The sequence below is a fragment of the Anolis carolinensis genome, chromosome 5, assembly GCF_035594765.1.
Source record: "Anolis carolinensis isolate JA03-04 chromosome 5, rAnoCar3.1.pri, whole genome shotgun sequence".
NCBI lineage: Eukaryota > Metazoa > Chordata > Lepidosauria > Squamata > Dactyloidae > Anolis > Anolis carolinensis.
Window position 1 is genome coordinate 76,075,033 of NC_085845.1, and position 72,089 is coordinate 76,147,121.

The 72,089-nt window shown below is 40.2% G+C and overlaps 1 protein-coding gene across 1 annotated transcript; it reads left to right on the forward strand.

Annotated features, from left to right (window-relative positions):
- Positions 1-3,370: 3,370 nt before the first annotated feature.
- Positions 3,371-43,854, forward strand: usp46 (ubiquitin specific peptidase 46). The gene is made up of 9 exons (XM_003225311.4): positions 3,371-3,825; positions 24,915-24,995; positions 26,987-27,200; positions 27,628-27,857; positions 29,920-29,996; positions 33,778-33,861; positions 34,421-34,618; positions 36,070-36,148; positions 36,983-43,854. The coding sequence occupies exons 1-9, from the start codon at positions 3,790-3,792 to the stop codon at positions 37,082-37,084; spliced, it is 1,101 nt and encodes a 366-aa protein (XP_003225359.1). The 5' UTR covers positions 3,371-3,789; the 3' UTR covers positions 37,085-43,854.
- The last annotated feature ends 28,235 nt before the right edge of the window (positions 43,855-72,089 follow it).

Sequence of the window (72,089 nt, forward strand, 5' to 3'; positions counted from 1 at the left end):
ATAAGATAAAAAGAAGGGATAGATAGGTAGGTAAATAGGAGTAGGGTATTGAGGGGATGGGGGTGGGGATGGGAAGGAATGTCATAAAAAACGACGTGGGGGGGAAGAGCAAGGGAAAAAAGGGAAAAAGGAGGGGAGATGTTTTGTACTTCCATTCTTCTTTATACAGTAATGTTGTAAAAAAAAGAGTTCTATATTATCCTTTAATCTTTTCCCTCACTCTGTTTTTTTCTGCGATGGTGTTTTGGTCTTACCTTTTCATCAGACTAGATTAACATCTTTATTTTATTTTCTTTCAACCATCCCTTGAAAGGAGTCCAATCTGTCATTTTCATATGTGTACCTTGTAATTTGGAAATCAAGAAAGTCATTTTGTCCGCATTCATAATATCTAACATTTTCTCTGTCCATTCTTCTTTGGATGGTCTTACCTTTTGTCTCCACACTCTAGCGAACACAATTCTTGCCGACGTTATTAAATAAGTAAATAGTTTGTCTGTTTATTTCCCATTCAATATTAGTCATCCCTAGTAGGAAGAGTTCCAGTTTCAGTGGAATCTTTACTTTCAAATTTTTTTGACATAATTTGTGGATTTCTTTCCAGAAAGATTTTGCTTGCTTGCAGAATCGCCACATAAGGTGAAAGGTTCCTTCACATTTCCCACACTTCCAGCACTTATAATTTAGGTCTTTTGAGTATTTGGTGAACTTCTGGGGGGCCGTGTACCATTGGTGCAGCATTTTTAGCCAATTCTCTTTCAGATTGTAAAAAGTAAAGGTTTTCCCCTGACGTTAAGTCCAGTCATGTCTGACTCTGAGGGTTGGTGCTCATCTTCATTTCTAAGCCGAAGAGCCGGCATTGTCCGTAGAATAAGTATATTTTAATTTTTTGTTCCAGGAGGATTCGGGCTCCCAAATTTACGTTTATATTTTGAAGCCAGCAGTTTGGAATGGATTAAGGATTGGATAACTTTAGAAAAAAGGAAGATTCCAATATTGGAGGGCCATGACCTAAGAGCAGGATGGCACGCATACCTATGGTACGATAGAAAAAAGGTGGAGAAAAATTTTGGTAGTCACTTTGTACACTATGCCCTATTAAAGATTTGGGAAAACTCCAAAACTCTTTTAGGGGTATCTTCCTTGGAAGCATGCCAGAGAAGGGAGCTAGGCTGGAACACATGGCCCACGTATCATGACATTCTGAAGAATGAAGACAAGGAATTTAAGATAAAATCTTAAGAAGAATTTAAAAGTCAGTTTGGGAATATACAGTAGAGTCTCACTTATCCAACATAAACGGGCTGGCAGAACGTTGGATAAGCGAATATGTTGGATAATAAGGAGGGATTAAGGAAAAGCCTATTAAACATCAAATTACATTATGATTTTACAAATTAAGCACCAAAACATCATGTTATACAACAAATTTGACAGCAAAAGTAGTTCAAGACACAGTAATGCTATGTAGTAATTACTGTATTTACAAATTTAGCACCAAAATATCACAATGTATTGAAAACACTAAGTACAGAAACACTGACTACAAAAAGGCAGACTGTGTTGGATAATCCAGAATGTTGGATAAGTGAGACTCTACTGTATCATGGTTCCAACATTGACAAATAAAAGAATACTTCAAAAAAAGACAGCAGAGTGGGTTTCACAGATAAAGTGACAACCTTAGAAAAAATACTTTCAAATGGGAAAAAATAATTACTAAGATTTATAGATTACTTCTTGAGTGGAGTACAGAAAAAGAAGAAATTAAGGAATGCATGATTAAATGGGTAAGAAATATAGGCAGGACAATAATGCTGGATGAATGGGAGATAATATGGAACAAAAAAAGTTTAATTTTCATTAGTTATTCAATGTTTGGAGGATCATTGTGCACCTTTGAAGATGGTGGCTTGGATGTCAGTGGGATGATAAATCAGCTTCAGCCTTTGGTCTGCACTTTAAAGAATCTTCCCCGTCAAACATTTTCAGCATTTTGAACACCTCATTTAAATTTCTGATTGAAAGCAGAGTTGACTTCCCCACTCCATCTGCCACCCACCACTGTTGTTTGGAGTCTTGGCTTTGGGGAAAGACTTCAAATCCCCACTCAGCCATGGAAAACCACTGGAAGATGCTGGCAAGTTGCACTCTCTCAAACTCAGAAAAAGGCAAACCCCTCCTGAACAAATCTTGCCAAGACAACCCTGTGATCAGTTCACCATAACAATTTGAAGACACACGGCATCCATTTCTCCTCTTGCAAGTCCTGGTTTAGGTTTACATCCCATGCGTCACTCATAGGATCATAACCTTGAAAGGGATCACAAGGACTATCTGGTGCAGAAATACACAACCAAGCCCTCCTGAAAGATGCCTGTCCTGTTTAAAGGCCTCAAAAGATGGAAAGTCTACCATCCTCCAAGGCAATCGAACAGTTTTTTTGGGCATAAGGAGAGAGTTCTAATGTTTAGGTACAACATGTCATTTGACTTTCATGTTCTAGTCTCAAGAGCAGCAGAAACTAAGCCTGCTCTATTACAGTAAAGTCTCACTTATCCAACATAAACGGGCCAGCAGAATGTTGGATAAGTGAAAATGTTGGATAATAAGGAGGGATTAAGGAAAAGTCTATTAAACGTCAAATTGCGTTATGATTTTACAAATTAAGCACCAAAACATCATGTTTTACAACAAATAGACAGAAAAAGCAGTTCAATACTCGATAACTTTATGTAGTAATTCCTGTATTTACGAACGCAGTAACATTATGTAGTAATTCCTGTATTTATGAATTTAGCACCAAAACATTGCAATGTATTGAAAACATTGGCTACAAAAACATTGACTACTGAAAGGCAGACTGCGTTGGATAATACAGAACGTTGGATAAGCAAAGGTTAGATAAGTGAGACTACTGTATTTGAATTTGAATCCATTGCTCTGTACCAGTGGTTCTCAACCTGTAGGATGCTTTGGCCTTCAACTCCCAGAAATCCTAACACCTGGTAAGCTGGTTGGGATTTCTGGGAGCTCTAGGCCAAAAACATTTATATATTGTAATTTTTATTGTATTTAATAGTTTTAATTGATTTTATGTATTGTTTGATATTGTTTTTGTGTGGGCATCGAATTGTTGCCATTGTTGTAAGCTGCCCTGAGTCCCTTCGGGTGAGAAGGACGGGATACAAATGTTGGAAATAAATAAATAAACATCTGTGGACCCCAGGTTGAGAACCACTGCTCTGAAACTCTGACTCTCCTTGGGTTCCCCAGTGGGTGGGACCACCTCGTTGGCCTTCCTCGCCTCGCCATTGGCTGCCTCCCGCCAATTGGGCCGAGCGGTTGGTTGCCGGCCACGCCACTCACGGGGATTGACCTTCCCTTTTTCAATGCCGCTGTCAAAGTTGATCACCGGGGCGATGGAGAGAAGGGAAGAGGAGGAGGAGAAGGAAGAAGCGGGAGATTATTAGTCCAGTTTTGGCCAGCACACAGCGGATCCCTGTAGATCTATCTCGGCGATCGGTTCAGCAAATAAGGAGAGGGCTAGGGAGGCGGCGCAGTCGAGAGGCGATTAGAGACACACAGAGAGAGGAGCAGCCGGCAAAGGCAGAGGACGGGGAGCTTGGCTCTCTCTGATTTGGACCCTCCGATCCCAAGCTAGAGCCTCCCTCCTGTCTCTGTGTCTCTTCCCTCCTCCTCCTCTTCCTCCTCCCTCCCCCAACCATGACCGTCTCGGGTTTCACCTCGTAAAGATGGCGGTGGGGGATCGCTGCAACCTTTAGACTCATGACTGTCAGAAACATCGCCTCCATTTGTAATATGGTGAGTAGTCCTGGAGGGCAAGGGCTGGGCTGGGCTTCTTTTGGGGAGAGCGGGGATGGGGTGCCAAAAGCAGGAGGTGGGGCTCCTTCCTGCCAGGTTTGCAGGGCCGCCCCTTTCCAGAGTCACAAGCTAGAGAGAGAGAGAGAGAGAGAGAGAGAGGCTTTCCTGAGAGGAAAGGGCCGCCAAGGAGCCCTCCTTGCAGAAGATTGGGCCCCGCCTTGGCCTGGAAAAGTCCCCAATCCGTAGAATCTGCACCTCAACCCTCCCAGAGTTATGTCTCTAAGGGGGCATCTGCACTGTTGAATTCCTGCAGTTTGGCACCACTTTGACCTGCCCTAGCTCAGTGCTATGGAATCTTGGGAGCTGTAGTTTGGCAAGCTCTTTAACCTTCTTCCAAAACTACCCGAGGAATCTGTATCACAACCAAGTCGCAACACTAAGAACAGACCACGGAACAACAGACTGGTTCACGATTGGATTACGGCAGAGCTGTATACTCTCACCCAGGCACCCTACCTATTCAACTTGTATGCAGAACACATCATGCGACGTGTGGGCTTGATGAATCCCAGGCTGGAGTTAAAATTTCTGGAAGAAACATTAACAACCTTAGATATGCAGATGATACCACTCTGATGGCTGAAAGTGAGGAGGAGCTGAGGAGCCTTATAACCAAGGTGAAAGAATAATAATAATAATAAAAACTTTATTTATATACCGCCCTATCTCCTTAAGGGCCCCTGGTGGCACAGTGTGTTAAAGCGCTGAGCTGCTGAACTTGCGGACCAAAAGGTCCCAGATTCAAATCCCGGGAGTGGAATGAGCGCCCGCTGTTAGCCCCAGCTTCTTCCAACCTAGCAGTTTGAAAACATGCAAATGTGAGTAGATCAATAGATACCGCTTAGGCAGGAAGGTAATGGCGCTCCATGCAGTCATGCTGGCCACATTACCTTGGAGATGTCTATGGACAATGTTGGCTCTTCGGCCTAGAAATGGAGATGAGCACCAACCCCCAGAGTCAGTCACGACTGGACATAACGTCAGGGGAAACCTTTACCTTTTTTACTATCTCCTCGAGGGACTCAGAGCGGTTTCCAGGAAACATACAACAAGTTAAAATCCACACAGCTATTAAAACATAATACAAACTAGACATATAGTCATATAACAAGGATTGACAACCAATGACAGAACTCCATCAAAACCCAGGCATAGTGACCAGGGTTCAACATTAAGTGGTCGGCTATACAGTGCTAGGTGTGTCAGATGCTACAATACATAGTGGATAGGGAGGTGGGTAAGTTGCTAAGTAAGAACATAGCTGGCAGGCCAAAGGGAGCTCTACTCAAAGATCTGCTGAAACCACCAGGTTTTCAGATCCTTATGAAATGAGGATAAAATAGGGGCTTGTCTGATCTCTCTGGGAAGGGCATTCCAGAGCCAGGGAGACACCACTGAGAAGGCCCTCTCCCTTGTCCCCACCAACCGTGTTTGTGACGGCGGTAGGAGCAAAAGGAGGGCCTCCCCGGAGGATCTTAGAGCAAAAGTGCAAAAGCTGGGTTGCAGTTAAACATCCAGAAAACCAAGATGATGGCAACCAGACTGATTGATAACTTGCAAATAGAGGGAGAAAACGTGGAGGCAGTGATGGACTTTGCATTTCTAGGAGCAAAGATCACTGCAGATGCAGACTGCAGCCAGGAAATCAGAAGACATTTACTTCTTGGGAGGAGAGCAATAACCAATCTCGATAGAATAGTGAAGAGTAGAGACATCACATTGGCAACAAAGGTCCGCATAGTTGAAGCAATGGTATTCCCCGTAGTAACCTATGGATGTGAGAGCTGAACCAAAAGAAAGGCTGAGAACTGTGGCGTTAGAGGAAAATTCTGAGAGGTCTCGGACCGCAAAAAGATCCAACCAGTCTATCCTCCAGAAAATAATGCCTGACTGCTGACTGGAGTGAAGGATATTAGAAGCAAAGATGAAGTACTTTGGCCACATAATGAGAAGACAGGCAAGCTTGGAGAAGACAGTGATGCTGGGGAAAATGGAAAGAAAAAGGAAGAGGGGCCGACCAAGGGCAAGATGGATGGTGACTGGCTTGACCTTGAAGGAGCTGGGGTGGCAACAGCCGACGGAGCTCTGGCATGGGCTGGTCCATGAGCTCACAAAGAGTCCGAAGCGAATGAACGAATAAATAACAACAAAACTATGCCTACCAGTATTCCAAAGCCTTCAGCTGTGGTGGTTAATGTAGTGTCAAAGTGCGTTAGTTCTACAGTATAGATGTATGCTCTCTGTGTCTGTATTGGAAAAATTGCAGAAAGGTAGCATTACTCAAGCAGAGATGATACCTGAAGTGTGTGTGAGTGGCAGGGGCATATAATCCAGATTATCAAAATGGATAATCCACATCATCTGCTTTGAACTGGATAATGTGAGCCTACACTGCCATATCATCCAGATTATCAAAGCAGCAATCCACATTATCTGCTTTGAACTGGATTATATAAATCTGCACTGCCATATCATCCAGATTTTCAAAGCAGACAATCCACATTATCTGCTTTGAACTGGATTATATGAATCTGCACACACATACACTCCAGTTCAAAGCAGATCACCTGGATTTTATATGGCAGTGTAGAAGGGGCCCATGTTTCCTACCCAGTTGAACCAGACCCAATTTAACCAGGCACAACTTCCAGAGAAGTTAAACTGCTGCAATCAAAGCAGCCCAAGAAACTCCTTCAAGGCGAACAGGTTTTTCTTCAGCACAAGCTTTCTAGGAAGTGCAGCTCCTTCTTCATCAGATGTAACCAGATGTAAAAGGTGAACATCTGGTTTCAAGGTTTCTCCCTTGAAGATGTTCTGTGCCTTCAAGTCATTTCCCAACCTAAGGTGATCCCGTCACTGTGGCCCCTTCCACCCAGCTGAATAAAATCCCACATCTGCTTTGAACGGAAATATGTGCCCGTGTGGACTCAGATAACCCAATTCAAAGCAAATACTGTTGGATTTTCTGCCTTGATATTCTAGGTTATATGGCTGGGTAAAAGGGCCCATCAACCATTGTGAGTCCCTTTGGGGAGAGAGGGCAGGTTATAAATTAATTCCCATATTGTATTCTCCCAGCCTGGCAAAAAAGTGTTTATTATGGGATTTATATCCTTCCTTGCCCCAATTCTGGGGCCTCTTCCAAACAGCCATATAACCCAGAATATCAGGGCAGAAAATCACACAATATCTGCTTTGAACTGGGTTATCTGAGTCCAAACTGCCATATACTCAAAGCTGATAATGTGAGATTTTATTCATCTGTGAGAAGGGGCCTGGGACTCAAGGCAGCTAATAAAATTACACTATGTAATAAAATTGGAACAAATTCTGTTCCTGGTTTGAAATTGTAATTTCCTGTTTAATTGTGTGGAACGTACTTTGTAAGTAATTGTTATGCACCAGAAACTTTGTTTTTTTGGCTGCCACAAATTGTGTTGAATTGGTTGAGACTCTATGAGATATTCATTGAAAAACGAGAGCAAACTGTGCTGCAGGGTGTCCCGCAAAAACAAAGTTTTTGCAATTTAATAAACCTTTTCCATGTTTTTTTCTGATAGAACCAATTAGAAAAAGACATTTGTAACCCGGGAACAAAAAGTGTGTTACATAGTGTTATTTAAGCTTGGACAATGTTAAAACATGCAAAAATTAGTAACATGATTTCTTATTATTTAAAAATAAATAATGCATAGAATTAAAAAGATTGAAAACATTGGCTGAAATTATAGTTCTTTCAAATTTGCTGAGTAAGATTACATATGGCCCACTTAGTGGTCTCCAGGAAATGAAGGAAGGGGTTTGCTCAGTTTTATTCTTTCTGTTATGTTTGCCAAGAATTTTAGTTCAACTAAAGTTGTGGTTGACACAGTTTACCCTTCTTATCCAAAGGTGTCAAGATTCCCAGCCCAATGAATGTGTCTTCTCTCCTCACTCTTGCTTAAAGTTATGATTCAGAATTGAGATTGGGATGGCAAAAAGGTTGACTCACTTAAGGATGGAGGAACTGAACTCCTGCTTGAAGGACATGAGTCCAGTTGTACTGTAGGAAAACTTGTAGCTCTTCAGAGACATATGGTGGGCTGTGTCACTTCTGTGTCCAAGTGGTTTGAATCTTACTCAGCAAGGTGGAACATGGTGCCGTGGTTCGAATGTTGAACCAATGCTTCGCGAGACTAGGGTTCAAGCCACTGCTCAGCCCTTGGAAACCCCCCAGAGTGACCTTGGGTAGCTCACACACTCTTAGCCTGAGGAAATGGCAAACCACCTCTGAATAAATCCTGTCAAAAAAAGCCTTCTGAGAGGGTTGTCATAAATCAGAATTGACTTGAAGTTGAGGACTGAAGCCTAAAACATATGGAAGGCTTTTGAGCACAATGGGACAACCCCACCAATTTGATATGGCAGTCCATCAATAGCTACAAAGGGAGAGTGTAATTTTTTGTGTGTGTCAGGAGGTATTTGAGAAACTTCAAGTCGCTTCTGGAGTGAGAGAATCAGCTGTCTGCAAAGACATTACTCAGGAAATGTCCTGATGTTTTACCATTTTGTGAGAGGTTTCTCTCATGTCCCCACATGAGAAGCTGGAGCTGACAAATGGGAGCTCACCCAGCTCCCCAAATTAGAACCACTGACTTTTCGGTCAGCAAACCTGCCGGCTCAAGGGTTTTAACCCATTGTGCCACTGGAGGCTCCTGGACAGTGTAATAAAACTTGATGGTACCTCCTCTCTGTAGATTTTTAAGCAGAGGTTGGATGGCCATCTGTTGGGAGTGCTTTGATTGGTTCTTCCTGCATGTCAGGAGGTTGGGTTGGATGACCCTTGTGTTCTCTTCCAACTTCAGGATTCTATGGTTAAAGCTGCCTCCTGACATTGAGAAGCTCAAGGCAAAATGTGCATTGAGGCCTCTTCCTTAAGCTCCGTGTGGGTAGTGGTTAGACCAGGCATGGGCAAACTTTGGCCCTCCAGGTATTTTGGACTTCAATTTCTACAATTCCTAACAGCTGGTAGGCTGTTAGGAATTATGGAAGTTGTAGTCCAGAACACCTGGAAGGCTGAAGTTTGCCCATGCTTGGGTTAGACTAAGAAAATCAAAGATGTTATTACTATTACTACTACTACTACTACTATGTTTATTTATACCCCACTTTTTTTCTCCACAAGGAGACTCAAAGCAGTTTACATTAAAAGCACTTCAATAAAATTTATAATCTCACTGATGAAAATCTCGTGAGATGACTTTGAGCCAGGCTTACCTTATTCATGAGGTTGTGAGGACAGTATAAAGTCGGAGAGGAGTACCATTTGTGAGACATACTTAAAAGTCACAACATAGTTGGACAGGATTGCTACTGTTAGCACTACCTATGGCTCTAAGCATTTGGCTCCTCTTGTTGTGACAAAAAGAAACCACAAGCAAGAGAGTTTGTGTTGTGATCCCCCCTTGCTTTGTAGACTTTAAACTAGAGGAATTTTGGAATCTAATATTAGTAATATAGTTTGTGGAATCTATAATAGTAGAATTCACGGAATGAGTTGACAATAATGTGGTAATTCTAATATTGACATAACCCTCTTCATGTGGATCAGGTCCCACATGAAGCCCAGAACAGTTGCCCCTGTGGCGCACTGACATATGGCACAATGGTTTGTAAGTGGAGTCTGGGCACTGGAGAAAAAACATCAGAACTAGTTGCTGTTATTCATCTCATACCATTAGAGTCAATGGGACTGCAGCGGTATAAGGATTTTCACAATTCCACATTGAACTAAATTCACTTTTTTTGAAATAATCATCCTGTATGTTTCAATTATGGTTTTCAATTTCAAAAGACTAATCTCTAGAAGGATGGGTTTTGAAAGGACTTTTATTTCTTATCTATTTTAGATTTTTATGTTGTTGCTATAATATTTTCACAGCAGAAAGTGCACGGCTGCTTCAGCCATAAATTGGCCTGTGTTTCTATTCCTTAATATTTGAAACCAATCCAAATGTGGCAGAATCCAGGCCTGAACTGAGGTGGCAACTTACTTGTCTAGCACCAATTCATATATCCCTCCAATAGAGGTTCCAAAAAATGGAACTTTGCTATTGTTTTTGTTCTTGCTGCAGCAGAACAATGGTCTTCTGTGGTTCATATGTACATACAAATAAAGGGAAATCTGTCACTGTGACAGCTGTGTGCTTTTTCATGTCCAGTATTGTCATTCCCTTGTCAGTTTTGGACTATCACGTCCCCAGAGTTGGTACGTCGGCACAGTGCTTTGATTGGATATTATCTGCATTCATGGAAGATCTGAGCTGACCAGCTTCTTTAATCAAAGGAGCCACACACCCAGACCCTTTCCACACAGCTGAATAAAATCCCACATTTTCTGCTTTGAACTGGAATATATGGCAGTATGGACTCTGATAATCCAGTACAAAGCCGGTATCGTGGGATTTTCTGCCTTGATGTTCTGGGTTATATGGCTGTGTGGAAGGGCCCCCAGTAATTCAATGTTGAGGTCTCCTTGTGGAAAGAAAAATTGGAATAATAATAATAATAATAATAATAATAATAATGATTTCCTAGTAATAATTTCATTGTTTGCTATTGCAAGGTCAGATGGAATAAACACATGGGACAAATACTGCATAAAGGTATTCCTGCCACTATTATGGCTCAACAAATGACATTCCTTTCTTCTTTTGGAGCAGCAGGCAGCAATATATAGAAACAATGGTTAAAACAGGCTTTTCAAGGCATCTGTACTTTCAAAGGACAGATGCATTCCACAGGCAGCTCCTTAAAATGTATATTTAACCATGGTGGGTTGCTTTAAAAAAATTGTAGTGGACATTTATTGCTCTTACTGTCCTACTAGTAGGAAAATGTTTACATTCTGCCTTTTATGAGAGAATGTCGTTTTGACAAACTTTGCATTGGGAATTTCATTGGTCATCTTGCTTCTGAGACATTAATGAGGCTTGTTCTGCTGCGCTTGGTGTTTATAGCTCTTTTTTGGATAGGGGCCATATCTTCAGCTGGGTGACAGCTGTAATAAATCAGCCACATTGGATCTATTCACTAATGTATACAAATCTAAACAGAGAAGGGTCTGAATTGAAAAACATGCTTTGTCTTTAGCCATCCAGCTCTGCATTAAACTGCTCTGCCATTTCTTGTGTATTAGAATAGGCAGCTGATGTGAATAACTGGAATGCTCTGGTCAGATGTTTCATGTTGTTTAGCCTGGAGCTTCAAGACCAATGCTGCCCTGCTATGAAACGAGGGTGCATTTGTGCGGTAGAATGAATGCAGTGTGACACCACTTTGACTGCCATGGCTCAATGTTATCGATTCATGGGAGTTGTCCTTTTACAAGATCTTTAGCCTTTTTTTTGCCCAAGATTGCTGATGTCTCACCAAATTGAAAATTACAGGATTCCATCACAGGTAGCCACAGTAGTTAAAGTGGCATCAAACTACATTAATTCTATAGTATAGATCAGGGGTCCCCCAACTTTTAAAACGGGCGGCCAGTTCACGATCCTTCGGACCGTTGGAGGGCCGGACTATAGTTGGCCACCGAGCAATAATAATAATTAATAATAATAATAACAACAATAATAAAAAAGAGGGTTGGAAGAGACACTTTGGGCCATTGAGTCCAACCCCCTTCTGCCTTTGTGCACCAAAAGCACAAGCAAAGCACCCTTGACAGATATCCACCCAGCCTCAATATTATTATTATTATTATTATTATTATTATTATTATTAATAATAATAATAATAATAATAATAATAAGGGTTGTAAGAGAAGAAGAGGCCCCTTGGGTCATTTAGCCCAACTCCCTTCTGCCCTTGTGCCTTGGGGGCCGGATAAATAGCTTCGATGGGCCGCATCCGGCCCCCGGGCCTTAGTTTGGGGACCCCTGGTATAGATGCTTCCCAGATAAATATTTCAAGCAAGAAATCTTTGTGTCAAGAAAGGACAGCAAAATGTGAGTAAGGCCCCTTCTATACTGCAATATAAAATCCAGATTATCTGCTTTGAACTGGATTATATGGCATTTTAGGATCATATAATCCAGTTCAAAGCAGATAATATGGATATCTGCTTTGATAATCTGGATTATCTGGCAGTGTAGAAGGGCCCTTAGTTAATCTGTTATTATCAAGCCTTTCTTTATTTTAGTTTTTACTACCAAGGAGGGAGAGGGGCATTTGTAGCCTCTTCTACACAGCTGAATAAAATCCAACATTATCTGCTTTGAACTGGAAAATATGACAGTGTGGACTCAAATATCTCAGTTCAAATCAGATATTGTGAGATTTTCTGCCTTGATAATCTGGGTTATATGACTGTGTGGAAGGGCCCTGACTGGTTACAAAGCCAAAATAAAAATGTGGCAGGTTTAGCTCTAAAGTACTTTTCTTTGACTAGAGGTAGTGGCCACTGGTTGCTGTTCATTTGAGGCAGCAAACTGTCCTGAGTTGACCCTATTGCACATTGTTCTTCAGTGAAAATGCCTGAGGCACATAATAGTTCATGTGTGTTTGTACGCATACAGATTTGCTTGGGCTACTGGGATGAGAGGAAGCCAGGAACCATGAGTAAGCGGTGCATACTTTAGGATCTCCAAAGTCTTTCATCATTATACATTATTTTATTAATGAATGACCACATCATTAATGTGAGAGCCAGTGTGATGCAATGGTTTGAATTTTGGACTATGACACTGCAGGCCAAGGTTCAAATAGTTGCTCAGCCATGGAAAGCCACTATATGACCTTGGACAAGTCACACTCTCTCAGCCCCATATGAAAACAAAGGTTTCTGAACAAATCATGCAAAACATTTTGAGGGTGGGAGTTGTTTATATCTCCCACCTAACTTCCAGGTTCTGCAAGAACAGTCATGTTCAATGTCATCTTTCTTCCTCCATATGGTGACCCCGCATGCCCTTTGCTGATGATCTCTCACCCATCATTCTTCAAACTTGGGGAATGGAGCTTGCCTATAGGGTAGAGCCATGGTTCTTCATCATCTGTGGGCTCACAACCATGTTGTCGTCACAAGCACTTTATCAGAATGCACTGAGAGTCTTTTCTTTTACTTTCATTGCCAGAAGACACTCCAACAAAACTCATGCTGGGGTGCTTGATAGCTTCCATTATGAAGTTAAAGTCTTATGAGGTCATGTGAGCTGAAAAGTTTGAGGTCTCTAGAGGAAGACATGCCCCTTCCACACAGTTGTATAAAATCCACATTGAACTGGATTATATGGCAGTGTGGACTCAGATAATACAGTGCAAAGCAGATATTATGGATTATCTGCCTTGATATTCTGGGTTATTTGATTGTGGAAGAGCCCTATGATTCAATTGTTTGTAAAGTTTCATAAAGACAGTTCCCAGGTTATAAATCTCACTTCCTAATTGGTTCTATCATACAAACATGGAAAAAGTTTACTAAACTGCAAAAATGTTGTTTCTGTATCTTCAGCACAATATCTCGTAGGGTCTCAAACAATTCAACATAGTTTATGGCAGCCACAAAAACAAAGTTTCTGGAGTGTAACAAGTAGTTTCAATATAAGTTCCACACAATTGAACAGGAAATAACACTTTAAAACCAGGAACAGGAAAAAAAAACAAATTTTGCTACATACTGTTACTGTATTTCATTACTCTCCTGTTTGTACTCCTTTGAAATATTTAAGAAACCTTACAGTGTCTGGGAAGAAAAAACCTGAACTGAGTGGCTTTTTTTTTACTCCAATGTGATAGTGGTTAGTTTTATTTCAGTTTTCTTTTACTGCTTGGTTTGACTATTTTCATTCATTAGCTAATGTGAAAGCAAATTTGAAGAACAGTGGGACTTGTTTGAATGGTGGCATCACATTCATTGCAAATATTACTTCACAATTGGTTGTTCGCAATATATTTCAGCTGTTGACAGTACTAGTTAGCTGACATTCATAATGTTTCATGAATATTACAAATTGCCATTATTTTTTCTAAAAAAAGGTTTCTGTTGAAAAAACAAATAAACAAATCAGAATTCCAAATACAAAAAAAGCTCAACAAGTATGTTGTACAACCCACCAGAAGAATTTGACAAAGTTGATATTTTTCGATCATAACCCACCAAATCTATGACACTATGGCCAGGTGCCTTGCTGTCTTGTGTATTTGGGGAGTGCAGCAGGTTAAACCGCTGTGCTGCTGAACTTGCTGACCAAAAAGTCAGTGGTTCGAATCCTGGGAGCAGGGTGAGCTCTTGCTATTAGCCCAGCTTCTGCCAATCTAGCAGTTCGAAAACATGCAAATGTGAGTAGATCAATAGGTACCACTCCAGCGGGAAGGTAATGGTGCTCCATGCTGTCATGCTGGCCACATGACCCTGGAGGTGTCTACGGACAATGCTGGCTCTTTGTCTTAGAAATGGAGATGAGCACCAACCCCCAGAGTTGGACACAACTAGACTTAATATCAAGGGGAAACCTTTACCTTTACTATTAAATGATAGATTATCAAATTCCCAATTTATTTACATCATAATGAAAGGCGACTTCCATGTCAGTGGAATGGTAAATGTTCACTGGGATTTAATCCAAACTTTAAAGTAGCTATCCAGGGAGCATCTTGGATATGTTCATCAAAATCTAGAGTGGATTCACAGCACCAGAAACACAAAAGCACAAGCTTGCATGCATCTCATATACACAAAGTAGACTTAAGAGCTAGTATGGTGATGAATGAATGGTAAGACAGAATTATTTGGTCCATGTCTTACTTCCCTCCTGAATTTTTGGTTAGTTTTAAGAAAGCCGTTGCCTTGGCATGTTTCAGCTCTGCATGCAATCTGGTCAGGATTCTACGGCTTCCCTTTCAGGGCTGTTGGATGGATTATTTTAGAAGGTATTTCAGTTGCTTTTAGTCTAATCACAATGACTACAATGAGATCCCAAAGGCTACAGGCTAAATGCCCCTGAATACCATCTGCTGGGAGAAACCCTAGGAAAAAACTTTTGTCTTCATTTGTTTTTTGTTTGTTTCCCAGACACTTGCAACTGACCTCTCTGGGAAAAGAGATAGAGGACTAGATGACCCATCCATTGCTGTGTGTTGTTGTGACGTGCTATCCTTTCCCAATTGCTACCAGTATGCTCTGCAGTGCGTTTTTCCCCATCACTCATATTTCCACAGTTTAGTTTGAGTTGCTCTGAGTTAACCGTTTGCTGCAGTTCCACTGCAGAGATGTGTATGGCTGTAGCTGCCATTTATAATTTTGTTTCCTGACATTATTTCATTTCCCCCCACCCTGTAAACCCTAAGAAATTCACAGAATTGCCATGAATCCACAGGCAATTTGAAAATATGCACGTACCCCTTGCCTGCTTTCTGAACAATAGCTAAAATAAGGTTTGAATTCAATGCAAAATGTCAACATGTTATAATAGCTTCTGATAGTGCCACATACATTACTGGTACTCAGGAAGGTAGTGTGTAATGTTGCTTATCAATCCCTGTGGTGAGAATCTGCAGGCTGAATAAATCTCAAAGAGAACATGGTTCCATACTGTGTGCTGCTGCTGAGTGTTTTATGTATTTTTAAAACCACACTCTGAAAACTGTATGGTCCAGTCTTTGAATATACATTTAGATGACAGTTGAAGCACAATTGCTGGTTTCTAGCTGCAGCAACTATATCTGGGACTCATTTCCTTGTAGGTCCTGGTGCTAAATATATCCTTTTATACTGAATACCCTAAAGGCCCCAGATCTCATCTGATCTTGAAAGTTCAGCAGGGTCAGTACTGGTTAGTACCTAGATGGGAGACTGTCAATGTATACCAGGTGCTGTAGGCTATACCTCAGAGGAAGAAAAAACCACCACTTAATACCCTTTACCCAAGAAAACCCTACACGATCCATGGGGTCACCATAAATCAACAGATTTTATTTATTTATTTATTGCATCAGAAGCAAATTGAGAATACAGTTATAATGTACAGAAAAACCATAAACAAAGTAAAAAAAACTTGGCATTATCCTAATTATTTTTTTTACCAGAAACTGACCACTTCAAGTGCCTCTAGTATCACTGTAAGAAGGTCCTCCATTGTGCATATGGCAGGGCTCTGACTGCATTGTGGTAGGAGGTTTTTGGTTTGCTTTTCTCCACACTCGCATGTTGTGGACTCCACTTTGTAGTCCCATTTCTTAAAATTAGCTCCGCATCTTGTGGTGCCAGAGCAAAGTCTGTTCAGCTCTTTCCAAGTCGCCCAGTCTTCTGTGTGCCCAAAGGGGAGTCCCTCATCCGGTATCAGCCACAAATTGAGGTTCTGGGTTCTAGCCTGCCACTTTTGGAGTCTAGCTTGCTGGGATGTTCCTGCGAATATCTCTGTAGATCCTAGGAAGCTATTTCTTGATTTCAGGTATTGGCTTGCTTGCTGATATCCAATCAGAGGGTGGGCAGGAGATGTCAATGCCTTGAACCTTTCATTACAGACTGCTACTTCCCTATGGATGTCAAGTGGTACAGTACCGGCTAAACAGTATAATTTCTCCAGTGGTGTGGGGCGTAGACATCCTGTGATAATGTGGCATGTCTCATTAAGAGCCACATCCACTGTTTTAACATGGTGAGATGTATTTCATACTGGGCATGCATATTCAGCAGCAGAGTAACAAAATGCAAGGGCAGATGTCTTCACTGTGTCTGCTTGTGATCCCCAGGCTGTGCCAGTCAGCTTTTGTATGATATTATTTCTAGCATTTGCTTCTTGCTTGATTTTCAAGCCGTGCTTCTTGTAAGTCAGAGCATGGTCCAGAGTAACTCCCAGATATTTTGGTGTGCTGCAATTCTCCAGTGGGATTCTTTCCTAGGTAATCATCAGACCTTGAGATGCTTGTCTGTTCTTAAGATGAAAAGCACAAGTTTGTGTTTTAGATGGATTAGGAATCAGTTGGTTTTCCCTGTAATAGCCAGTAAGAGCACCTAAAGCTTCAGAGAGCTTCTATTCAACCATTCCAAAGCCCCCTGCTTGAGTGGTGATGGCACAATCGTCAGTGTAGATGAAACTCTCTGTCCCTTCTGGCAGTGGCTGATCATTTGTGTAAACATTGATGGAGCAAGCACGCTCCCCTGAGGCAGATTGTTCTTTGGCACAATGGGTTAAACCTTTGTGCCGGCAGGACTGATAACTTGACAGTTGGGTTGCTGACCTGAAGATTGCAGGTACGAATCTAACCCGGGGAGAGTTTGGATGAGCTCCCTCTATCAGGGACATGAGAGAAGCCTCTGACAAGGATGGTAAAACATCAAAACATCCGGGCGTTCCCTGTGCAACGTTCTTGCAGACAGCCAATTCTCTCACACCAGACATCTCAGATTGGTTTGTGTACAGTATATACTAGTATTCTTTTCCATAGTTTCTTATTGGTGATGGCCATTTTTTCTTTTACTTTGGAATGACAACATGTATGAATGGCTTTTGGAAAATCTAGCTGATGTGTTCATTTATTTTTTATTGAAAGAACAGATAATGTCAAAAGCCTGCTTGTTCTGTGGAATACATAGGCAACATCTCGATTCATTTTAACTTTCAGAATTATTCTTTCAGCTGCGGCAATGGTGATGGCTATAGAAAGGAAGAGAATTAAATAACTATAAATATTCTAGAAGCTTGGCAAAAGTGTATGAATTTAACTGTTAATGTGGTTGCCAAATAATACTGCTTTTATATCTTCTTTCAACAATGAACAGAATGTCTGTACTTGACTTGGAAACCCATCAGCAGTATCCCCAGGATTCATGTTTGATAAAGTGCTGCTACTACTTCATTGAGATGGTCATCAGTTGTACTATCCAAAGTCAGGATTATTTCATGGATTAAAATATCATAAAATGAAATAAATTGTAAAACTCTGTGTATGTGTGTGTACACACACACACACACACACACACACACATACGCACATACATACAATTGGTTCTTCACATTTACAGGTTTAACTTTTGCGGAAGTGATTATTCACACAGTTAATTAAAATGTTATCTCTAGGAATCTATAGGCCCTCTAGGTGAAGGTTGACCACAGCATAGTTCTGGAGATCCTATAGATTCATGAGGTATACTCACAGGTTAAAAAACATTGGCTTTTAAAAATTTCATGGTTTTTCAACTTTCACTGTGGGTCTCTGCTCCTAATTCTCATGAAAGTAGGAATCCTTTTGCATATCTAAAAGATTATTGCCTTTCCAGAATTCAGGCATTTTCATGGTGCTTACTTCTGAGGATACATGTTTGCACTGTTAATGTGGTTTCATGTCATGAGAAGGGGCCCCCAGTGGCGCAATGGGTTAAACCCTTGTGCCGGCAGGAGTGCTGACCGACAGGTCGGCTGTTCGAATCAGAGGAGCGGAAGGAGCTCCCATCTGTCAGCTCCAGTTTCCCTTGTGGGGACATGAGAGAAGCCTCCCACAGGATGGTAAAATCATCCAGGCATCCCCTGGGCAACATCCTTGCAGACGGCCAATTCTCTCACACCAGAAGTGACTTGCAGTTTCTCAAGTTGCTCCTGACACGATAAAAAATGACATGTGAAAATCACATGGACCACAAGGTATGCTGTGTCATTCCCACCAGAAAATGAGGAAGACACATCTTCTTCAGAAATCTTTTTGCCAATGACAGATTGTCTCTGAAACTTGGAGTTTTCACCCAATAGTGTTTGAATGTAACCATTTTGATATCAGATTGTTGAAATTAAGAAAAATATGTGCATAAGTCAAAAGCACAATTTAGTCTAAACATGCAGAGTGTAGAGAAACCATTAATGAAGGGGTCAGTGCATAGAGCAGGGGTCCCCAAACTAAGGCCCGGGGGCCGGATGCGGCCCTCCAAGGTCATTTACCTGGCCCCCGCCCTCAGTTTTATAATATAATATTTTTATATCATTTTAAATAATATAATATATTGTATAAACATATAATATTGATAATAATATTATAATGTTATACAATATAATACTAATAATAATACCATATAATAATATTAATTATATGTTATATATTATATATAATATTACAGTATAGTGGTCTAGTTCAATATAGTAATATATAATGCTAATATTGTGCTATGCTAATAATACATTGTATTTACATACAGCTGCTCTGAGTCCCCTTCGAGGTGAGAAGTGCGGGATATAAATGTAGTAAATAAATGTAGTAAATGAATAAATAAATAATTTTAGACTTAGGCTCACCCAAAGTCTGAAATGACTTGAAGACACACAACAACAACAATCCTAATTAACTTGACTATCTCATTGGCCAGAAGCAGGCCCACACTTCCCATTGAAATCCTGATAGGTTTATATTGGTTACAATTGTTTTCATTTTTAAATATTATATTGTTCTTTCATTGTTGTTGCTGTTTTGCTCTACAAATAAGACATGTGCAGTGTGCATAGGAATTTTTTTGTTTGTTTTTTTTTCAAATGATAATTCGGCCCCTCAACAGTCAGAAAGATTGTGGACTGGCCCTCTGCTTTAAAAGTTTGAGGACCCCTGGCATAGAGAGTGGATTGCTAGAGTAGAACCTTTTTCCTGTCAGTGATTTATGTCATCTCCTTGTGGGGTTGTCTTCGAGATAAGAAAGAGTATATTATGATGTCGCCATTATTGTTTCACTCTCTTACATTGGAACCGCATGAACTGTAAGTCTGAACTATACATAATGTCAAATGAAGAGGAAAAGCCCTTCCTTGCTGAACCAATAGAAGGCTAATGTCTGATTGATTTATGGGACCAGGAGTTGCTGTGTGCTCAGAGGAGCTTTGTTTTTCCTGGGTCTCGAAGGAGGGAACTGAGAGTGGCAAGATTTATGGATACCTCAGTTCCTAAACTATTACTGACTTTTCTGATTTTTGCCTTTCCAGAATTCAGGCATTCTCATGGTGCTTACTTCTGAAGATACATGTTTGCACTGTTAATGTTGTTTCATGTCATGAGAAAAGCACATGGACCACAAGGTATGCTGTATCATTTCCACTAGGAAATGTGGAAGACATGCCTTCTTCAGAAATCTTTGTGCCAATGACACAATGTATTTGAAACATGGAGTTTTCACCCAATAATGTTTGAATATAACAATTTCAGATTTGTGCCAAATGTAGTTACTTACTTAGGCAATCCCTCGTTGTCTGAGTATGATGGCCTTCCAAGTGTAGTGTCTTGGTGGTGGGCACGTAGGTGATTGTAGAGCCCTATTCTTGACCCACAGTGAGGACATCAGTTTCCAGGTGGAAGGTGGTCCTGATCAGGGTTGGCTTGACATGCCTTCCTCGTGGCATGTTTCTCCCTTTCACCCTCCATTCGTGCCTCTTCAAATTCCACAGAACTGCTGATCAAAGCTGACCTCCAGCTAGAGTGCTCAAGAGCCATGGCTTCCCATTTCTCAGTGTCTATTCCACAGTTTTTAAGGTTGACTTTGAGACCATCTTTAAATCTCTTTTCCTGTCCGCCAACATTACATTTCCCATTCTTGAGTTGGGAGTATAGTAACTGCTTTGGGAGATGGCGGTTGGGCATTCGGACAACATGGCCAGTCCAGCGGAGTTGGTGGCGTAGGAGCATTGCTTCAATTCTGGTAGTCTTTGCTTCTTCCAGTATGCTGACATTTGTCTGCATGTCTTCCCAAGAGTAGGATATTGGAGGCAACCATTTTGCTGCAACAGTTTGAAATAGTTCACCTTTGGGAGATTAGTTTTTTGTTGGTTTTTTTTTGGGCAGGGAAATTAAAGGGTCAAGAAACCCATAGAAAAAGAAGAAAACTGTGGAAAGTTCAAGATTAATAAATAGTCTGTTTGGATGGGTGTGCATGCATGCATACCAATGCATCTGCCAAACTATGTTCATTCATGAGAGGAGAGAGAAGTACATTCCTGGAAGAAAATGAAAACTTAAAACACAAATAGAGGCTGACATGGAAGCTGTTAGTAAGGAAGCAGAATGACAGTGTTGTTAGCTGCAGGCTAAGGAGGCAGTCGCTCAGCATGCTAAGATACAAGAGAAGCAAGAAGAAAGGGAACTGACCTACATCTTTGTATGTCACAAGTTAGCAAATGACAAATATGAGACAGAGGGGGACCAATGTCCTTAATCCAATCTGACAGTGATACACATTGCTGAACTTCACCTCCCTGCCAGTTTTCCCAGTGGAAAAACCAGCTGCAAGGGAAGGGATTCTGAGCAAGTTTGGGGGCATTCAAGTCATTGAAGTGGGACAGTCAAAATTTGCCAATCCAGTGATGTAGGATTTCATTGTTTCCTTGTGTGATGCCCAGCTGCAGTTATAGCCCAACTTTCCAGCAATGGAAAATGGGCAATAAAGGTCTGCCAATACCTTTACTCTGTCAGCACTGATGTCTTACCTTCCTGATGGATGTGTTGCATTAAATAAAAACCATGCATTCCATCTGATACGTCTTGGGCTGTTAATGATGCAATCTGAAGTAGGAGCCAAGGCCAGCAGTGCACTACAATGAATCATTGTTTCTTTGCTTGCCTTCTCATTGCCCTTTTTCTTTCAAAAAGGCTCAGGTGGACTGGGAACTCAGATACGCTGTTTAAAAGAAATCAGTGCAGCCCTTTGTTTTCAGTGAAACCATGCTGAAATAGGAAAAGCAGATGGAGAGCAAGATGAAACTTTTTAAAAAGCCTACAGTGTTAATATTTATAGTTGCCAATTGCAAGCAAGTTGGTTTACTTTTAAAGCCAGCAGGCTCTCCACAATTATCTTTTTATTTCTTATTCAGGTGTTCCGGCTCTGTGCAAGTTTTTTTCTTTACACAGAGAGAAAAACAAAACAGTTTTTATATAAACCCAGACCAGAGTAAAACATCCCTCCAGTTCTGCTCTCAGTCTCCACTCCTTGAAAAGTGGGTGCTTAGAAAGAATAAGGAAACATGAGATTTGACTGCAGAAATAAATAAAACCAGATAATATCAGAAAGCCATGTGGTCTGTTTGTTTTTATACTTCACTCTGTGTGGGAAACAGATGATGACAGGTTAATGAGGGATCGGGTGAGGGAGTTCCTTGGTGATCCATTTAGCTGTCATGCATCAAAAGAAATAAATCTTGCTCTCTAATGTTCTTTGAAAATCAACAAGACTTCCATGCACTTCATGATATCTGGGCTGGTGGAGGAAGAGGGCAAAGGAAATAAGAGGACAACAAGGGCTACTTAATCCAGATTCTAGTTCCATTGTGTCCAACCAGTTGTCTATGGGAAGCTCAGAAACAACACAAGAGTGCATCCTTCCACAGAGGTCCCACAACAATTAGTCCTACAGCCTCTGACTAGTGTCTACTATTGCCTGATCCTTCATGAAATCATGTAACCCATAATTAAGGACTTTATTGCAAAAAGCTGCTATTCTCTGGCAGTTGCATGATTGTTAATAACAAATAACTATTGGTATGAGCATCTTTGTTAAGGCATCTCCTTTCATTCATGTAATTGCATCAAAACACTGATCTATGTTCCAGTGATTATACTACTACATACTTTACTTCACTGCAATTGTTAATAAAAATGCAAATAATAAACAGTTCAGGAATAACAAGTTGGAGTGGAAGAGGAGAAGAATCTTGCTCCCTTGTATCACTGTACTACCAAGGAAGCAGAATGGACACAGGAGATGGGTAAATCATGGGAAGGAGGCAGACTGGCAGTGGGACTTGCATGATGCACACTGTGTGATAAAGTCCTGAAATATAAAGCTAATTGCACTGTAGTATTAATGCATTTTGACACCACTTTAACTGGCATGGCTGAATGCTATGGAATCATGAGAATAAGTCATTTTACAAGGTCTTTAGCCTTCTCTGCCAAAGAATGCTAGTGCCTCACAATGCTCCCATGATTTGATAGCATTGAGCCATAGCAGTTAAAGTGACAGACTAGAGAGATGGGCCGAAACTAACAAAATGAAGTTCAACAGGGACAAATGCAAAATACTTCACTTCGGCAGAAAAAATGGAATGCAAAGATACAGAATGGGGGACGCCTGGCTTGACAGCAGTGTGTGCGAAAAAGATCTTGGAGTCCTTGTGGACAACAAGTTAAACATGAGCCAACAATGTGATGCAGCTGCTAAAAAAGCCAATGGGATTCTGGCCTGCATCAATAGGGGAATAGCGTCTAGATCCAGGGAAGTCATGCTCCCCCTCTATTCTGCCTTGGTCAGACCACACCTGGAATACTGTGTCCAATTTTGGGCACCACAGTTGAAGGGAGATGTTGACAAGCTGGAAAGCATCCAGAGGAGGGCGACTAAAATGATTAAGGGTCTGGAGAACAAGCCCTATGAGGAGCGGCTTAAAGAGCTGGGCATGTTTAGCCTGCAGAAGAGAAGGCTGAGAGGAGACATGATAGCCATGTACAAATACGTGAAGGGAAGTCATAGGGAGGAGGGAGTGAGCTTGTTTTCTGCTGCCCTGCAGACTAGGACAAGGAACAATGGCTTCAAACTACAGGAAAGGAGATTCCACCTGAACATCAGGAAGAACTTCCTCACTGTGAGAGCTGTTCGACAGTGGAACTCTCTCCCCCGGGCCATGGTGGAGGCTCCTTCTTTGGAGACTTTTAAGCAGAGGCTGGATGGCCATCTGTCGGGGGTGCTTTGAATGCGATTTCCTGCTTCTTAGCGGGGGGTGGACTGAATGGCCCATGAGGTCTCTTCCAACTCTACTATTCTATAATTCTATGATTCTGTCAGGACCCAGGCTGCAGAGCACCAATAACCATGCGCAGAGGCCAGAATCTATCTAATATCTTTATTAAAGGAATATATAAAGTCAGTAAATACAAGTGTAGAATATAGTTCAGGAGTAGACCTATCAGGAAAGGTCAAATTTAGTCCAGGAAAACAATGTCCAATATGTGATATTAAAGTCCAAAGTTATCATTCACTCCACCGAAACACACACTATTTAGCAAGCATTAGTGTGGGGAACTGTCCATAGTCTTTGAGGCTTAAGGTAAATCCGAAGGAAACTGGAAAACAAGGCTTGAATCTGAGAGGCAAGGTCCGTGGTTTAGAATACAAGGCAAGGCAAGACTTGAAAATTGGCAAGATCAAACTTGAAGCAAGGCAAACGTGAATCAAGAACTGAGTCCATAGAAGTCCAAGGTACAAGGCTGGGCTGGAAACTTGATCCGGGATCTGGGAACTGGAGTACGAAGTCTACACACGATCTCACTCCTCTAGCCGACGAATTGACTCCGCAAGGATTTCTGTGCGGGCAAACACCTATATAGGATCTTGTTTTCCCGCCAAGGAACACTTTCTCTGGGGAACAAGAACCGAAACCTATACTGTGTCCAGATGCATGACTCCTTAAAGTTTCCCAAGGGAAACAGACTTAATCAGCTAATTGTCTGGCAGCTATCCTGGCGCTCCGGCGAGTCGCCTCTCGAGCGCCCCTATCTTGATTATAATAATCCCGGCGAGAAAATGGGGGAGATTTCTGTTCAAGGCTTGTTTGGCTGACTTCTTGTGGGCAAACATCTTGCAGGTGCAAGGGCTCCAAATCTGGCAGAAATGGTGGGAAACCCAAGTTTTCCTCTTCGTCTGCCTCAATAGTACTAGGAACGGGACTACATGGCCCATGAGTCATCACAGATTCTATGTGAAGCTGCATTCATTCTACCATCTGGGTGCACCCTCAGTCAATGTCTTTCACTATATTTTTTGTGGTAGCAAATTCAATTATGTAATTGTGTATTTTGAGGAAGAAGTACTTTTTTGTGTGTACACATTCTCCCACCAACAACTGTAGATGAGTTCTAGCATTGTGAGAAGGTGCTATGAGGAAGCACAAGGGTTATGGCAGCCTCGTGGAGAAAAGATGGGGCTGTGAGTTCCAAGGAATGTGTAACACACAAGAGACAATTAATCCACTTTGAGGAGGGCAGTTGATATTTTGATACAGAAAAAGATAACTGGCTATTTTCCCCCCCAGGGCACCAATGCCTCTGCTCTGGAAAAAGACATTGGACCAGAGCAATTTCCACTCAATGAACACTACTTTGGACTGGTCAATGTAAGTATCATTAATCTTATTTTTACTTTTAGGTAGCTATCCTAGTTTTCTCCAGTGAGCTCAACACAGTACACATGTCTCTCTTCCCCAAAATTTTATCTTCCCAATAATTACACTTAGAACACCAAGCCAAGAAAGAATGATAGAATGATAGGCTGTCCAGTAAGTTTCATGATCTGATGAGGACTCAAACTCAGATCTCTTGGGTCTAAGTCACAATGCTCAAACCTAATTATTACATGATTTTTAAAATGCAGGGACTATTTCAAAAGTGTCGGAATCTGAAATCGTGTTTGTAGAAGTGTCAGTTCACAATTCAAAGAACAGCCTAAAAAGAATGAGGGACCCACTTATAGCAGCATCTATTCTACTCCTATTGTAGTGTTATGGTCAGCTTGGGGAAGTTAACTTTGTATTTCACTTCCCCTGAGTCCCAAATAGGACTCAGGTCAGCTTACAGAAGTACCTACAAGTGCCATAAACACATGAAATACAGGAAAATCACATCAACATATTAGACAATGATAATGTCAGTTCACATAAAAACAGTCCCACTGCCTTCATAAGGAGAGTTGGTGAGCATTCAAAAAAGGTCTTCTTGGTGGTTGCCTCTAGACTTTGGAACTCCCTCCTTAAAACCTTTAGTTCAAATAGTCCATTTGAATAAGCTTTTAAGGAAAGGGCCTATAAAAGTTTGATGTAGTTTTTAAAATTGTACTATTTTAACTGCTTTTCACCATCTTAAAGGGTGTGTTTTAATTTGCTTTAATATTATTAACAATTCAATTTCCCTCTTGTATTTTGTATGTTTTCAACTGTATTACAATTGTTTTCATTTGCCTTGAGTTCCATTCTTGGAGGAAAAGAGGGTGGTATCAATAGTGCTACTCCCAGGCTATTTGGAGAGCTACAGTCCACAAAAGTAAGCTTTGCTTCTAGTCTTGTCCTCATGACACTGCTGAAACAACAAGATCCCCTCTGTAGATAAAGGGAAGAGAGCCAGTGTGGTGTAGCGGGTTGAATATTGGACTAAATCTCTGAAGAGCCAGGTTTAATTCCCTATTCGGCTATGAAAACCCCCTGGGTGACCCTGGGCAAGTCAGAAACTCTCAGCTTCAGAAAATCTCATGACCTTAGGATCTCCATAAATTGGAAATGACTTTGGAAGCAGCAGTTCAAGTAGACTTGTAACTGGTCAAGTAGGATTATAACTGGAGTAGGTTAAGTGTGACCTTTGGGATAGTTATGGACTACAATGCCTATCTTCACTGTACTGTCTAGCAATTGCACTTGCCCGCTCATAAACCTCATTGCACTTCATGTTGAGGCCAAGGCACTTAGAAGTTTGAAATTGTTTCAAACATGGACTTCTGCCAGTTAAATAGACCTAAGTATCCATCAGATAAGTTATCTTCCCATGTAGGTTACCAGGTAGGAAGAATAGCTGTATTCAAATGCTCCCCTCCATTCACTTAGTTATTGAACTAACCAAACTGCAAACAGCTGTACCCTTAAGTTGTACTGGTAATAAAATATCATGTGGAAAGTTCCAACATCCCAATTCCTAAAAAGGTGTGGAAATCTGCATGTGAAACATCCTTTTATCACAAGAGGCTCTTAAATTTTTAATGTGGAGGTCACCAGTAAAAAGCTTTCTGGATCATAGTCAAGGTATTTTGATGAGTGCCTTCAGCACTCTATTTGAGGACTTCTGGAACAGAAGCATCGCTTTTAAAAAGCATGTTATGCTAAGCAGCAAACAGGAGTTGGGAATGCCAATTTAGTGTGATGTGGTTTTTATTCTTAGAAAAGGATTAATACTCTAGCTCCACATACTGACGTCTGACCTACATTTATTCAAAAATTGTGCCTTGTAAGCAAGTGGTGGTAACTTAATAAAGATTAGAAAATCTAGGGGCAAAATGATTGGATTCCATGAATGCTGCCTTAAATAGTGTCTCACCGCTGGCCTCCATCTTTTGCTTTTGCAGTTTGGGAACACCTGCTACTGTAACTCTGTCTTGCAAGCCTTATATTTTTGCCGGCCGTTTCGGGAAAATGTGCTGGCATATAAGGCCCAGCAGAAAAAGAAGGAAAACCTCCTGACTTGTTTAGCGGACCTTTTCCATAGTATTGCTACCCAGAAGAAAAAAGTTGGGGTGATCCCACCCAAAAAATTCATCTCACGGTTACGAAAGGAGAATGGTAAGTCATATATTCCTAAAAGCTCAACTGAAGTTACTGTAATGCTAGAAACGTGGGGACTGGAGAAAACATTCATTAAGGCAGCAGAATTCTTATGCGGCATGGGAGGAAAATATCCTTATTTTCCCCTTCTCTCCTAGGTACAGCCCTTGTCCTTTCTCTACCATCCACTCCCACTTGGCTGCCCTGGTGGGACAGGTATAAGCAATCTGAGACAGAACTAACCACTACCCATTTTTGGTCCCTTTCCTGTCTTCATTCTCTTTCTGTTTCTCCCTCTTTTTCAATATCATCGCTGGGCATATGCAGGTGATCATTATGATTTGACTTAACAGTGTTTCCCAAATTCTGGCCCTCCAGGTATTTGGGGCTTTAGCCGTGATCATAATCCAAATCTAGGACAATAATTGCCCTTCTCTCTTGGCAGATCTCTTTGACAACTACATGCAACAAGATGCCCATGAGTTTTTGAACTACTTGCTCAACACTGTTGCCGACATTCTGCAGGAGGAGAAGAAACAAGAAAAGCAAAATGGCAGACTAAGAAATGGCAACATGAATGAAACAGAAGAGAACAATAAGCAGGACCTCACCTGGGTGCACGAGATTTTTCAGGGAACATTAACTAATGAAACGAGATGCTTGAACTGTGAAACTGTAAGCACTGAGCTGTGTGTTCTTCCATATAACCTTCTCACTCGAATTTCTGTTGGAAGAGGATTGGGGAGGGAATCAGTGGTAACAAAAGTCAGATTCCTATCAGTTAGGCCCATGGTAAGAGATGATGGGAGTAGAAGTTCATTAATATCTGCAGAGCCATAGGTTGTTTATTCTTGCTGTAGCCACTGTTAGATTTGGATTTATGAGATATGCTGGTATGTCCTGGATTATAGCAGTTTGGTAACTGCTGGATTAGGCAAAGGCGCTTATTTCTAATAGCATAGCTTTAACTTTCGGTGAGACTCAATTCTGGAATATTCCGTTAATCATAATCAATCTTATAGCATTTTTCTGAAATACTCACTGTTACCCCTGTATCAAGAATAAGATAAACTATAAAGCCATGACCAAGGTTTATATAAGGGTTGCTATATAGATCTTGTGGTGCAGAGGGTTAAACTGCTGAGCTGCTGAACTTGCTTACCAAAAGGTCAGCGGTTCAAATCTGGGGAGTGGTGTGAGCTTCTGATATTAGCTCCAGCTTCTGCCAACCTAGCAGTTCGAAAACATGCAAATGTGAGTAGATCAATAGGTACTGCTCCGGAGGGAAGGTAATAGCACTCCGTGCAGTCATGCCAGCCACATGACCTTGGTGGTGTCTCTGAACAACGCTGGCTCTTCGGCTTAGAAATAGAGATGAGCACCAACCCCCAGAGTCGGACACAACTATCTTTAATGTCAGGGGAAAACCTTTACCTTTTATATAGATCTTGGAAACTAAGCAAGGTCTGCTCTTTTTAGTATTTGGATGGTAGACCTCCAACAAATGCCTGGTGCTGTAGGCTATATTTCAGAGAAAAGAACTAACAAAACCATCTTTAAGTATTCCTTGCCTAAGGAAACATAAGTTTTCAAATGGCTTGAAGACACATACATACATACTCATATGGGCTTAAGCTTCTTCTACACTGGCATACAAAATCCAAATTATCTGCCTTGAAGTGGATTCTATAGCAGTATAGTTTCATATAATCCAGAGATAATGTGGATTATCTGCTTTGATAACCTAGATTATATGGCAGTGTAGAAGGGGCCTTAAATTTCTCTTAGATCTAGAGTACAGTAGCAACCCAACCTGACTTCTCATTAATCTGATCTTGGCCAGAAGTTCATCTTATTGTCTGAACTGAAAGTAGTCCAGATTTCTCTTGTGCCAATCTCATAGAAGTAATCATTGTGCCTTCGCTTTTCTAGAAATAGCATGTGATGTGTGCTAAATTGTGCTGTATGAAAGGCATACCCCCTAGATTGTGGGTGAACACAATAATTTTATTTATGAGCTGTATTATAATTAGCGTTTTTGTCCTAAGAAAACACAGATCTTTGTTCTCCCCTAGATAGAATATACAAGTTATTTTGTGGTTATTTTGGGATAGTTGCATGTAATGTTTCCGACATTAAAAGAACCACAAAAGCAACCAATGTCCCTTTCATGCTGCACAATTATACCATTATGATTCCACTTTAACTGCTATAGTTGCGTCCTATGGAATCTTGAAATTTTGTGACATAAGAAGGTGTATGTAAAAATTACCTAGTAATAGAAGTTAAAAGGGGATTCTTTTTCTCACGTCCTTGTTCCATGTTAAGTCATAACATGGATGTCAATAAGATGGAGATTGACTAGTGGTTTGAGTGCTGGACTATGACTCTGGATATCAGAGTTCAATTTTCCGCTCAGCCATGGGAATCCACTGGATGACCATGATCTAGTCACATACTCTCAGGAAACCCTATAATAGGGTCATTTTACAGTCACCGTAACTCAGAAAGGGCTTGAAGGCACACAACAATTTGCCTGTCACAGTGCTTTAATGTTCCTCCAATATATATGGCACAATTTTTTAGGTTGTAATATTCTAAGGTTTTGACATTGTGCCAGCATGTTTATAGTCACGCCTCTGAGCATTTCTTTTTGGACATACGTGCTTCAAATCAGGCAATTTGGCTTGTAGTGCTGTAAAATACTATTGAATTTTCTGGGTTTTTTTATTTCCAGGTCAGTAGCAAAGATGAAGATTTTCTTGATCTTTCTGTTGATGTAGAACAGAACACGTCAATTACTCACTGCTTAAGGTAGGAAAAATGCATGTGTAATAAAAAGCACATCTCTCTCATCATTTTAGATTAGTGGCATTTGATACATCTTAAATCAAGAATATATTAGCTTTGGCTACAGTACATCAATAATTGGTGAAAGTGAATATTTTGGAAGAACCTGCAGTTTATGAATCTTTCATTGTATAATCTAGGAAGTTCCACTGAAAGTAGTAAGAGTACTTTAGAGCAAATAGCTTGAAGATTGTAGATGTGCTCTAGCATGCATTACTGACACCCGCTGGGAAAGCAATCTATCATCTGTCAGTCAAAGGATCTACTGATGGATAATGTAGAGCATTTTCTCCCAAGTGTTATTTATCACAGCTGTTAAATGTATAAGAAGTTCATAGCGTCTATGAAGTCTCACTGGATTAAACACAACTAGCAATTTATGCAGACTTATCAGAGCTTTGAGGAACCAGGAATAGATTTCACACACCATTCCAACTTATGAATCTGCTTAAGCTTTGTTATCAGTTGAGACCAATCCCCGGCAATAACTGGAAGTGTATTTTTCTTTTTCCGTGTGTGCTTTGGGTAGCTAACACCATATGTTCATCTTAGTGAGAGCACAAATTTTACTTCAGAAATCACATGCATGTCTATGATATCATTCTGGTATTGTGGATCCACCCAAAAGGTTCATATTTGACCAACCCTGCAATACATGCAATTGATTTGTCTGGGAGCAGCTGATCATGTACAAGAATTCCATGGGAAGCTTTGCTGACCTACTGGGATAGGAAGGAAGGACTTGAAGGAGTTGTATTAAACATCAAGCAGATGATTCTAACTGGACATTATGTATGGGTTGGGTCACCATCTCTCTTCTTGGTTTGTGTATAGAAATTTGGAATGCAAGAACATGTACAGCAAAAAGCATATTAATATTTCCCAAGTTACAGTCAGCCCTTCAGGTTCAACTTTTGCAGATTTGTTTAATTGATCTCTCTAGGAATCATTAGGTACAACTGTGATCAACATCTGATAGAAGTTGTCTGTAGAATTGTGCTGGAGAACCTAGAGATTTCTAGAGAGGTATTATCTCAGGTTAGAAAAATAGTGATTTTTTATTCACAGGTTTACCAGATACCAGGGGAGAGGGGAACCTACAGTATTTATCTTCCCTCTCCTAGAGATTCACCAAAACCTGAGAATTTTTAGAAGTGGGATGTTGTGTGGATTTCGGACTGTATGACCATGTTCTACCAGCATTTTCTCCTGATGTTTTGCCTGCATCTGTGACTGGCGTCTTCAGAGGATCTGATGCAGGTGAAACATGGGGAGAAAATGCTGCTAGAACACAGCCATACAGCCTGGGAACCACAGCCTTGGTTGGAATTACAACCAAGCCAGAATATGCAGAATTGTATGAACTGGCACATTCACATGGGGTGATGAATACACAACTGATGTTACGTGCACTGTTGGAGCAGCTGGGGAAAGGGCCAAACTGCATTGGCTATATGCCAATGATACTGATTACTAATGGGATCTCAGTGTAATCTCAGTCCCAGCTTTCAGTCTCATTGAAAACAAAAGTGGGTTATAATTCAAACAACAAATAAATAAATAAACAATAGTCACCTGTTCTTTGGTAGTTCTCCAAAAGACAGCTTGTGGGCTAGCCAAACTGGTATGAATTAGTTCTAAGGAGTAAGTAGGAAGATGAAAACCTGTGATATTATAACAGATAAATATTTTTAAGCAGGTGTCATATAGCCAGCAGCTACCATTTTCTATTCTTGTCTTTTCTATGAAAGCAGAAAGTGTTGATTAAAAGAAGGTTTCTTTCGTGCAACGATCACAATTAACAGAAAATGTACCTTCTGCTTACAAGGCTTGGAAGTATTTTAGGAATTATATTTTCCACTTTCAAAAGCTGAAACATCTCACTTTGATCTTGATTATATAAATGACACAGTTGGAAAGAATAAAAAGAAAGCAGGAGCAATTCAGAAACAATTGCTCAATTAATTTCTTTCCATTTAAATATTACATCTAATTCTCCTTCCTCCTAGTTATCTTTGGATGAAAAGAACCTTGTCTATTAAGCTTCCAACATCTTTATTTTTCCTCTGTGGCACTGAAAGAATTCATAAAATAACACAATAAATTATGAATTAGCTATTTTTGTTTCCACAAGACACTGAAAAGGGCAGTTGAGTCAGTCAATATTACCTCTCATGGAACCTTTCCTTTGTTTTGTTTTATTGACATTTCTCTGTGTATGTGTGTGTTCTTTTAAAGAAAAACATCTTCCACATGAATAAACAACGCTTCTAACATAATTCTTTCTAAGGAAACAGCTCATACGTGTTTCTGAGCCAGAAATTAGCAGTGTGGAAATATCTTCTTTGTTATTACTGTTTAAATCAAAGTGAAGTATTCTGGCATCTGATAAAATTGTAATGTGGCTATCTAGAGAACATAGATAATTTGGCCAGACCGAATTTTTTGGCACTGGGTTGCTGTGAGTTTTCCAGGCTGTATGGCCATGTTCCAGGAGCATTCTTTCCTGGCATTTTGCCTGCATTTATGGCAGGCATCCTCAGAGGTAATGAGGTATGTTGGAAACTAGGCAAGTGGGTTTATATATCTGTGGACAGTCCAGAGTGGGAGAAAGAACGCTTGTCTGTTTGAGGCAGGTGTGGATGTTTCAATTGGCCACCTTGATTTATATCAAATAGCAATTCAACTTCATGGTCTGGCTGCTTCCTGCCTGGGGTAATCTTGTGTCGGGAGGTGTTAGCTGGCCCAGAATGATTCATGTCTGGAATTCCTCTGTTTTCTGACTGGTGTTCTTTATTTACTGTCCTGATTTTAGGTTGTTTTTTTTAATACTGGGAGCTAGATTCTGTTCATTTTCATGGTTTCCTCCTTTCTGTTGAAATTGTCCACATGCTTGTGGATTTCAATAGCTTCTCTGTGTAGTCTGACATGGTGGTTGCTAGAGTGGTCCAGCATTTCTGTGTTCTCAAATAATATGTTGTGTCCAGGTTGGTTCATCAAGGGCTCTGCTATGGCTGACTACTCTGGCTGAGTTAGTCTGCAATGCCTTTCATGTTCCTTGATTCATGTTTGGGCACTGCTGCGTTTGGTGGTCCTCTCACCTCTGCAGGAGTCTACCCTATACCATGCAGCTGTGGACAAGTCTACATAGGGACCACACCAAGCTATAAATACTTAAATATTTAAAACTAAATACTTAACAGAATACCTGAAGGCGTAGACCTGTGGAGTCTCTTTTGTGTCACACTAGAAGCGATACACTTTGTAAGGATGTAGACGAGGGTTTCTCTGCTGTGATTACACTTGTGGAAGACTCTTACACTTGAGGAAGACTCTTTCCCTTGGGGATCCCAATTGGCCTTGATCTTGCTGTCTAGGTAGAATGTGGGTTCTTATTAAAGCCTTTGGGACTTAATGATTTTATCCAAATTTGTCTACATACATATATGGCTTTATCTATTTTCACTTTTTAAATTGTTCATTTGTTTAGTATATGTTTAGAATATTTTTGTCTTTTAATTAGATATTTTGAAAAACTGCTTTTATAATAGACTGCCTAAAAACCATCTGAGATAGGGCAAAATATAAAAATTTTAATAATGGTGATAATTAGTTACTGGGTTTATGTTACAATGAATAAAGCAACTCATACAATATTGTACAAGCAAGTCAATGTATTCCATTGTATTTCTGTGTTAGAGAAATATAGAGAAATGCTGAAATGTGGTATCTCTGCTCATTTCAGAGACTTCAGCAACACAGAAACCTTGTGTAGTGAACAGAAGTACTACTGTGAAACGTGCTGTAGCAAACAAGAGGCACAAAAAAGGTAATTCTGCACAGTGTGGCCTGTCAGTGTTCTGAATGGGTTGTTATCTAACAGCCAATAAAATAAAAAACAATTAAATACATCTCCCCAGCTTTCTGTTCTGTGATGGGGAGCAGATTATTGTCTTCTAATTTATTAAATTATGTTAAAATAAAATATCAATTGGAAGCAATGGTATTTTTCATAGGGAGTATCAAACATACCTAAAATGGCATGTATACTAGAGCCAGTAATCCTCAGCCCTGCATAGACAACTCCATATACATCTTTGTGGCTTGTAGAGCACTATAGTTAGGGGAGAAGTATGGAGCTTCTCTCTTATAGCTATGAAAATGGTTTTGCTTATCTATGTTAACTGTTCATAATTTTTTTGGGAATTCTTTTACAAGTTAGACACCTGCCTAAGATATTATCTGGGCTCATTTTGTCCAGCTGAAGATAAGGAAAGTTTGAAGACAGATCCTCCACATCCTCCCACCTACCCACAACATGGAACAAAAAACTGCCAATGGGCTATGAGTAAAGTGTTCTCATTCTCACATTTTGTTTGCCTTCCCAGAATGAGGGTCAAAAAGCTGCCAATGATCCTTGCATTGCACCTGAAGAGATTTAAATACATGGAGCAGTTACACCGGTACACCAAACTCTCTTACCGCGTGGTATTCCCACTGGAGTTACGTCTCTTCAACACATCTGGGGATGCTATCAATTTGGATCGCATGTATGACTTGGTAGCTGTGGTAGTTCATTGCGGCAGGTAATCCCCATTCCTACCAACACCAAGAAAAAGATTCTGTGTAGGAGGAGAACATTACTAGCGAGCTATTGTCCCTTGACAGGACAAATGAATAGATAAATTGAATCAATAAATAAACTCTGCAGGACAAGTGACTATCCATTTGGCTGCAACATTGGGCTATTCACCCCAAAATAAGGGAGTGGTTTTTACATTTTTTTACAGGAAGGCAGACATACACAATTTTGTAAATTAGAACTCTGGACAAACCTAAAAGTATTTTATTTATTGTGTCAGAAACAAATTGAGAATACAGCTAGAATATATATAAAAACCATAAAGTTAAAAACTTGGCATTATGCTAAATTTCCTTTGACCAGAAGCTGGCCACTTGGAGTGCCTCTGGTGTCGCTGTGAGAAGGTCCTCCATTGTGCATGTGGCAGCGTTCCGACTGCATTGTAGCAAGTGGTATTTGGTTTGCTCTCCTCCACACCCGCATGTTGTGGACTCCACTTTATAGCCCCATTTCTTAATATTGACTGTTCAGTGCCTTCCAAGTCACCCAGTTTTCTTTGTGCCCAGTGGAGAGTTTCTCACCCAGTACCAGGCACTGATCGAGGTTCCGGATTTTTATCTGCCACTTTTGGACTCTCACTTGCTGAGGTGTTCCTGAAAGTATCTCTGTAGATCTTAGGAAGCTATTTCTTGATTTAAGGCATTTGCTTGATGGCTGATATGTGAATAGGGAATGGGCCAGAGATGTCAATGCCTTGGTCCTTACATTACAGGCTGCTACTTCCCGACGGATGTCAAGTGTGCAATACCCACTAAACAGTATAATTTCTCCAGTGGTGTAGGGTGTAGACATTCTGTGATAATGCGGCATATCTCATTAAGAGCCACATCCACTGTTTTAACATGGTGAGATGTATTCCATATTGAGCATGCATTCTCTGCAGCAGAGTAGCAAAGTGCAAGGGCAGATGTGTCTGGTTGTGATCCCCAGGTTGTGCCAGTCAGCTTTTGTATGATATTTCTAGCACTCACTTTTTTATATAGTTAAGCAGTGGTTCTTATAAGTCAGAGCCCAGTCCAGAGTGATTCCCAGGTATTTTGGTGTTCTTCAATGTTCCAGTGGGATTCCTTCCCAGGTGATCCTCAGAGCTCGAGATGCTTGTCTGTTCTTAAGATGAAAAGCACCGTCTCTGTTTTAAATGGATTAGGAATCAGCTGGTCTTCCCTGTAATAGACAGTAAGAGCACCTTAAGCTTCAGAGAGCTTCTGTTCAAGTAGAAATGCCAATTTAATCTTATTCATGATTCTTGGGATGCCCTCCTAGGGACCATAAAAATGTAGTCTCTGTTTTCCTATATTGATCATAGTTGCTGGGAGGGGGGGCGCTTTGGGAGTTATAGTACAAAAATTGACTGCACCTCTTATTTTTAATTTTTTTTCTCTCTTTCCTTCTTAGTGGACCTAATCGTGGACATTATATTACTATTGTGAAAAGTCACGGCTTCTGGCTTTTGTTCGATGATGACATTGTAGAGGTCAGTATACTGATTATCGCTTCATAGAATTTATATTTATTGAATTTGATCATTCATGCAATGTAATTATTACTTTCTTAATTTTGTTAATTTATGGGAATGTTGATATCCACCACTGGGAGGTTTCAGAGTCCTAAATTTTAAGTATCCTCTATAGGACTTGAAAAGTCCTATAAATATCCTCCGCAAGGACTTGAAAACCTGAATGTTCCAGTGTGCCTTTGAATGATGGTTTTAGTCCCTGATCAGATCTGCCCAGCCCTAATTTATTGATGAGGTTTTTTCAGCCTTTTACCCAAAGCCCCAGCCCTATAGCCTGCATTTTGTACAAAGCTTTGCCCTGTCCTCTCGAATCTGATCATGCCCACCATGTCCTGGTTTACGTTGTTGATTTTGGTTGATTTTTGTGATGTTTTTACTCTGCTGTTTTTAATTATTTTAATTAGATTGTTTATGTGCGATTATGTTTTTAATTATGTTTTAGCTTGCAATCTTTGTTTATTCTGCACTTGTAAGCCACCCCAAGTCCATTTGGAGAGATGGTGGCGGGATATAAAAATAAAGTTGTTGTTGTTGTTATTATTATCGTCGTCGTCATCATCATTATGTTAGATGTCTTTTCTACGCACAGAATGAAGTGGTGGAACAGACCACAACACTTCAGGCTATATATTGCTGGTCACGTTTTGCTTTTTTTTTTTTTAAACCCTTTCATATGTAAAACTGTGCACAATTACATTAGGTTTGACAGTGTATTCTTTGACAATGTATTTCATCAGATGTATTCTTTGAATCATTTGACTACTTATTTCTGTTCTTCCCAATTTTTTGCAGAAAATTGATGCACAAGCAATTGAAGAATTCTATGGTCTGACTTCTGATATATCAAAAAATTCAGAATCTGGATATATTTTATTTTATCAATCAAGAGAGTGATGGGGAAGACTGACTTTTTCCCGTCGGAGAGGAGAAACTGACCAACACTGTTAACTGACTTCCATGTAGACCCATCCAATACAGTCCCATCTGATTCCATCTCTAAAATTGCTGACCGAAATTCCTGAATATATCCTGCCACATTTTTAGCCTGGTTCTCATTTAACTGCAAGAACAGCAGACTCATATTCATCTGTCAATCCTGCTGAATTGAGGTCGAATATTGGATAGGTGTTTTTGTGTCACCATTAAGGACCATTTGTTCATAGTACGTAAAGAACCATTCCTTAGCTTAGTGGTTTCCAAATTCTGTTCTGAGGAATCTGAGATTCCTCAGGTGCTTTTCAGCAGTAATGGTGGTCGTCCATCAGAGCCAGCTTCAAGGACTGGCATTGTCAGATAGCTGCTAGTATCCATACCCAAACAGGAGGCTTGCTGCTGATACCTGGAATTGGCCCATCCTGTTTCTTTTTATCTTTGCTGCCATTGCTTGTTTGCTTGTCTTCAACTGCAATGATATAACCAAGGACAAGTAGCAGCCTCCACAGCTCTTCTCCTTCCCTTCTGAGTTGTGGATTTGGCCCAGAGAGAGGGAGGTATCAATGGACAGTGCCATAGAGGTGAGCCTAAGGAGGCAGCGGGTCCACTTCAAAAATGGAAGCCTTGTTTCCCCTTGAATCTTTTGACTAGAACTCCCATCATCCCTGATTACTGCCCATTATGGCTGTCTGGGTTAGTTAAGTTGCTCCAGAGAGAGTTTTCCCATGACTACTGATCTCTGCCTGAAAATGGTAATTGCAAGGATTTTTGGAGACACATATTCTGGGGAAAGCAGAACCTCAGCAGCCCTACTCAGCACTCCATGGGAAATGAACATGCAGAGGTACCGTGGAGCACAGTGCTCAAAGATTACTGGGCAGAACTATTGATAGGAAAAGGTAGAAAGTCTGGAAAGGACTGCTTTAAATGTCTATTGAAGTATAACTCCAGTTCATGCTAAATGGGGGTAAATATAAATGTATATATTTCATAACTGTTGGAGCTAGAGTTGGATTATGGATTATGTCACATGACATTCCCCAGCTAAAAAATCATTCTTTCCTGATCCTTTTAAGCTTTAGGTTATTTGAAAAAAAGAAATCAAATTGGCAACTTCAAGGCGCAGACTTATGCAAAGGGATTTCAATCCCATTTGAAGCAAATCCTACTGCACATCCAGTCTTCCTGTTTATCATGGGGCAGCACACAGGAACCAAGCTGGTCCTCTGGATTCTCACTGTTTCAAAAGCTTTAGTTGGAATTTGCACTGAATCGGGGAAACGGCTTCTCTGTATTCCTTCCACTGTGTATGTAGTGATAGAATCTTTTTGAACCCAAAGAAATACTCCCAAGTGTCATTCTTACTTTCCCAAGTTAGCCCCTTGTCTAGGTGTCATGTGTGAAACTGCTTGTAGATTGGTTGTGCAATCCTGTTCAGCAATAATGGGCAAGATCCAAAGTTCAATAGTACTCAAGCACACAAACAGAGCTCCATAGGTGCAACCGCTCATGGTTTTCCTATGTGGTAGCAATTATATCATGTGCATATTAAATATCCTGCATGTACTATGCATGCACTGGATTTAAGTGGGCATATGTCATGGTGCTCAACCTTGCAAATGTGAAGCTTTTGGCAGGTTGCGTTAATTTTAGGGAGAACTAAATGACATGGCATCAGCCAGAATAATGCCATCTTTGTTGTTTTGGTCTTCTGCAGTCATGCAGACTCAATACTTTTTGGAACATATATTTTTGCAACACAAAGCCAGTTTCTGTGCTCTGTCTAAGGCCTGACCAAAAGACCAAAAGAATGGAAGGATAATAAGAGATGGCATCCAATAAGTTCTACAGCAGAAAGTAAATCCACAATCAGGCAGACTGCTTTGGAAGATATAAAACAAATAATTGAAGAAAGAGCTTCCTGGGGCAGAAGGCAGCATTTGCTTCCATCTCAGTGATGTTTCATAGATCGTGTGAAGTCACCAGGCTAGAGGTTTTGTATTTATCTCATTTTTTTTCATGTCAGGAGCAACTTGAGAAACTGCAAGTTGCTTCTGTTGTGAGAGAGTTGGCCATCTGCAAGGACATTGCCCAGGGGACACCCGGATGTTTTAATGTTTTACCATCCTTGTGGGAGGCTTCTCTCATGTCAGTCCATGGAGCTGGAGCTGATAGAGGGAGCTCACCCTGCTCTCCCCAGATTCAAACTGCCAACCTGTCGATCAGCAGTCCTGCCAGAACAAGAGTTTAACCCATTGCGCCACCAAGGGCTCCCTTATCTCAATTATGACCCAAGTATATTTCTTTATTTTATTCACCAGAAATAATACCTGGCTCTCATAACTAAGCAGTGACAGCTTCCATATCTATGGAGCTAATGCATCTGTCCAGCCTTCAGTCTCCATTTTAAAGAAGCTAGTCAGGGAGCAGAATCCTACCCTTAATCTAGATTTTAGTTTGAGTTCTCAAGGCTGACCAACCTATTAGACATTATTCCTAAAATAGGTCATCACCTGAAGTGGTTCCTTTAAAGTTCAGGCTAAAATTAAGAATGGATTCTTGATGTGGAAGCCTCCAACTGCCGAGACAGAAAAAGTGCTTGGCCATGCTGATTCACAGACTCTGACAATTGTAGTCTGAAAAAGTAGTGTTTCTAAATGCTAGGGAAAGGAAAGTGTGTAATAAAAAAGGCACAATGCAGCAGGACAGTCTACTTTACAAATATTCCCCAAATACATTGAAACTGGCTGCAACTCAGGCCCTTTCCACACAGCTGAATAAAATCCCACATTTTCTGCTTTGGACTGGGTTACATGTTAGTGTGGACTCAAATAACGCAATTCAAAACAGATACTGTAGGATTTTCTGCTTTGATATTCTGGGATATAGCCTGTGTAGAAGAGCCCTGAGTCCACACTGCTATATAATCTAGTTTAAAGCAGATATTGTGGGATTTTCTTCCTTGATATTCTGAGTTATATGGCTGTGTGGAAGGGCCCTCTGTTTCCTGGTGGATGCAACCCTCGCAGAAGGATCCTAATCGCTATGGAAATGTGTCCAAAAAAATTACAAACTCACAGTATTTCTTTTTTTGAAAAAAAATGGACATGTTTTAGAAAACAACTCTTTTCTAGATGAAATTGGATTACATTACTGCTGTTGAGCTTTTTCCCATCCTTATTTATCATTGTGGGTTCTTGTGTCTCAGTTTCTTTGAAACTGAAATTCCCTGATGTAATATTTACTTTTTCTTTGAAAGAAAAACCAAGCTGTTCTTACAGTACAAGAGCTTTTGGAACAGCAAGAGTCTGTTGCATATTCGAGCACTTTACTCGTGTGAGGAACAAAACCAGATTTATTTATTTTTAAGTTGTTTAAAGGGCCATAAATTGGTCATCACAGTAGTGATTTTACTTACTTACTTATTTACTTACTTACTTACTTAGGCGATCCCTCGTTGTCCGAGTATGATGGCCTTCCAAGTGTAGTGTCTTGGTGATGGATACGAAGATGACTGTAGAGCCCTATTCTTGACTCGCGTGTTCTTCCACAGTGATGACATTGGTTTCCAGATGGAAGGCAGCCCCGGTCAAGGTTGGCTTGATGCGCCTTCATCTTGGCACGTTTCTCCCTTTCTCTCTCCATTCGTGCCTCTTTAAACTCCACAGCACTGCTGATCAAAGCTGATCCCCAGCTAAAGCACTCAAGGATCAGGGCTTCCCAGTTCTCAATGTCTATGCCACAGTTTTTAAGGTTAGCTTTAAGCCCATCTTTAAATCTCTTTTTCTGTCCACCAACATTCCATTTTCCAATATTGTGTAACTGCTTTGGGAGATAATGATCAGGCATTCGGACAACATGGCCAGTTTGGCGGAGTTGATGACATAGGAGCATCGCTTCAATGCTAGTGGTCTTTGCTTCTTCCAGCATGCTGACATTTGTCTGCCTGTCTTCCCAAGAGATTTGTATGATTTTTCAGAGGCAACGCTGGTGGAATCGTTCCAGGAGTTGAGTGTGTAGAAAGTTCACGTAGGAAAGGCAGCCTTGCTTGCATTGGTTCAGTAGAGCTGTGGATACTCTGTATACACAAGCAGACATTTATGTGTAGCTTAACAAAGTCCATTCCTGTCCAAATGAGTGTAGGCAAAGCCTGGCAAACTCTCATGCCAGAACTGGACCTGAGCTTGACCCACATTTAGGTGTGTGCGACTGGGCTAGAGGACAGTGCTTCCGTGCCTCCTCTTCCAGCAGCCACCTCTATAACCCTCTAAAATGCTATACAAGAGATCAGGAGACCTTGTTGTATGGCACGACCTTTGGTGTCTGGAGGAAGACAGGAATCCCATAAAATTGGACAGAGGAACTTTTTTCATGAGTATAGTCCTCCCACCAGCAGGAAATATATCCTACGTAGATCCAGTCCATGAATATACTTTCATACATTCGGACCTGGCGTATTTGATCATAGCAATCAATGTCCTCAGCTTCCTGGGTGTGTCATAAGGACTAGAATAATACAGCTTAAAATGGAAAAATCAAAGGATGATGATGTCTTCAGAAGATGCATAGTACTGTCAAAAATGCAAGGATTCCGAAGTCAGTTTTGATGCTTGAAGCAAACTCACAGGCTTAGAATTCTTTCATTTTAAACATACATCTTGTATCAGATTTTAGTTGGTGGATCTTAATTAAAATATATATAGGCAGGGCTGTAGCCAAGGGGAGGGCTTAGGGGTTCAAACCCCGCCTGAATTTTTTCAGGTTTTAAAAAAATGGTTTACTCATGAATTTTAACTGGTTAACCAAATCTCCATGAGTGTCCACTGAAGTTTATTGATTGAGCCTTGATGGAACTACTCTTCATGATTTGCTAAAAAGAAAAAGAGTTTCAACCCCCCCCCCCCCATTTCTTCCTGGCTATGGTCCTGCATATAGGTACGTCAACCTTCAAGGGTCCCATCCGTTGCCTTGAAATGTCTAAATAAGTTACCAAAATGGCAGAGATATAACCCTGTTAGTTCAGATCCATTTGCTCCAAGCTTCCTTTGCATACTACTCACTGGAGTGAAAGATGGAGGGTTGGCTTTATACCAAGAAGGCCTTCACAAATTATGTCTGCAGTCTGTTCAAATAAATATTCATACTATTCACGTTCTTATTCAGCTTTTTAGGACTTGCAGTTGAATCTGTGAACTTGCTGATGTTTGATTCAGCCATAATGGGCAACTATTATTTCCTTTCATGAGAACAAACCACAGTTTATCGTAGATCATATATTCTCCCTTCTCTTTCTTGGTCGAGACCTAAAAAAGTGCTTGAACAGATCAATTTTCACTTTTAAACGAACCATTCGAACTCTGAAAAACATGCTTTGTTTAAACTTCTCCCAGTAAACAAGTATCAGAAATGATAGTTTAATCCTAGTTTGTTTGAACCAGTGGGGGATGAAAGATATTATTGTGTTGTCAAAGGCTTTCATGGCCAGAATCACTGGGTTGCTGTCAGTTTTCCGGGCTGTATGGCCATGTTCCAGAAGCATTCTCTCCTGATGTTATGGCAGGCATCCTTAGAGGTTGTGAGGTCTGTTGGAAACTAGGCAAGTGAGGTTTATGTACAGTATCTGTGAAATGTCCACGGTGGGAGAAAGAACTCTGGTCTGTTGGCGGCAACCTCTGAGGATACCTGCCATAGATGTGTGTGAAACATCAGGAGAGAATGCTTCTGGAACATGGCCATACAGCCTGGAAAACTCACAGCATCCCAAAGATACCATTGTTCCTTGCATTTTGCTGAAATGAAGAATTGAACATTAAAGCTTCCTATCTCAATATGCATGTATTTATTTGACATGCATATTAAAAATACAAATAAATAAGAAAAGAGTATGGGAGGTGTACCAAGGCTGTTTCATATATTAGGCCTCCTGTTACATTTGAATCAAGCCTGTGCAGGTATTGCCCTTGAGAAGATAAACGTTGTGTGTCTGGTAATGATCTGTGTTATTTCATGCACACATGCGTACTTGCAAGGCATTATTTGATGCCTCCGTCCTCAAGGGATCCGCAAGTATGTGTGAAACAGCCTACAAACAAGTAATTCAGTGCATGAAGCTTTTTCTTTCTCTGGGACTGGAGCAATGCTAACTTGTCTAACCAATACCTGGAATTAACTGGACTCCTGCCTTTGTAGCCCATTTAAGTCATCAGACACTGTACAATTGACTCCCATGGGGTTGGGATGTGATCCTTTTGTGAATAAAGTCCTTTACTTGCTTTGCTATGTTGCACAGCATTTTTCTGAGATGTGGCCATCACTTTTCTGACAGGCTGGCTGCTCTGGCTGTGGTGAATAAATGCACTTTCGAGTTCAGTGTTAAACCGATATAATACAGATGTTTTGTACATTGCAGACGTTGCTGCCAAACATATTTAGGATCTATGTTGAACCTTTTTATATAAAATAAATAAAACCTTAGCATTAATGTATAACTTGAATGGTTGGAACTGATGTTTGTATTTTTTTTAATTACTGTTGATTTTTAAAACAAAGCAAACCAGAAAATAAGAGGTATGGGTATATTTGTGTTTCGCTTTAACACCAATATTCTTTTTTGTGTTAAATAACGAAAGCAGAAGATTGAAATATTTAAATATTATAATCTATGACTCATGTTTTTCCTTCCTGTATCTTATAATTTTGAGGTGGATAATAAATAGAGAGAATTATAATACGCTTCCTTGCAGTAGAATATACTAGACTTCCCTTTTAACATTTTCTTGCAAAATTGGGATACAGTCCACGCAAAATAAGAACCCTAGTCTACATTTATGTGTACAGCTCTCTCCTAGATGTCTGGATGATGCTGTTCCCCATAGAAGTATGCTAGAGGTTGGTCTGTTTCTCTGTCCATCCATTCATCCATCCATCCTTCCATCCATCCATCCATCCATCCATCCATCCATCCATCCATCCATCCATCCACCAACACATATTCTGCTTCTTGCTACAGACTAGCACATGGTGTACATCCTTTGTCCACATTACTGGTTAAAACACAGGAGTTGTGTGTTTCTCCTACCCTAAAGACTAAGGCCCCTTCCACACAGCGGAATAAAATCCCACATAACCTGCTTTGAACTGGAATATATGGCAGTTTGGACTCAGATAACCCAGTTCAATGCAGATTTTGTGGGATTTTCTTCCTTGACATTCAGGGTTATATGGCTATGGGGAAGGACCTTAAGTCACCTTAACAGTCATGTTTTATTAAGGAACCTTAAGACAATTTATCTCTTAATGCTTTTCAGATATGGAACCTTAGGCTTTGCTCACATTTCAATCTTCAGGTAGATACATCTCCCGCATCCCCCTTCTTGGTGGGCAACATATACTGCACATTCATCCATAATTTTCAGTATTTATCCTTATGATCATCTATGGGCCCTTCCTCACAGCCCTATATCCCAGAATATCAAGGCAGAAAATCCCACAATATCTGCTCTGAACTGCGTTATCTGAGTCCACACATCAGATAATGTGGGATTTTCTGCCTTGATATTGTGGGATATAAAGCTGTGTAGAAGGGCCCTATTCTAGAGTATAGGAACCTATCAACAGGCCTTTCCACACAGCCATATACCTCAGAATAGCATGAAAGAAAATCCCACATTTTCTGCTTTGAACTGGGATATGTGGCAGTGTGGACTCAGATAACCCAGTTCAAAGCAGATATTGTGGGATTTTCTGCCTTGATATTCTGGGATATAGGGCTGTGTGGAAGGGCCCCCAATAACATCTTCAGATGTCTCCAAATTTTGTTGGACTGAAATATCCATCATCCCCTAGTTAGCACAGTCAATAGTATGCAGAGATAGGAATAGCAGCTCAATACCAACTAAAGAGGCATATTCACAAGTCTTGCTCTGCACATTTCTCCACCCAGGGAAAGTTGGGAAGGAGGTTTGGAACAGACTGTCTACCTCTACTGCTCCTACCTTTGGTCTCTCCCCTCTTCTGTACACCCCGGGAGATACAGTAGAGTCTCACTTATCCAAGCTAAACGGGCCGGCAGAAGCTTGGATAAGCGAATATCTTGGATAATAAGGAGGGACTAAGGAAAAGCCTATTAAACATCAAATTAGGTTATGATTTTACAAATTAAGCACCAAAACATCATGTTATACAACAAATTGGACAGAAAAAGTAATTCAGTGTGCAGTAATTTGCTCCTCCGTGTGCAAATTTACGAATTTAGCACCAATATATCACGATATATTGAAAATATTGACTACAAAAATGGCTTGGATTATCCAGAGGCTTGGATAAGCGAGACTCTACTGTAATAACAAATGGGTCATAGTTTAAATAATGTGGTCCATATTTCAACCCAAGTCTCTGCATGTGATCTCATAATTTATGGGGCAGTAAAGACCTGTGATCTTTCTGCCTCTGGAAAATCCCTAGATTTGGGCATGTTCTCCATGGCTTTATCTGAAGCTTCTGATATTCATTTTTGTAACACTTGCTACATTGTTTGTACAAGAGCCCTTCATTTTTGGAGCCATCCAGTTAAACTATAAATATTTTCTTTCATTTTCAATCAGCCACAGAATGGATCAGGAGCTACTCTGAAAAAGGCACTTGGAGCTATAATAAGTTACAATACCTGTTTCTTGCATCTGAGTGCCAAGTTATTTGACCCAGTTTTCCCAGGAATAGCAAAAGTATGGGTGCAATTTAGGTTACAGTGAGTTTATAACCATATTCCAGCATAACTGATATAAACGTAGATATTCATCCAATGTTAACATGGTCAATATTCAAAAATAATGGGATAATTGTGTGGGAGGGTTGATAAAACCAATTTGAGTGAGACCACTAACAAAACTGATAAGACTTTGAAAAGTTACTGTTTGGTTTTGTGAGTTGTAATTCAAAAAAGTGACCTGAAGTCTATCTAAATGGCATTTCTTTACCTGCAAATTAGAAATGATTTTAGTGTGCTTTTCAAAACTATAGTTTGCTTTTTGTTTATTTGTTTGTTTATTTGATTGATTACTTGGCTGTTTGTTTGCTTGGTTTATATCCCACCTTAGATAGGTAACTGTTTTAAGAAGATACTTATGACATTTCTAATACCAAATTATCGTCAATTAGGCCTAATATTTTTGCAACCTGCCATGGTGACTTCATATCAGTCATTTGTATATGGTTTTCTGAAACAACCTGTGATCCACCCCCTTTCCCTACACACTCAAACAATGGCTCACCAACCAAGAATTGTTACATGAAAAAATGAAATTACACTATATGACACAACTTTTGTCCCTTGGTTGTAAATGTCATTTTCTAATTGTTTCTGCCATAAAAACATGGAAAAGGTTTGTTTTTGTGGGACATCCTGTGGCACATTTTGCTATGGTTTTTCAATGAGTACCTCAACTAATTCAACAAAATTTGTGGCAGCCACAAAAACAAAGTTTCTGAAGTATAACAACTACTTTTAAAGTAAGAACCACACAATTAAACAGGAAATAACACTTTCATACCAGGAACAGAATTTTTTTCAAGTTTTGCTACATAGTGTTATTGTGAATGCATTAAATATTACTGTATTCCCCGCAATTCATTTAAGATCTAAATTAATGCATTATAGAATAAATTACATTTCCAAATGATTTAGATTTATCATAGGTTAATATTTATTTTTTCATTAACTTGAGAAGCCAGGAATAGTAATTTACCATACAGGATAACATAGACAGTTCATCAGCAGCAAAGGCAGTAAATATTGGGCTTCTTATTCCAGTTAACTGGTAGTGCTTTGAAATGCTAACAAAGCCAGGGTTTCCACATGGCTATTCAATTAGGGAGTAATTGATTGTATGAGTCAATTGCACTGTATTAGTGCACATGGGAGTTTGCATTTAGACTGGCAATTGATAGACTAAAGGACTAGGTTATGCTGTTGTGCCATATGCTTTGGGTTGCAGGCAGGAGCTGTCTTAGTCTTATCTATATATATACAAACTAGCTGTGCCCGGCCACGCATTGCTGTGGCTAAGTATGGTGGTATGGGAAATAAAGTGTCGAGAAATTGGTGGTAGTTAAGGTAAAGGGTAAACGTTTTCTCCTGACATTAAGTCCAGTTGTGTCTGACTGCACACTGAAGTGGATTATATGGCAGTGTGGAGTCAAGATAATCCAGTTCAAAGCAGATAATATAAGATTATACATGGGTTATATAGTTGTGTGGAAGGGCCTTGAATCTACACTGCCATATAATCCAGTTCAAATCTGATAATCTGTATTTTATAGGCAGTGGGGAAGAGGCCTAAGTGAGGCCTAACTCTGCCTGTCCCCTGGGCTGTGTGGGTTGCTAGGAGACCAAGTGGGCAGAGCTTAGCCTTTTAACTGGCAGCAATTGGATAAAAACAATTATTCCTCTCCCTCTAATTAGGATTTTATTTTTATTTTATTTTTGTTGTATGAATGTAGAGGCATGGATGAGGGGTTGTGCTGCCAAGTTTAGTGTTTCTGGGATGTGTAGTTTTATTGTTTTGTCCTAGGCCGAAATTTCATTACCCTTTTATATATATAGATGTAATGTGCGTTTTTTCCATGAATCAAATCACACCAAATTTGGCCACAAAAGACACAGTCATCCAATCTATGTCTTTCAATTTAAAAAGCCTAGAAAAATAGTCCAAATTACATAGGATGAGGAAGGGCGATTCTCCCCCGGCTACCAATCAGAAGGGTCGGCCCTGCCCCTTTAGGCCCCGCCCACTTTGTGTCCTTGCAACCCTCTCAGCCATAATGGCTGAGGGTTCACTTAGGCCTCTTCCACACTGAAATATTGTATATTCACAAGCTTAAGGAAAGAACATATACTAACTACCACCAATTCCTCAATACTTTATTTCCCATACCACCACACTTTGCCACAGCAATGCGTAGCTGGGCACAGCTAGTTTATTTTATATAAGTTGCTCTAAGGCAGTGGTCCTCAACCTTCCTAATGCCACGACCCCTTAATACAGTTCCTCATGTTGTGGTGACCCCCAACCATAACATTATTTTTAACCTGGAAAGGGCCTTATTTCTGTTTCAACCCATGTATCAGAACCACATATTGAAAGTATCATGAGATGGAGATGTAGCAGCCTAACATTTGAAAAGTTCTATCCAAATGTATCAGTGCATGTCACCCACCCATGAGTCTTCTGGATAGGAATGGTACTGACAGTATCCTTGGTGACAGTTGCTATAGCTTTTCTCAGAATGTTATTTCTGCTTATTCTTCAAAAATGTTAGGACATAAGCGTGGGAGATTTGGATCTCTGCTAACACCAGATTTCATTGACTTCTCTACTCTGTTCTCCCTAGGGAATAATCTGCTATTACTATCTGCCTTTTCTGAAGAATATCTCAGATGCTACTGGCAAAAAAAATCTTTCATTTTTGCTCTTCTCTTTATCCACAGTATAAAGTTTCTCCTCCCCCTTTCTATTCACCTATACTCAAAGAGAAATCTTAACTTCACCAATGATGGAATTGAACCAAACTTGGCACACAGAACTCCCATGACCAACAGAAAATGCTGGAAGGGTTTGGTGGGCATTGACCTTGACATTTGGAGTTGTAGTTCACCTTCATTGTAGACTCAAACAATGATGAATCTGGACCAAATTTGGCATGAATACTCAGTACAGTCTGCCCAAATGTGAACACTGGTGGAGTTTGAGGAAAAATAAACCCTGACATTTGGTAATTGTAGTTGCTGGGATTATAGTTCACCTACAATCAAAGAGCATTCTGAACTCCACCAACAATGGAATTGAACCAAACTTGGCACACAGAACTCCCATGACCAACAGGAAATGCTGGAAGGGTTTAATGTGCATCAACCTTTTCTTTTGGAGTTGTAGTTTACCTACATGCTGAGAGCACTGTGGACTCCAAACAATGATGGATCTAGACCAGACTTGGCACAAATACTCAATATGCCCAAATGTGAACACTGGTGGAGTTTGGGGAAAATAGACATTGACATTTGGGAATTGTAGTTGCTGGGACTTATAGTTCACCAACGATCAAAGAGCATTCTGAACCCCACCAATGATGGAATTGGGCCAAATGTCCCACACAGTACCCCCATGGCCAACAGAAAATACTGGAGGGATTTGGGTTCCTAAGACCATCAGAAATATGTGTTTTCTGATGGTCTTTGGCAACCCCTCTGAAACCCCCCGTGACCCTCCCAGGAGTCCCGACTCCCAAAGTGAGAAATGCTGATCTAAGCTGTATAGGGCTTTATAGCATATAGGTCGAGTTTTGCCCAGCCCGATTTAAAATTGTTCTCTCTTAGCATTGTTGCTGCTTTCTCTACCTTGTAGGTATCTGCACTCAGTTCACCCATACAATATAGGGCTACAAGAGAAATAGAATTTGGATGCTTTATCTATTATTTATTTACCCTATTTATACCCCGCCTTTCTCTACCCCGAAGGAGACTCAAGGCGGCTTACATATGGCAATGATTAAATGCCTTAAACACATACAAAACATTAATTTTAAAGTAATTTGGATTAAAATTAATACATATTAACATTTAAAAACATTACATTTAATATTAAAATCACACCACAGTCATTATCTATTGAGGCCACAACTCCAGAATCCATCAACCAGCATTGCCAACTGTAATCCCAAAAGATTTTTTCCCAAACTCTGAAGGCTTACTTCCGAGGGCATTTATGGGCTGCTTTATATGGACATTTATAGTGACCTGTTTCACACTGGAAAAAAATGCCTGCCTGAGATATTTATAAATCTAGATCTATGACTACCCAGAAAATATGTATGTGCATGAGCAGGTAATTACAGAAATAACCCTGTCCCCCTTCTGCCCTTCATTTTTCTTGGCTGCTTTAGGGAGGAAGCAAAATATGGTTAAAACATGCATGTCTAAGCTTTATTATGCAATGATGAGGATCTTTTGTTTAGTGGAAATGATGTTGTTGCTGTGTGCTCTACCAATGTATTCAGTATTTTGCATGAGTTTCTTGATGGTATCGTTGTTGCCACAACAAAACAGAATTATTTTAGCCATTCTGCCACTCTGTACCACATACTGTTTAGCTTAGAACAGACCAAAATAGAACCTCTTCTAGAACTGGCTTATCCCGGTTTGTTTTGTATTCCGGTTGCATGACGAATTCCCATCATTCAAGAGGAAACGCTAAACTTTCCAGAGAAGCCACGGCCCACAGTTCTAAACAAAGTGTAGTAGATTTACTTTAAGTCTAATTATATATGATGTCTACCTTGGAAATGCCCAATAAAAGTGTACAAATACTTAAAGCAGGCATTAAGTGGTCATGAATTTAATGGGCCCACATAAAAAGCTAGAGACAGACTTGGGACAGAATGGCGCCAGGACAACTTTGTCATCAGGACCTTTAAATATTGCCCTTCAACATTCTTATTCCAACATACAGTCCCCCAATATATTATGTAGAGTTCTGTTGTTTTACACTTTCATAATTGAAGCCATTCTTTGTGGCTTCGTCAAGGAGTATATGAAAGGCAAAACTGAGCAACAGTATACCACTGGTAGTATCACAAATGATGTGAGTTACATATATTCCTCCTTTATATCCTGATGGACCAAGTCACCATTGTTTCCATGTCAAAGTCAGGCTCACCCCTAACAAGCTTCACTTCACTTCACTTCACTTCACTTTATTTCTTAATTAGTCGCTCTCCACCAGAGTGCTCCGAGCAACTTACAATTTAAAATATCATTCCACAATATAAAAACCTTCAACATAAAAACATTCAACATAAAAACATTCAACCTAAAAACATTCAACAGTGACTATTTGGCAAATTAGATCTGATTTACTTAAATGCACAACCAAACAGCCAAGTCTTGAGCGCTTTTCCAAAAGGTTGCAACTCTGACATTGCTTTAACATATGGAGACAATGAGTTCCACAGAATTGGAGCATAGGTCGAAAAGGCTCTACGCCTTGTAGCTTCCAGGTGTACCTCCCTAGGGCCCGGTACGTATAGGAGATTTTCCTGGGAGGATGGAGGTGACCACTGATGGAAGAAAGGAATGAGGCGGTCCCTAAGATATAATGGTCCTTGGCCATTTCGAGCTCTAAATGTCAGGACCAGTATCTTGTAAGAGATCCGATGTTCTATTGGTAGCCAATGCAGTTGTTTCAGAATTGGTGTAATATGGGATCTCATAGATGATCCCGCTAGCAGCCTGGCCACCGCATTTTGGACCATTTGGATCTTATGGGTTTTTGTCTTCAGAAGGCCAGCGTATAAGGTGTTACAATAATCCAACCTAGTGGTGACTGTTGCATGGATTACCGTTGTCAATGCTTCTGTCGAAAGGTAGGATGCCAATTTCCTTGCCTGGCGAAGATGAAAAAAGGCCTGCTTACTTATGGCAGTGATCTGGGCCTCCATTGTCAGCGATGAGTCCAACACAACCCCAAGGCTTTTAACAGTAGCAGACAGAACCAGAACTTCTCCATCAAAATCAGGCAGTGACTGGATTAACTCTGGTGGCTGGCCGGGCCAAAGTATCTCAGTTTTCACGGGATTCACTTTTAGTCTACTCGCTCGCAGCCAACTCATCACTGCTTCCAAACACAGCTTAAAGTTCTCAGGAATCGTGGTTGTCCCAGGTTCGAGATGCAAGAGTAGCTGGGTATCATCTGCATACTGGTAGCACTCTATGCCAAAGCTCCACACTAGTCCAGCAAGTGGTTGGACGTAGATGTTAAATAACAAGGGTGAAAGGATAGCGCCCTGGGGAACTCCGCAGCAAAGGCAGGAGCTCTCAGAGCTTTGGCCTAACCACTCCACCCTCTGTCTCCAGTCCCGGAGAAACGAATGGAATCATTTAAGAGCTAAACCTCGTACACTAGGCATAGCCAATCGATGGACCAGCAAGTCATGGTCCACGGTGTTGAATGCAGCTGTAATGTCCAAGAGTACCAATAGCTAGATTTGCTTTGAGCTATTGCAGTGAGATCTGCATGGACTATTCACAGACATCATGAAAAAAACTATGGTGATACCAGGAAAACCACGTTCTTGCATTTGGAATATTTAAGCTGTGAACAGAATGTGGGCTGCACTACCCTTTTAACTCCAGCTTTACTACAGAGCTACCGTGCATTCCCTGACTAGAATACTCAGTGTCTTCAAGTTCATTCTCCTCTTTTATGTTCACATTGGTAAACTGTTGGATTAGAGCTCCCTGAACCATAGACAATGGGTGAGATATTCTAGAAAGTGTTGTCCAACAACATATGTTTTGCTCACCTCTATCTTTGAGTGAATCATTCTCAGGTTCAAACAGTTGGGTCCTAAACCAAGTCTTCATTCTTCAAGCAGGTTGCTTCCTTGTATCACTTTTGAGGGGATTCATAGGACTTCATCCCACTGTATAAGTAAAAGTTAATCAAAGAAAAGTAACGCTGGTTAACCTTTTACTAAGAGCTTAATTAAAATATGGTTCAAATATAAGATAGCACTTCCTACATTTCCATCGCCTTTACCCATTCTGAGAACACCATTTTTCAAAACACAAAGATAAATATAGTCAATTTAAAGGAGGAAAGGGGGATTTATACAATAAATGGCTTATTTTCATCAAGAAACTCAATTCAAGTGGAACAACTTAATAATAAATTAAGGCCAATTAATCCATCTTGGTGGCAATTGGTACAGATAAGCATATTACAAAAATATAATCAGCAAGGAAGCCCCCCCCCCAAGAGCTCTAACATTATTTGAATCAATCTGCAATGATAAGTCAAATCAAAGGACAAGTCTAAAAAAAGTCTATATCAGACAATCCAGGAAGCAAAATTTGGATCATTAAATGGATTGGATCTACTATGGAAATCACATTTAGGGGTTAAAATGGAAGAGAAACAATGGAATCAATTTGGAAAACCTGAGCTTATAAATCAATCTCAGCACAACTGAGAGAAAATACTCTGAAAATTATGCATAGATGATTGTTCTGCCCCCACGATATCTTAACTACTTGGAAGGTGAACTGGCTGTGCAGGGTACAGATCGGAAGCTAAACAGTTGAATCAAATAAACATTTATTAACTGTCAAGAATTTTAGACTTTCTCTCCTCCTGAGTCTCACTACAAAGTCCTTATGAGGAGAAGTAAAGTCTTTGAGAGATAGAAACAGTTCTGGCTCTGGAATCTTTATTTCTTCTTATTGTCTTTTTCTTGTATGGTGTTCAGCTGTCTCTAAGATGGTCTCAATATTTATTTATTTATTTATTTACAGTATTTATATTCCGCCCTTCTCACCCCGAAGGGGACTCAGGGCGGATCACATTATAACACACATAGGGCAAACATTCAATGCCCATAAACACATCAAACAGAGACTGAGAGACACACGCAGAGGCAAGTTAATCTTCTTCTGAGGGGATGTTCGATTCTGGCCACAGGGGGGACCAGCTGCTTCATCATCCACACTGACGGCACTTCCTCATTCCAGGTCGTAAATTAGTTAATCTTGCCTCCCCACTTTATAAGTGGTACCTTATCTCCTACTTGATAGATGCAACTATCTTTCGGGTTGCTAGGTCAGCAACGAGCAGGGGCTATTTAGCTCTAACTGGACTTGAATAAGAGCTCATACCGCTCCGACTGGACGTGCTATTTTGCAGACCTATCAACCTTCCTCTCTCTTCACCTTCCAGTCACAAAAAGGATGACTCTTCCAAGAACCAGAAGTGCCTTGCCAGAACCATGAGGAGATTCTTAAAGGGGCAAGGTGACAGAGGCACAACAATGGTACTATTATCCATTCCAACAACATAAAATCAAAAACAGAATCTCTAAACTATGTTGGAGAAAGTGTGGTTGAGTAATTTATGAATACATTACAATAATTTTATGTAATGGACAGAGGCGGTTCAACCACCAGGCCAACTAGGCAGTTGTCTGTGGCGCCATCTTGTTGGGGGCGCCATTGAGGCAACTCCTGTCTCCTGCGGCCTGCCTCCGCAAGTTATTGAACTTCTTTTTCTGTTGATTTGTTGTAAAATATGATGTTTTAGTGCTTAATTTGTAAATCTTAATGTAATTTGATGTTTAATAGGCTTTTCCTTAATCCCTCCTTATTATCAAACATTTCAGCTTATCCAACGCTTTTATTTTTCAGTGATTGGTTGGGGGGGGGTGCCAAAATCCTGTTCGCCTACACTTGAAAAATACCTAGGGCCGGCTCTGGTAATGGATTAACAGCTCCTTAACAATGAGTGGAAATAGTGCTTTTCACACAATGGTTGCAAACCAGTTTTCCCCTCATTTAGCTGTATCTTTTATTACACAAAGAAATCCCATTAATGTGCTCCCGAAAGCATTTTGTTCCAGTGTTAACAGTGGTACGATAAGTCACTAGTCCTGCTGCAACAAGATTGGGAAAATTCACATTTTATTGCAGTTGCATTGTCACTTTTCTCTACTTCCTCATCCCTAAACTCCAGCCATTCAATTTCTGGCAGATCATCAGAGAGGACATCTGGCATGATAGCATCACCCTTTTCACTTCCTTTTTAAAAATTATGTGACTGTGCAATTTTGCAGTTAACTTGGATTACCTTTTGAAAGTGGACAAACATATTTCATTATATTTTGCACTACACTACATTCAAATTGACAAAAACAATCACCTATAGGAACCATTGGAGTTCCGCTGGCTCCTGTACCACAATACAAGGTTTGGCACTGGTAATGGTACCACCCCCTGGCAGCATAAACCAATGAGAAAAAAGCTGGGAATGACAAAATCCTTATTTATTATATCAACCATATGTATTGTGCTGGGAGATACAGAGAGATTCATGTGTACTTAGAAACCCAGAAATGTGTTACTGAGAAACTGTGAAGTTGTGCAACAGCAAAATAATAATAAAATGGCTGTTTCTCATAAGAACTACACAAGTCTAGACATTTTGCAGTTTTTCTCGTTTTAAAGAAAAGTGGCTTTGGACAACAAGGGGCAATGCACAGGTGGGGTGTTGTTTGAGATGGTGAGCTAAGCAGAAAGCACAATCTGCATTTTGAAAGTGTTTTTAGGTAAAGTATGCAAAAAAAGATAGGAAAGCTTGGAGAAGACAATGATGCTTGGAAAAATAGAAGGAAAAAGGAAGAGGGGCTGACCAAGGGCAAGATGGATGTTGTCCTTGAAGTACAAGTGTCCACGGCCAACAGGAAGCTCTAGCGTGGGCTGGTCCATGAGGTCATGAAGAGTCAGAAGCAACTGAATGAATAAACAACAACATTGCAAAAAAAGAAGGGCTATCCAGCTGTATTCTTACTTTCTACAAGGACAGGTTTGCAATGCAAGGACATTTGTGCAGGAATCCACAACCCATGAGAAAAAAAGTGATTTATGACCTCATCACACAAGCAAAATTACCCGTCTTACAACAGTTCAACCTCATGTCAGGCACGGAGCCCACCGGATCAAATTACACAACATAGATCTAATTCCAGTGGGGCCCCGTGCGTGAAGCAGAGCCGGTCCAACAATGAGGCGAATTAAGCGGTCGCTTGGGGCGCAAAACATACGGGGGTGTAGTCGAGACTTCTTTTTCTGTTGATTTCTTGTAAAACATGATGTTTTGGTGCTTAATTTGTAAAATCTTAATGTAATTTGATGTTTAATAGGCTTTCCCTTAATCCCTTCTTATTATCCAACATTTTCGCTTATCCAACGCTTTTATTTTTCAGTGATTGGTTGGGGGGGGGCGCCAAAATTCTGTTCGGCTACACTTGAAAAATACCTAGGGCCGGCTCTGGCGTGAAGTGAGGTTGAAATGTCATAAGAGGCAGCGTTGGGAACATGGGAGGCTTCCCATGTTCCATAGAGAAGAACGGGGGGGGGGGAGCTGGATGGAGATGTTTCCCCCCGTGGGATGAGGTTAGGCGCTGTGGGGCACTGGGCGACGTGTTCCCCATGCCCCAAGCCAAATTCACCACAATCCATGGCCAATCTCCCTGCTATCACCTGTCTTACTAACATCATTTGATTACGTTCCCTTCCCTATTCTCCATGTTTCCATTCTTCAATGTAGCCTCAAATAGCTGCTTTTCACTAAAAATTATGGGGAGGGCGAATTCAGACAGAATGCCCCAGAATATGTACTTTAACTATAACTAAGGAGTGGCATTTGTTAGAAGTCCTTTAAGTGTCAGGGTCTGAAATTGATTGGTTCAGAGAATAAGCAATGTTTCTCAAGTAATCGCTATTCAAATAGTCCTTATTTGTAATAGCCTGGCAAGAAATAGGATAGTAACTGAGACAAACAAAGCAGAAACAAAAGATAAAATCCAGATATGAACACAGAATCGCCATCTGTCCCGATTTTATTCATTCATGCATTTCTTCCTTGTCTTGGAGCAAATATAACACCCACTTAGAGGGCTGTCTTTATTTAGGATGGATTTTAGTTCATGGAAGGGGAAAATACATACAAATATCACCAGTGTGTGTGCATGTACTGCATCTACTCTAAAGTAAACCAATGGATCCTCTAGCACAGGATTCTGAAGCCTATTGATTAACACCAATTACCACATATCAATTAAATCAGTTGCTGAATGGCAACTCAACACATAGGAAAAGCCCACTGATTCACTTACACAACTTCTAGGTTAGAATGTCTGTCCTTTGCCACCCAGTAAGAAATAAAGCATAAAGAAGTCTTTCTCCAAACCTTTTGGAAAATGGCATTTATAACCTTTTGGAAACAGCTTTTGGAGACCATAACTTTTTAGAAAAAGCATTATCTTTCAGAGTAGGATCTTCTCTTGTATACCCAGATATAATTATGTTTCAATTGTTAGACTGAATAACCTGTTATCTCTGATCTGTTAGGAAAAGAGAGAATTACCAGGGCATAAAAAAACATCAGCTTTAGAAGTGTTTTTCAGTGCCCAAACATATATATACTCTCCCATATAACAACTTGTTTTATATCATGCACTCAAGAGACAAAAATGAAATAGAATTTGATAAAAATAACTTATCAGTTTATTCACAACCTTCATGTGTTCAGCATACACAGATACAAAATTTATCAGTCCAGTTTCAAATATGTTTGAGATAATTTTCTCTCACTAAAAGTCAAAATGACTGAATTGAGGCTGTCATACTTTGGACATATAGTAGAGTCTCGCTTATTCAACATAAACAGGCCGGCAGACGTTGGATAAGCAAAACGTTGGATAATAAGGAGGGATTAAGGAAAAGTCTATTAAACGTCAAATTACATTATGATTTTACAAATTAAGCACCAAAACATCACGATTACATTAAATGACAGAAAAAGCAGTTCAATACACGGTAATGTTATGTAGTAATTGCTGTTTTTACGAATTTAGCACCAAAATATCACAATGTATTGAAAACATTGACTACAAAAACATTGACTACTAAAAATTGACTACAAATAAAGATAGAATTGCTGCCTAGAGAAACAGCTGTGGATCCGGGCGGGAGGCAGACTGCGTTCAATAATACAGAACGTTGGATGAGCGAAGGTTGGATACTGTACCATGAAACAATTTGATACATTGAAAAGGATGATAACTTTCATCAAAGCAGAGGGTGGTAAGAATAGAGGAAAATCACATTGTACATGAATCGATTGAATAGAATGCGTGTGCCGAATGCAAGGCTCGCAGGTCGAATTCGGCCCACCATGTCATTTATGTGGCCCACAAGGCCTTCAATGCCAGGACAACATAATTTATATTTACAGAGTCTTACAATTACAACTGGCCCGTTGAAGGCAACCATAAAGCTGATGTGGCCCTTGGTGAAAATAAGTTGACACCCCTGAAATAAGAGAAGCCACAGCCATGAGCAGGATTGTTGGTGTTTGGGGCTCTTGACTGTCTCTCATTTATAGAGTCACCATAAGCAAATGACAAAAACTACTTTCAAAACCAACTTCCCTAAACAAGGCAATGTGCTGTGAAATGCATTTGAAATCTTTTAATGAATCTATGAAGTCTTTTTTAAAAAGTCATTTGACAGTTGTCAGGCAGGATATTGCAGAAAAGAGTTTGATGCCTGGTTTTGTGTTCCAAGCCTAAAACCAAAGGAAATGATCAGATTGTATGCAAAGAGCCTAAACACCTAGGTTTATTAATCTTGCAGTCTGAATTTAAGCTGTGACACAGTGTTACGGGTTATACAATGTTGTTTTTGAAAAAGTACAATGACCCACATTGCCGTTCCAGTTAAATCCTGCATGATTGCCACCACTTAAAGTCAGAAAATATGCTTTCCTTGTCATTGTTGCCTTTCATGGTTTCATTCCAGACAGTGGATTTATTTTACTGACACAAACTGACTCTGTGGATCAGAGAGAAGCGGAAGGGTGATGCTGGAGCTGTAACAAAGAAACCAAACCTCTGGTTTAGAATTTGGAAACAAGTTGAGCTAATCAGTTTCACCATATATAGCCTGGTGCTGTTCAACTTTATGTAACTATGGCCATATCCACACACAAAATGTGTAACAAATCTTATGTTTCTTGAATGACTATGACTTTCCCAAAGACTTCTAGGAATTGTAGTTTGGCAAGTAGTCAAGAGTTTTGTCACAAATCCCTAACCTGGGGTTCTGAAACTAGAAATCTCCAGGTGCTCTGGAAAATGATACTCATGATGGATCTACAATGCCATATGCTGTAATCCAGTTTCTGGATCCAGATTTTTGCTTTGAACTGGATTATTTGAGTCTACACTGCCATATCATCTAGTTCAAAACAGATAATCTGGATTCAGAAACTGGATTATATGGCAGCATAGATGGGGCCTCAATGGTGTAGTCATAGGGAGCCAGTAAGACCTTAGGCAAGTTCCTTTTCTCATGCTCAGAGGAAGGCTAAGACAACCACCCCTTAAACAAATCTTGCCTAGGAGATCCCATGATAGGTTCACCATGAGGTTGCCATAAGTTGGAAAAGACTTGAAGACACGCAACAACAAATAAGTATAGTTGTGTCCTTGACGAGAATATGTGAATTATCCCATTGCAATCATTCCTAGCCATTTGGGAAGTGGTGCACAAAGTTGATTGAAATGAATGGAAGCTGTGCAGAAACACAATGGTGTACAACTGTAGATGTGTATTAGTATGTAGCAGTGGTTCCCAATCTTTTTTTTTTTTTTGACCAGGGACCACTCTTCAACATTAGTACCAAAAGGGTTAAAAATCAGTTTTTGGTCAATTTGGGATTATTCAGAAAATTGCATTGGATAGAACACATCAGCTCTAGTTTCTGATACAGAACATATGCCATCCAGTAATCACCATCTGTTCAAACACACAAAACCATATTGAATAATCTAGAGCTGACGTGGTCTATCCAACGCAATTTTCTTAATCAACACCCTAAATAACCCTAGGAACAGGCCTAAAAACGAAGACACGAAGGTGCCCCTACTTCCAGGCACCACATGGAACAGCTCCACTCAGAGGAAGGGGAGGAGGAGGAGGAGAAACAGCAGTCAGGAGGCTCGTTGACACATCTTTCATGGGTAGTCAGCCTCTCCCTTCCTGACATCCCCATTGCCTCAAGAGGGTTTTTTAGTGGAGCCCCCGGTGGCGCAATGGGTTAAACCCTTGTGCCAGCAGGACTGCTGACCTGAAGGATGGGTTGCTGACCTGAAGGTTGGTGGTTCAAATCTGGAGAGAGCGCAGATGAGCTCCCTCTATCAGCTCCAGCTCCATGTGGGGACATGAGAGAAGCCTCCCACAAGGATGGTAAAACATCAAACCATCCAGGCATCCTCTGAGCAATGTCCTTGCAGATGGCCAATTCTCTCACACCAAAAGTGACCTGCAGTTTCTCAAGTCGCTTCTGACACACACAAAACAGAGAATCAGAAATAATAAAGAATCACCAATTTTGACATCGATGTAATGCTGTATCAATATATTTAACAGTTCTTTCTAGCTCCTTCATAGTTGCCCTTACAGGTCCCAGTCTTCTGATTTCTTGATTACAGTCTCTGTTTTGACTGAGGTATATAAAATCTTTGTTTTGATATCTTCCTTCATTCCCCATTTCAAAGTTAAAAGCTAGACTTCACTAAGGCAATTAAAAATGTGTAACCGAGAGCTACACATTTGTGACTGGTTCATATTAATTATTGCCATGTATTCGTTGCATTAGAGAATAAATAGGCATGGTGAAAGTTCCCTAATCCCCATTTCATGGCTGGCAATAGCAGATCGATAGGAGTTTTTTCCTTATTGATTGGGAAGCAGCTGACTGACATTCCCATCCATCCCCTCATGTAAGTGATCCCTGGTGTAAGGAGGGATTGCACAAGGGACTCTGCTTCAGTGTACACCAACAGAAGGAGTGGGGAATTCAATCAGTTGCTTCCTGATTCACTGGGGAACAGACACTTATCAATTGCAGCTGCTGCTTCCTGGTAAGTGGGCATTGGGAGGAAGCAGGAGTCAACAGATAACTACTAGGATTGTGCATTCAAGTCAACCTTGACCCGTTTCGTGTCTTGGCTTTCAGTGACGGCTCCCAATCTGATTTTTGGGTGCCTCTTGAAATCAGGAGGGCAGATATCTCTTGAGTGCCGAAAGATCAGTTTACTATCAGCCCATTATTGGGCTCTCCAAGTTTAATGGGCAAGTTCTGTTTCTTTCTCTAGAGGAGACACTCAGCTGCAGGCACTGGCACATGGCTTTAAGGAGGCTTCTTACCTGTTTCTCTACTCTAGAGGAGATGCTCGGCTGCAGGCAAGCTGCATGCCATACACGTTCTGTTTCTTTCTCTAGAGGAGGCACTCAGTTGCAGGCATTGGCATGCACTTTAAGGAGGTTTCTTACCTGTTTCTCTACTTTAGAGGAGAGGCGCTCGGTTGCAGGCAGGCTGTACGCCACACGTACATTCTCCAAGGCAAGGAGGCTGGTGCTCATGAAAAGCAGGTGAGGAGCCGGGATTGGCTCCCACTTACTTTTGTGTCAAGCTGATTTTTGTACAGAGAGGGGGCTTCCACCGCTTCCAGAAATGGGTGCCTATACAAATGAGTTTTTCTGCCCAAGGTCTGAAAAAAATGAAGATTTCTGGACTTTGAGTGGCAAAGCACCAGGGTGTACATTTGAACACACCAAGCGGCCTGCACCCAGCGCCTGCTGTAGGCCCTGCCAGCTGGGCCCATGAGCGTCAAGCGCTCAGGGCTCAGCTGTAGGCCCTGCCAGCTAGGCTTACAAGGGTCGAGTGCTCAGCATTTGGCTGTAGGCCCTGCCAGCTGGGCCTACGAGTGTCAAGCGCTTGGCTGTAGGCCATGTCAGGCTCTGCCAGCCGGGCCTAAGAGCATCGAGTGCTTGGCGCTAGGCTGTAGGCCCTGCCAGTTGAAGCCTACATTTGAGCTGACCTGGGGCCCAGCAATCAGCTGTAGTACCTTCCAGTCAGGACCTACATTTGAGCAGGCCCAGTGCTCAATGTTCGCCTATAGGCCTTGGATGGCAGTGCTTACAGTTGGTGTGCCAAAAATCAGCCTAACAAACAGCTACCGTTCCCCTCTCCTTTTTTTGTTTTGCTGCTGTATCTGTTCCAGAGGGGGTTTTACCACTCCATGCCATCCTAATGGACAGAACAGTACAAAAATGTGGAACAAACAGATGAAATTGCATCTGGGTCCATGACTAATATTCATGTGACATATACATATCTTTTGTACATACATTGAGACCTGAATTATTATACTGCTACTTCCAAATCTGAACAACATTGAGTTAAGTCACTCCTCCTTTGATCGTTCTTCATCTGCTTCAGGAGCAAATACCAGTTACTGACAACCATCTGTGAAGTGTATATTTTTAGGATTTCCTATTTCCATATAAATAAGATACATTATATGATTAAAAGGAATTAGTTGAGTTTAAAGCAAATCTTCAAAGCCCAGTGTAGAAATAAATAATATATAACACTCTCACCTAGTGCTGTAGGAGAAATACCAAATATCAGAAGCCTTGCAATAAAGGTTCAAGAATAATCTTATTGTAGACAACAGGATTTTTCAAGATCCTAACAGACTTTGTTTGGTCCATGAAGTTTCCTTTTGAAAGCTTTTAAAATTCAATAGAGTGCACCAAAGAACCATTCATCCTCCAAATTCCCAATGAAACTGGAGTTTTTAAAAGAAATTTTAAATAATTCAGGCACATTCATAACCGTAAGTCATTTTCAACTTCGTATTAAAGACTTGGTACCTGTCATATCACTGTTCACACTACAGGTCACATTAGAGAGGATAGTAATAATAATAATAATAATAATAATAATAATAATAATAATAATAATAATAATAATAAATGTGGCCCAAATGATTCATTGGAACTTATGCCTCAAGTACCACCTCCCTGCAGTAAAGAACTGGTGGGATCACAAACCTGCAAAGGTTGTGGAAAATGAGCACGCAAAGATACTGTGGGACTTCCGAATCCAGACTGACAAAGTTCTGGAACACCACACACCAGACATCACAGTTGTGGAAAAGAAAAAGGTTTGGATCATTGATGTTGCCATACCAGGTGACAGTCGCATTGACGAAAAACAACAGGAAAAACTCAGCCACTATCAGGACCTCAAGACTGAACTTGAAAGACTCTGTCAGAAACCAGTGCAGGTGGTCCCAGTGGTGATGGGCACACTGGGTGCCATGCCAAAAGATCTCAGCCAGCATTTGAAAACAATAGACATTGACAAAATTACGATCTGCCAACTGCAAAAGGCCACCCTACTGGGATCTGCAGGCATCATCCGAAAATACATCATACAGTCCTAGACACTTGGGAAGTGTTTGACTTGTGATTTTGTGATATGAAATTCAGCATGTCTATCTTGTTTGCTGTGTCATACAATAAAATAATAATAATAATAACTTTATTCTTATATCCCACCACCATCTCCCCAAAGGGACTCGGGGTGGCTTACAGACAGCACAAAGTGCCTAAAAACAACATAAAAGTTAACACAGTATAAAATACAATAAAATAAAACATATGTAACATATAAAACATCAATTCAGACTCAATCAAGCTGCAATCCTTTAACTGTAGCGGTAAATTGTCAGGCTGTAAATATTGGAATAAAGTAAGTGCCAGCTGCAGAAATGGAGAGAGGGCATGGGATAAAGTCCTGGATGTGCAAGTACTATATAAGACAACTAGGGGTAGATATGAGATCAAAAATAGCCAAGGATGCCTTAAGCTTATTGTTACTGAAATTCGCACAAAACTCCTTCAGGAGAGATAAAACAAGGTATAAATAAATATAACACCAAGAACAACAACAATTTTATCCCAGGATCTGATCCCAGATTATCTTCCAATCCCCGATTATCTGGTAATGTAGACTCATATAACCCAGTTTAAAGTAGATAATCTGGGATATAAGGCAGTGTAGATCCAGTCTCAGTGGCAGATGCCTTCTAGAGCATCTCAGGTTACAAGGACCAGGAAAAAGGAAAAGGAAAGACCACATATATACTCATAGCAACCACAAATGACTCTGGTGGTTTTTTGTAGAGAAGAAAACTCACTTTGGGACTTGTTCACCCAGACTATCAATCTATGACCTGAATGTTATGAATTGAAATGAAATAGGAGGCAGTTTTCATCCAGGTTAGACCATTGGTCCATCTAGCTCAATGGTTCTCAACCTGTGGGTCCCCAGGTGTTTTGTCCTACATCTTCCAGAAATCCCAGACAGTTTACCAGCTGTTAGGATTTCTGGGAGCTGAAGGCCAAAACATCTGGGGACCCCAGGTTGAAAACCACTGCACTAAGTAGTAGTGGTTCTCTAGAGTATCATACAGAAGTTTTTTCCCAGCCTGAAGATGCTAGGGACTCAACCTGGTACTTTTGTATGCGAAGTGCTGCCAATGACGACAATGATGATGAAGGAATTATGCCCCAAAACACAATACTCTCAAAACTAGGACTCAAGGCAGCCAAATGTTAAGAAAATGGTAAGGAAATGTTCTCATTCAGAGGGTTCACAACAAGTTCACAGTGAAAGACTAACTAATAGAAACATGGGGTAGAGGAAAGAGATTGGCATGGAGCGACGGCTATGTATTTGTGTTTGCCCTGTGGGGTTCAGTATATACAGTAATTGGTTCTGCCCTAACCACCTCTGTGTACCTGGCTCCAACTGGCTGGTAAAGAAAAAGAAAGTTGATCCTGCAAGTACGCCCTCCTCTGTGTTATGGCACCTTAGTACTAGGCATTGTTCTTTTTTAAAGAAACGCGTATCTCTTTATAAAGGTCCATTTCTGTTGTGATGTATTTGCTAGTAAAGAAATATTCTTTGTAATCTGCCAAGGTTTTTAAAAAAGAAGCAGAATTGATGGAATGCTTCGGCAAGGCAATTAACCACCCATGGAAACCTAATTACACCACTGTGGGCTCAGAGTCCTGCAAAGCACACTTTGAAGGGATTATCCACATGTTAAAGATGCAGGTGTTTTCAAGATTTAGGATGTGGACTGCGAGGGGGATGGAGGGGAGCCAGTTGGCATGGATGTTACATAAACACACTGCAGTCTTTGTTTTAAGCAAAATGTAGAAAGAAATTATTTCTCCCCCCCCCCCCCCCCCCGTTGTACAGAACCATAGAATCATATAGTTAGAAGTGACTACAAGGACCATCCAGCCCAATCCCATTCCATATAAAACAGTGGTTTCCAACCTTTTTTTGATCAGGGTCCACTTTGATTTTGTTGTTGTGGTTGTGGTTGTTGTTGTTGTTAGCAGGGACCACAAAGTTCAAGAATAATAAACTGTGTTAATCTAAAAGTAACTTTAATCAAAACTTTTAACATATTTCTTAAATTTAATAGTAACATGAATTAAGAGTACTTTTATAATATTAAAAAGAACATCTTTAAAAGAAAATTAAATTCAGTTTGCATCAATGTGATTTTTGAGCTTGCATCTTCTTTACAAGTTGAGTAATCCTGGGGCTAATATTATTGCTCAAAGCTACATGCATGTCATCACTTACTTTCAATCAATTCCTGGACTTGTTTTTAATTACAGTAGAGTCTCACTTATCCAAACCTCGCTTATCCAAGCCTCTAGATTATCCAAGCAATTTTTGTAGTCAATGTTTGCAATATATCGTGATATTTTAGTGCTAAATTCATAAATACAGTAATTACAACATATCATTACTGCGTATTGAACTACTTTTTCTGTCAAATTTGTTGTATAACATGATGTTTTGGTGCTTAATTTGTAAAATCATAACCTAATTTGATGTTTAATAGGCTTTTCCATAATTCCTCCTTATTATCCAAGATATTCGCTTATCCAAGCTTCTGCCGGCCCGTTTAGCTTGGATAAGTGAGACTCTACTGTACCAGCAAAGCAGAAAACCCTTTTTCGCATAAATAAGTTGAGAAGAGCATAAGATAGTGCAAGGCGATTCCTCAAATTTTAGTATTAAAATTTTTTTTACACCAAAACTCTTCAAGACAATCAAATTCAAACGTGTCCTTGCAGTTTCTATCATTTCGAAATTCATTGAGCTCTTCCTGGATTTCTTTTGCAACCTCTCCAATTTCAATCATCATTAAATAAGCCAAAATTAATATGAATATTGAGGACTCATGGTCAGTAAAACTACTGGAGCCGTCGAATCACTAAACAGCAAAACAGAATCACTGACACAAACAAGCAAGACAAGAGAATGCGTGCAGCTGACTGATACAGGGTAGTGCGAGTACGTGACACTTGATGTTGATCGCTTGCTCTCCCCTGGCCTCCTGCACTACCCAACATCCTACTCGCTGGAGCCACCTGCGTATAACCGGATTAATTAATTTTTTAAAAAAAATTGAAATGAATAAAGGTTTAAAATTTTAAATATTTCATGGACCAAATTTTAGCTTTTGTGGATGACTGGTGGTCCATGGACCACTGATTGGGAATCACTGATATAGAATATATAACTAAAGCTCTTCTGAAAGATGCCAACAAAACTCTGTTTAAAGACTTCCAAAAACAGAGGGTCCACCTGTCTCCAAGGTACTCTATTTACTCAAGAAATTCTTCCTTATAGTCAGGTGGAAGAACTTGTTTTTTATCCATAATTGCTTGTGGTATCCTTCCTAGGACCAACCAAAAATTGCAATATATTCTTTGTAGACCAACATTAGTTCTACAGGCTAAAAGCTACAAAAAAAGCTAGAGTAATAGCTCAAAAGAGCTCAAAATCTGATCATTCTTTATAACTATGATATTTAAATTTTAAATCTAGTCTTATTAGTCTTTTGTGAACGTTCTGCATCAACATTGAGGAGTTTATTTCCTACCATCTGCAAGAGCACCATCACAAGCTTATTTTATCTTTACTACTTCCCGAATGTAATGACTCAAACCCTGCCAAAAGTTGTTTAATGTCTAAGCACAGATTTGAACCTGGGCATCCCACATTTGAAAATGGCTTTCTAACCCACATTATAGATACATGAGGGAAAGGCTACATTATTAATCACACTTAAAACAACTTTGTGCTCCCAAGTAAAATCACAAGTGTATTTTCCAGATACATGTTCCAATGTGTGGCTGAAATACATATAGGTTATAGAAAATATGAACTTCATTGTAGTTTGTCAGATGACAAAGAATTTTTGTTTTAACAGCTACATGAAGCAGACAGAATAGACATTCACTTTGGGTGCTCCATTTTCATATATATCAATACAAATAAAGACTACTGCATGGAAGATTGAAAAGGTATGAAAATTACTCATAGTTTTTCATCCTGAGTGTTTATTTTACCCATAAAACTCAGATAAAATGTGTGTATTCTCTCTAAATATCATGGCAACAAGAGACAAATAACAGCCTGTCATTGTAGCTTTTTGCTTATCATCATCAAGTAGTATATTAGTAAAATTCAAAGAATTTGCTCTGACATAATGTTACATAATCCACCCAGAATGTCCCTATTTTTATGTTTCATCAGTGAACTATTTGGCATTTCAGAACAAACTGCAAATTATCTGTAATTATTAGAAGGACTGCAAGTTCCCAAAATGATGTTTGAATTTGGTATTCACTATGGACATGGCACACTTTTCTAAAATAGATGTCAGGAAACATTTCAATTTCAATACTATATATAAAAACTACAACACACAAAGCAAAGATGGCATGAGATTGGGAGTAAGCAGTTGTGGCCCCCAAAACTTTTGGAATTGCAACTTCTATAAGCCCTTACAGTTGGCTACAGGTGAGGACTCAGGGATGTTATAGACCAAAGACATCTGAAAGTCATAGGCGTCCACTCCCAACTGCTGAAGGTACCTATTGATCTACTCACATTTGCATGTTTTCAAACTGCTAGGTTGGGAGAAGCTGGGGCTAACAGCAGGAGCTCACCCCGCTCCCCAGATTCAAACCGCTGACCTTCTCATCAGCAAGTTCAGCAGCTCAGCAGTTTAACCCACTGCACCATGCTCCAATAGCATGGTACCCAGGGTCTAAATACCATAGGTTTATATGTTCCAATAAGTTCCAAACAGATGTTTTAAACAGCCCCATGCTGGCATTATATCATTAAGAATAATATTAGCCTTTTATCCTGCTGCTTACTTTATGGGAACCTCTGTATATAGTAATTATCATTCCTTGTGGGAAGGGAAAGCAGCCCAGCATTATTTATGGATTTATCCATTTTAGAGCCAATGTTCTCAAAAACTTGAAGACTAAAGTACATATTAGCTGCATGAGCACAATTACCTTGAATTATGTCAGTTATATAACTATGTAAGGAATCTCAAGCATCATTTGAATTGAGAGTAATGTTGAGTATCAAACAGCCCTCAAGATGTTGTTGGATGATAACTCTCAGAGCTCCTCACCAAGGACTGTGTTGGCCAGGGCTGTAGGGGCAGTCTGACAACTGGTGGGCCACCTGTTTGTCACCCTCATAGAAAGAAAAAAGGTTAGCTCCTCCTTCATAATATAGAAGCTGCTAGTTGGACCATTAGGAGCATGTCTTAAAACATAACGTCAGAGGAGCAATTTCTATCCAGTTTTTTGTAATGGGGAAATCAGTTAAATGCCCCCTCCATTCTGAAATAGCTATATTTCTGCACTGTCACTCTCATAAGGCACTAACCAGAATAACATCATCTGTGAACAAAACAAATAAATGGCATAAAGTAGATCAGTGGTTCTCAACCTGGGGTCCCCAGATGTTTTTGGCCTTCAATTCCCAGAAATCCCAACAGCTGGTAAACAGAGAACCACTGAATTAAATGGAGAGGCCTTAGTGTATTTGAAAAGATCAAGAAAATGTCTATGGTTCTCAACAATGGACTTCATCACACACAATACAATCAGTGTTTCTACACATTTAAGAAACAGTTACTGACGGAGTCCATCACATGACGCAAGCTCCTACAGTGGGTTCCAGGTATTTCACTGTTTCTAAAGTGTGTTTTTTCTTACACTTCCTAAATCATTTGGCATGTGAAATGTCTGAAAGTGTTCGGAGAGAATCTGAGACTGTTCAGGGAGAATTACAGACAGGTCAGGCTGGAGAAAGTGAACGTGTTGTTTCCCTGGAGGAAAGGTCTTGGGGGGGTGAGGAGGTCTCATGTGAGTGTAGATTAGATCTCAGAATGCAGGGCATGAAAAGTAGGCAATCTAGGTCTTCCCAGTGCCTCCAAGATAAGGCTTTGAAATCCAAGTGCCTTAGACATGATTTCACGAGAACCTGGGCGGGCTTAAATTAGGTGCTTTGGCTTCAAGCATTTCAGAGGAGACAACATTGCTAAAGTGGTAACAGTCTCCTGTTTATGTCCCCAAGTCTCCAGTTCTTGAATTGTCAAGATTCTTGTTCAATGCTCCTGTTTTTGTCTATGTACCTTTGAAGAGTTTACCTGGACGAAATTCCCGTGTTCGTGCTCATGGAATTTACCTTGGGTTATTTCTATGTTCTTAGATGCCTTGCTTCTGAGATGTTTCTTTGGCATTTTTGAATTACTGCTATTGAATTTTGGCTTATTTCACATATTGCATGTTATAGCCTGACTGTCCCTTTCGGATTTGACTTTTCCACCTTTATACATTCTTTTCTCAATAAACAATTTATTACTGGACTACTGGCCTCTAGTGTGGTGCTGGGTGAACAGGAGCCTCAGTGCTAGGTGCAACTGTATCTGTACTTATAAATTGTAAAAGAAATCCTGTTTAATGATATCACATTAAAAAGTACTTCCACAAGAACAAACCGAGAGGATTTCTTAAAGTAAAAGAAAACAGGGGAGGAGATAGTAGGAGAACAATATCTCCCGTGTGATGGGAAGGCAAATGGATAATTTGAAAAGAAAGTTGAACGAAGGAAAACATGTGATGGGGGTAGAAAAATTTTTCATTTAATTTCCAAACGGGGCGCTGTGAAGCTCAAGGGAAAAACAACAAATCCCAGTGCTTTACTTGTTAGATGGCATGAAGTCCCAAGTCTTGTCCTTGTTTAACAGAACTACTGATAGATTCATATTGTAGGAGATTCCAACTCAGCTTCCTGATGCTAGAATATATCCTCCTAAAAAGATGAGGGATTCTCAATGGCTGGAAATTTTTATATAAAACCTACTGAATGACCTTGGGCAAATCACAATATCTCAGCCTCAAGCAAAGTCTGAAGCAAGCCCCCATCTGAACAAACCTTGGCAAGAATATCTTGAGATACAGTTCACCTTATGGATTTCCATAAGTTGGAAATGCTTGAAGGCACACAACATCAATAAATCCAAAAACACCACCATCATCAACAACAACACAGTATTTCTTGGCAACCTGCTTAGCTTCTAAAATTAAGTGGGATCTGTTGCCTAGCCATTTTCATTATTCAGCCCATCATAAGAAACACCTCCGTTGAAAAAGGGGGGGGGGAGGGCTAGAGTCATCAAATGTAGAGAAATTCTATAAAAATGCAAACCATTTGGGATTTCAAAAATTTTGAGTGCGTTTTCCTGTGGAGGAGGTCCACTGATTTCATCAGTGAAGTCTGTGATGTCAGAAAGATTAAAAACCAAGGGGCCCCAATGTTGTGGACATTTTGAAGAGGAAGGGGAAATGTGGAAAATATCAGAATCCTCCAATTACCTGAAAAAACAGAAACAGGTTTGTGGGTTGGTTTCTATTATTGGCTTTATATCCATCAACACTGTACTGGGATTTTCATTATACGCCAATCTAAATGTATTTTGGTTGGATTTGTACACTGGATGCTTGCCTTTAAAAAGGCAACTGAGAGAAAACCAAGTTCTTTCTGCCAATACTGCTATCCATGGGGAAAAAATATTAAAGAACAGTCTCACACCTGTATTGCATTCACTTTCTGTACTTAAGAACTGAAAAAGAATCCAAACTTCCAATAAAGCCATTACTGTAGGGCAAAAATCACCAATGAGTTAAGCAACCTACATTTCAACATATGTTTCTGCATTAGTTAATTGAATTGTAGCATATGAGAAAAGGAAAAATGGAGGAGGAAGGGCACTGAAAAGGTTTTGCTCTCAGTCTAAAAACTCATGAAATGGCTACTACTCAGTGCATCTTTATATACTATCTTCATACATGCCAGTCATACTTGCTGTTAACATAATGCTTCTCGACTATGGTAAAGACAGACAGCCTGTCTAAAGCATAATAAATGTGTTTTGACACATGTTTTGCTGTTTTCTGAAATGTTTCAGAAAATGAGTGTTCCAGTCACTTTCACACCAGTGTCTGTCTGTTTTTCACTGCAGACTTCTAATTTGCATGCATTTTCTTATATAGTGGTGCCATATGGGAGCTGACCAAATTTAAATTAAATCAATATTTGTTTCTTTCTGTGGTCTATTTTCTAATAGCTCCAATGCTAGCTTTTCTAGATACAGTTTGAGAAAATTACTTTGGGGAGTTATAACTCCTAGATTTCACCAGGCAGTGTGTTCATGCTGATTGGAGGAGTCGTGGTGAAAGTTCCTTTCCTTAGGTGATCCCTTGTAGCCCGAGGATGATGGCCCTCCAGGTGTAGTGTCCTAGCGGTGGATGCATAGGTGGCTGTGGAGACCTATTCTTGACCTGCATGTTCTTCCGCAGTGAAGACATAGGTTTCCAGACGGAAGGTGGTCCTGGTCAGGGTTGGCTTGATGTGCCTTCCTCTTAGCACATTTCTCCATTAAGCTCTCTTTACAGGTGTGTGAGGTGACAGGAATGGAATCTTTTATTTCCCACCACACAGTTACCACCAATTATAAAGATGTCTTGTTGATGATGTTAATTATATTATTATATATTTAATTATCTTCGCTGCCACCAAATGGAGGAGATGTCAGGCAGATGGCCCTTATTATTTTTAAGATTTCTTTATTTACTTCAGAAGGTGATGTTGCTTAACTTAGTATATGATTGTGACAGAGACTTAGATGGAATAAAAATCAAAACAAGTTTATTGCATGTACAGAGCTTAGTGGTTTCAATAACTTCTTAAAGGCACTTAGATTAACGGTTACAAATAGATGTGAGGTGTTACAACTTTCAAAATACTTCTTTCTCCAAACTAACTAGAACCTGATCCTCTTGGATCCACTGGGATTAACTTCCCCTAATCCACAGCCTCTATAAACAACCCTAAACAAGTCACCTAACTTGCTTAGTCTGGCCTAATAGAGGTCTGCCTCCCTGGTTTCCTTAACCTGAAACCAGTCTGTTCCCTGTAACTAAAAATCACAGACTAAGATCCAAACTTCCCTGGTTTCCTTAAACCTGGAACCAGTCCATTCCCTGTGACTAGAAATCACAGACTAAGATCCAAACTTCCCTGGTTTCTTTAAACCT

Bases quoted from the DNA above. Each gene is read 5' to 3' on its own strand.
- usp46 (XM_003225311.4), top strand. From the start codon at position 3,790: ATGACTGTCAGAAACATCGCCTCCATTTGTAATATG. The intron at 3,826-24,914 runs GTGAGTAGTCCT...TTTCCCCCCCAG, and splicing joins TCGCCTCCATTTGTAATATG to GGCACCAATGCCTCTGCTCT. The intron at 34,619-36,069 runs GTAATCCCCATT...TTTCCTTCTTAG, and splicing joins GTGGTAGTTCATTGCGGCAG to TGGACCTAATCGTGGACATT.